This window comes from Anabrus simplex, chromosome X (genome assembly GCF_040414725.1).
Source record: "Anabrus simplex isolate iqAnaSimp1 chromosome X, ASM4041472v1, whole genome shotgun sequence".
Lineage (NCBI taxonomy): Eukaryota > Metazoa > Arthropoda > Insecta > Orthoptera > Tettigoniidae > Anabrus > Anabrus simplex.
Genome location: NC_090279.1, coordinates 108,535,751 through 108,601,015, shown reverse-complemented (window position 1 = coordinate 108,601,015; position 65,265 = coordinate 108,535,751). Strand labels below are relative to the sequence as shown.

Here is a 65,265-nt window from a genome sequence, read left to right as displayed (position 1 = left end):
AAGATTCTGTAGACCTTTCCCGGACACTGCATGGCTCGGAGGATGTCACAGCACACTATGCAAGGCTGCCAACTTAGGAACTAGCTTCAAGACCAGGCTAGTGAAAAGCATGGCCTGTCTTGGTTAGGTCCACCTTGTATGACAAGACAATTGGGCAGGGGGCAACAAAGCAGTCAACAGCCACTCCACAAGGTGTTCGATGCAATTGATCACCCTGTGACTAATTTAAAGTACCCAGCGCATGCGTGACGATTTTAAACTGCACGAGTTTCTCATTTTCAACGAAGGTGGCAGCCCTGGCCGTCCAATAGCAACAGACAAAAGGGTGGCAAATCTGAATTTTACAACCTCATTTGTAATTCTTGTAAATACGAATACCTCTAGGGGTCAGGTAGTGGGTCAAGGAGAGAAGCGCTGGTGGCAGGAGGCTCGTAGTGTGGTTGCGCATGAATAGCTGCACTACAACCTGCAAGATCCTTGCTCAAGACTAGCAGCTCACAATCGCTCGTACAGTACATTCTTGTGTAACCATGCTAGATTATTGAGCTGTCCCTTTAAATTTAAAAAAAAAAACATTTGCATGTATTTTTATTTCATGCGATTGATCAATGAGGGAAAATTGTGGGAGGACAAACCTTTTTTGACGATCGATGTGATAAACGATGCGGGGAATTTAACATTGGTTTATATGGAACTCTTTTAAGACCGAATAAATTGAATGATAAATACAGCAAAACGACAGTTCCGGGAACGATGCAGGAAGGTTCTACTATATTGTGCTGTGTCCCACATTGCGTTAACATATTGTAAATACTTTAAACAGAGTGTTTGTGACACTGTTGATGGAAAATATGACAATATATTGAGTGTCGAATTATGTTGATTGTCCCCACATTATATTGATACTATATTTCTGTCTGTTGCTGTCTTAAGACTTGAATAGATGATTATTCAGATATCTCTTGAGGTAGAATGCACTAGTTCGCATGGGAACGACTCACACCACTGTTATTGTGATGAACAATCTATATTCTAAGCATATCTCTGTAGCATTCAGAGCACTGGAAGTCAAAGGGATTCAAAAAATACAAGCAAAATACATTATAACATTTATGGTGGTTTTATTTTATTATTTTATATTGATTCCAATAAGCCAGAACAGAGAGAGAGAACAATTTACTGAACTCAAACTAAATAATGAGCACGTGGTATTGTACGTAGACACAAACATATTGTATTGTAAGGAACATGAACAATACCAAATGCTCTTTCTTTTCTTCAACTACTGTATATAAAAACAATTACAACTATATTGTCAGTGAGAAAACAAAAACAAACCGTGTTACAAAACTCGTATAAAGAAAGACAGGAGCAAATGATGGGTGAATGTGGGAAGGGGAAACAAAACTAATGGCAAACAAGAAAATACAATCTCCATGTCTTCACACTGTCATCTGGAGTTCTACATCCCCCTGGTGATGTCATTTCATCAGGAGAATCATAGTTCCCAGGAGGACCTGCATATCTGACAGGAGCTTGTTAACATCCAAGACAGAATTATTTTGACTGGACTCAGCTGGTACTAGAAAGGCAAACTCTAATTGCAGATAAACAAGCACAGTTTTGTCAAAACTGGTCCACAGCACACCAATTAACCAACTCGACTCATTTGACACGACGTTCAGGCAAGCATTGGCCAGGCCTTAACCTCAAATTATGAGTCGTATGTACTAGCTTATATTTTGAACACCCCTGCAAGGGTTTCCCTTCTGCGAACTTATATGAATGGAACAGGAATGTGTCCTGTTTACAACTCTCCTTCTAGGGACTTGCACCATTATTTATTTCCTAATAACTGTAGCCTCTGAAAGCACAAACATTTCATCAGGTGTCATTCCCCCAGCCACGGCTCTGAGCGCAGTGTTCCAGTTATGGTGGTGCACAGTAGTTCTGACCGGGTGCCTTGAGGACAATTTAAGTCTGATTTCTAAGCGAGCGCACAGGACCATTAAAAATGAACTGATTGGTTTAACAAGCTTACCTTCAGCATCTTCATAGATTTCAATTGGAGCCTATCATTCCATACGGAGGACTAAGCTCACTGGGAAACTCTTACTCCTGAACAATCGAAGGAATCTGTTTTCCTGGTTTCAAGATTCCCAGGCCAAAAGTGAAATTAAGTTAAATACAACAGCAAATTTTCCAACTGCAAACATACAAAAGTAGGGCAGCCTCAGGAAGCAGTAACAATGTATACATCAACAACCTTTCTCAAGCTATGAAGAACACCAACATGAAAATGGGAAAGTAGAGTACAGATGATACACCAATTTAGACCTGGAGCAAAAGACAACACCAAGCGGCACAAGATCTTGGAACAAAAATGGACAATGCACAGGACACAGAAAAAATAGTGGTCATTATACTCCGCATGGCCTTACTTCTAAATTGAAGTTTCGCAAAATAAATGAGCATCGCCTTCCCTCTGTTGCCAGCGCGCTACGCCTGCGAGAACAGCTGATGCAATATGACTGCGGTAAACAGCCCTTTTAAGTTGTAATACAGTACTCAGAAAAACGAATGAATATGGATTGAATACAAATTTACAAGAACTACACTTTCTAACAACATCTGGCACTAAAAGAGATTATATTATTAACAATAAAAGAGAATGAGGAAATAACACATCACTCACCGTCAATGGCTGGCACAGAAATGAGGTTATGACCTACATAAGAAACACTCCACTGATCTCAGAGTCACTGGAACCCTTCAACAACATGAAAAACACACTAAATATTGAAGGAAAATGCAAAACATAGCGAACCGTAGCGAATACCAAACACGCTGAGCGAGAGTTTAACCACGCGGTGAATGTAAATATTAGAGTTGGCAACTAGGTTTCGAGATTGTGCTCTGCCGATATAAATCGATATGAATGTCAGCTTGGAATTGGTTGGATGTCTATGCTTCAGCGCATAACCACCAGACAGAGCCAAAATCTGCTAAAACGTCAATTTAGAAGTAGAGCCATACGGAATATAGAAAAAAGCATGAAAATCAATGTCTCAAAAATATTTCTCCAGTTTTCTCACAAAAATGACAGCTTTGTTTTGACACAAAATAAAAATACTTGGATGTACACACTGATAGCAAGTAAAAATCCTGAGCTTTGCTAGGGTTACACCTGATGCCTTGAACCCCAAAATATACAAAAAAATAAGTATGGCAGTAAAGTACTTGTTACTTCTAACAACTCTACTCTGAATGCTATAGAAAAGCACAAAACATTGCCAAAGATTAATAAGTTGAGGGCTTTGCAAATGTATACAGGACACTTACCAATCATCCTTTGGATAAAGCAATCTCTTTGAAAGAAATTAAAACTCTTCCACAAAGTATTTTGGCAAATTAGACACGAGGTTAGCAGACTTCACGAAAGTGAGGCATACACTTCTCTGAACTGACAGAAGATTCCCAACTAAAGAAAATATTAGTCCAATAATCCTCTCCTTACTATCTAAAATAAAAATACACAAAGATTTACACTGATGGATCACTTCTGGATTCAGGTAGAAAACATGAGCAAGAATCCATTCAAAACAATTCTCTCATTAAATTTCAATTGAAAAAATAAAAAAAAGTTCTGATTTGGAAATCAAATGATACTTGAACAAGCTGTCTTCATAATATTAAATATAACCATGTTTTTTAATGAAGGTCTTGTCCGTGACTGAATTATTTCATTACGAACTCTTCTTCAGATAGTCGGCTTTCAAGAAGGTTGCCTTTCCACAGCACCATTAATGTGTAAGTCAAGTTACTGCATCAAACTCAGAGAAAGAAGAGAGAAATAATAAGTTATATTATTAGTTAACAAATAGGGCAATTATGATTATTCTCAGGTAGGAGTGTCTGGAAATGAAACAGCTGACAAGCCACTCCTCAGACCACAACAACAAACTTCAGCACATCAACTAGGACACAACTGCCACATACAACACTAAAATACAGGATCAAATACAAAAACATCAAGGAAGGAATGAAGCCATCTTACTGCCCGAGGCACTTCTTCATTATATCGACAGTTCCTGCAAGGTACACAAAGAGTCGAGTTCAACAACGGACGAGGATAACCACACCTGTCAACAGTAGCACATGCCAAAACTGTCCTAGGACACCAGAAGACTACTGTGCTCAATACCAAAGCTGCCGTTGGAAAATAAACAACTTTCTGGGAAACTGTACCAGTTCAAAGTACAAATACACCATTCAAAAATTGCTGGAAGACTTGGATGCAAAAGGAGTGTCGAATTGCATCTTTTATTTGCACACATACAAGGAAATGTTTAGAACCGCCTGATGACACCTGTCACGAACCTTCTGGGCTGAAGAAAGAGACTAAAGTGATTGGTATGATGACCCACATATTGCAATCACGCGCAGCCCCTAAACCAAGGCTGTAATGAGCCAAACATACCATAGCTGCTATCATGTGATAAAATGCATACGTTGTGCGTAACAAGTGGCTGCATGGTTTGCGTCACGTAGCTATCAGTGGGCCTGTCGGCAGTCCTAGAATAACATAGAGGGGCGAAAGTGCTAATTGAATGAACATCCGCCATGATTTTAGTGGTCACATAAGCAAGTGAGCGTGGCTCTCTAATGACAAAAAAGTGTTTATATACACATTATAGAACCACTAGTGCAAAGTTGAAGACTGTTAGCCGAAAGCCTAAGAGCACTAATAATCATAGAGTGCAAATGGTGGCGCGAGGACATCACGATCAGCTGATTGTACGGAGCATCGTCATACAGTGACATAAGAACAGGAACAAGAATGTTAACCTGCTTGGCTGCTGTGGCTAAGCATAAATTAAAATTAAAACCATGGACATGAGTATTTATGAAAGAAATCGTCAACACGAAAAGGACCTATGACCTCATTCTGATCATATTTTTAAACATATTGCATCCCAATGTGTATCACTATAACTGTTTATTGTAATGATTCATTTATTTATTTATTTATTTTTGCTACATGTTTCACACTGCACTAATACACTGAAGATTCTTAACCATGGAAAGATGGGAAAGGGCTAGGTAGCAGGTGTGGCCAGAGAATTTGCCTGGTGTGAAAATGGGAAACCACTGAAGATCATCTTCAGGTCTGCTGACAGTGGGGTTCAAACTCACTATCTCCTGAAAGCAACCTTACAGCTGCGCACCCCTAACCAAATGGCCAACTCGCTCAGTTGAAAATTAATCTGAATATCAAAATGTCAATGGATCATATACCACCAACACCAAATGGCAAAAAAAAAAAAAAAAAAAGAACTCTCAGAGACAAAAGATAAACAGGCACCAAGAAATCATCACTTATAAAAGGCAGATTAAGAGAACATTATCAATCATCCTACATGCGCAACACCTTACTCCGATTAGATGACCGGGCGAGTTGGCCGTGCCGTTGAAGGGGCACGGCTGTGAGCTTGCATCCAGGAGATAGTGGGTTCGAATCCCACTGTCGGCAGCCCTGAAGATGGTTTTCAGTGGTTTCCCATTTTCACACCAGGCAAATGCTGGGGCTGTACCTTAATTAAGGCCACGGCTGCTTCCTTCCTTCCAACTCCTAGGCCTTTCACATCGTCGCCATAAGACCTATCTGTGTCGGTGCGATGTAAAGCCACTAGAATGTTCAATCGCCATGCACAATCTCCTCGTCACCTCAACATGTTTTCGGGCCGACTCGCTTTGTTTCACAAACTTGGCATACCACCCCTCTATGTTATTTGAGCTCATTGAGTCTCCTATTTTCAGATCAGGCAAATGCTGGGGCTGTACACAGTTGCTTCCATCCCACTCCTGGCCCTTTCCCAAGACCTATCTGTGTTGATGAGACAAAGAAAATTGTAAGAAAGGAAACTATATATATATATATATATATGTGTGTGTTTTGTGAAATGAATTGTAATCCTCATACTAACCTGAACAACGGGACCAAATTCCAGCACTTTGCAATCATGCGCAACCCCTAATACAAGGCTGCAATGTCTGCAGTTTCAATGGGCCAAATACCTTCAACAGAGGTAGACAGATAAATTCCATAACCTTCTGAGGCAACATGTCCATGTAAGTGGGAAGGACAAATACTGTCTTGTGATAGTGACTGGACCACATGCGGCAACCATTCCGTTCTTATGAAACATCATCCCCCACTGTAAAAATGTTCTGAGGAAAGCAATGCATAGTATTTATAAGAGTGGCAAGACTGCTACAGCAACTGAGGCAAATGTTAGAACACTCAAACTCACCAGCATATGTACATCAAAATGAGTGTGATATAGAACCAGCAACTCACTACTGGTATTGAAGAAAGTACTCAGGAAGCAGCTATCTCTTACTGGACATTACCAAGACAGGCAGTGGGGTTGATTATGTAGATGATAGGCCCTTTTAAACAACAAACATCCATAGACAGCAGTATTTCCGGCACCAACTGAAATGTTGCTATAAAGTAACATTACGCAATATCCCAATGTTCATTACTACTGTACGTGTGAAGACCCAAAGCATAGGAGTACATGAACATGAACATAGGAGCAAACGAAACTGCTGCATCAAAGCCAACATGGTTTCATTCTAGGGAAATCTTGTACAACACATTTTTTACAGAACACTCAGGAACAGATTAACATATCCCAAGTAGACTGCATGGTTCTGGACTTCACTAAGGCTTTTCACTAAGTTCGTCATCAAGGACAGTAGCAAATACAGGATCAAAGGCAAGAGTCAATCCTATTGTGTTGTGTTGGGCATGGCCAAGTCGCTGAACAAAGCGGAGTGTCACAGGGGCTTTACCCTCAACCTTCCACTACGGTGCAGTATGCAGACAAGAGCCAAAGGAAATGATAAACAAAATACTACAGTGGCAGTATGCTGTGAATGTGAACAGTATAACCAAACGGCCATCTGCATAGCCTTTCACTGTGCAGCAAAATGCTGGGAATACGGACTTCCAGAATCTTAAAGAGGAAGCTAAGCCGTGAAACAAGCTTGATATCACACTTGTGAGGAAAACAATCCAACATCGAGCAGAGCAACTGCAACTGCCGGGCTGAGTGGCTCGGCTTTCTGACCCCAACATCCCTCCGTTTTCTCCGAAAACCGTGAAAGGAGTTAGTGAGGCGTAAAGCCAACAACATAACATCTATGAATGCCTCCCACTATCAGCCCGTGTCTCTCTACAACAGGGTGTGCCCGGAAATTGTTGGACTGTGCCGCGAAAAAATTGCTTGTGTATTCAATATTTTAGTAACACTATTTACTAAAAACACAGAATGGTGTACGCCTACATGCAGTAAGAACAAAAGAATAAGATGCTCTGTCAAATAATATTACACTATTGTTCCAGTTTAGAGGGAAATGTGGGCTTGTTTACTTTTGCACAACTGTTTGATGCGGAGAGGAATCGCAGACACAAACATCTGTAATTCTTGATCTACAGAAAGAAGTCGCTCACATTTCTTATTTTCAATGCAGGTCACTGAAACAGTGTTTCTATCCTAAATTTTAGCCTCAAAGTTCGATCGGCCTGAAGTTCAGCAAATTCTTCTGCCTCTTCTAATGGTAGATGTTTTGTGTCCGCAGCAGTAACAGCAAAGGGATTGCGAACCCAGTCGCATTTGTTCACGTTGAGGGAAGGAAAATATTCTTCCAGTTGAAAGATGTTCTAAAATCCGACTGGAACAGCTGTGAGAGGAAGCATTTCAACATCAATTTTTCAAATGTTAACTTCCACGGTTGAATCCATTCAGTTTTTCAGTTTATGTAAGAATATTTCCTTCCTTTTCCTGCATTCTGGGATTGAGATTATTCATATGTCCAAAAATATCAGCTACTTTGGAACACCAAGTTTTGTCACTAACGAGGTCAGCAAACTCAGGTTTTCTGTAGCAAATATTTGTAATAACTCATTTCTAAGTTCATAAAATCTGGAAAGTACACTTCCTTTGGACAACCAGCAAATTTAGGTGTGAAGGACCAGAGTTTCATGAATAGCTCCTGCTTTCTGACACATTACTTTGAGAAGTCTAGTTTTTAGAGCTCTACTTTTGATGTAATTAAATATTTCAACAACCAAGCTCATTACGTTCCTTAGATCTGAAGGAATGATTTTTGCCACCAAATCTTTCTGATGTAAAAAACAATATGTGGATCCAAAGTGCGGAAAATATTGCTTCAACCTTGAAGTAAAACCTCACATTCGACCAGGCTGAAGCTCGACTGAGGCTCCATCAGTGCACACTAAAATACAATTCTTCCAACTCGGTCTATTTTCTTCCAATGTCGCTGTCATAGAATTATGTATGTCTGGCCCTGTTGACATCAGAGGCAATTCTTTCCAGAATACGAATTGTCCAGTAAGCGATTCTTTGTTTAAAAATTTTATGTAGCTCATTAATTGACATTTTTTGCTATCATGCAATTTTTCAACTACTGTTTTTAATATCAGCTGACATGTTCTACATGTGACTAGCAATTGTATCATATCTCCCTCTCGGCAGCCTCTCCTAACAGGGAGCAACTATTTCTTTACAGGCAGGTAAAATCAAAGGTTCTGCCGCTGTATGTGACTGCATATTCCAGGCAATTATTTCTGCTACTTTATAGCTAGCTTCTAGCACATTTTCTGAATTTGTAATTGTTTTATTCATTGCCTTGCCTTCTTTAATTTGAGAAGAAGGTAAATGATTTAAATAAGCTTTATATTTATTTTCCAAGTGACTTATTTGTTTTCAAGTGTCTCTTTAGATTGCTTTGGACCATACATTCATTGTTTAATTTTTTGCCACATACAACACACTCAAGAGGTTCACGATTTCCAGATTCAGTAAACTTAAATTATAATCATAAATAAGAATCCCGATAGCTGCGCACAGCAGCAGCCGATGTGGAAGTAGCTTCTCACCGACACTTGATCCGGGTGATTCACTTGTTCTATTTTCACTCTGATGTTCTTCACTGCTATTTAATCATTGGCGTTTAATTAAAATCTTCTCCATATTACAACACAACATCTGTATACTTCAATTTTATAATATCACCAAATATTGTGCCTTATTCAACAATCAACTGACTACATTCAAACGGCTTTCTGAATCCAACTGAAGTACTGCACTGACTGCAGGTGACCACTGATTGGTTTATATATGCTCCACTAGGGTTTGGGAGTGATCGACGTGTTTCTCTAACGTTCCAGTGGTTCGTGTACCCTCCGCTAGGGTTATCAATCTTTCAGGACTGCTCTGTGAAAATGAAAACCTACAACCTGTTTTGCAGTCAGTGACCAGGTCAGGGATAGAATGAATGAAGCCCCCATCTTGCAGCAAGGATAGGAACTGTGCCAGCTGGCAAAGCCTGTCGCACTCCTCTGGGGCAATGATTAATGACTGACAGGTGAAATGAAATGATAGAGGAGAGTTTTTGCTGGAATGAAATATGACAGGGAAAACTGGAGTATCCGGAGAAAAACCTGTCCTGCCTCTGCTTTGTCCAGCACAAATCTCACATGGAGTGACCGGGCCGACGCGTTGCAACCTGAGCCACAGAGGTTTGCTTGGGACTGCTCTGTAGCGTTCGAAATTCCTCTAAAGCAGGCATAGTTACGTGCACGTTGGGGAGTGCCGCTATACTCAGCACAGCGAAACAGTGTGCCGCAAACGAAAAAAGTTTGAGAACCTCTGCTCTAGAGCAACAGCATACCAATCGCTCTCCTCAACTCTGGAGTAACATTCCTTGTGTGATAAAAGACTTTCCTCTACAAATTTTACTGCAACGTGAAGGCTCTAAAACAGCCTTCAAACTCACTGTGAGTGAGCAGTAGCGCGGCACATTTGAGTGGGGATGGAGGTAAACACTTTGGCTCAGATTAGTTCCTACCTCAAAAGAATGCAGTTTACACGGAATGACTTTATACTACTTTTTTCTTATGCTAACAGAGAAGAGACCTATCGTATTTTAGACGGAATGATAGTGATAATTTTGTATTTGCAACAGTTGTTTCAAGATACAATGAGAATTAGTGGAATTGTTGCATCAGAAATCTGAGCAGAACTGAAACAACAGTTCAACAACAGAGATGGGGAAACTGTACATTGGGCTTGCTATATCTCGATCTGCCATTCAACTGTTTGGATGCGATTACAGAACTAGAGTATGAAATTCATGTCATAAAACAAAAAGCTTTTTTACATCCGAGCAAAATAAACATGAAGGGCAGCATAGTCATTTTCAAGTTGCATTTATTTGTATACAACGAGTTATGTTTCGCTACGCATAGAGAACGTCTGGATATGTATTGCAGGACAAGCCATGTGTTGACACAGGCACCACTCCCGACTGTGGTGTGGGTTGCCTTTTCACACTGCCACAATGTAGGTCAGTATTTAATACCTGAAAATTTAAAATGTACGTAATCTCAGCTTTTATATGTCACATATTTTAAAGGTGCTTTGCTTGTTCATCCAAGAATGTTTTGTGAGGAGTGTCACCTGTAGATCCTAACCATTTCGCTCACAATGTTGGTGTTCCTAAAGGAACATAATGAACAATTTCACCATGATATACCAAAATGATACCATGGGGGCTGTGCAATTAATAGGAATATTGCTTCCCCTTGGGAAAATTATGGTAAAACGCCTACAGAAAAAAAACAACCTTCTTTTCAGTAGAAACTTGGGGAACAAAATGTGTGATTTTTTAGTTTCCTCCAAATTATTGATGGCAAGCAAATTGTAATTGTATCAATGAAAAAGGCTGGTGTCATATTCCTTTTAACGTCTCAAAATTATTAGATTTCAACTGCAGACCTGTGTTATAAACAAGAAGGTCAAAAGCAAAACTGTGCAAAATGAAGAATATCATGGCGACACAAACACTTACTGCCACAGAGCAAGTTGTCTCTCTGATAAACCCAGACTGTAAGTCATAAATGAAAGAAAAGTTCCACCTAATCAATACTATTTTATTATCACACCGGTTTCGACCTCTCAGAAGGTCATCCTCAGCTACACTAGAATTGCATTTACATACTATGCCTCATTATTGAGAGCTAATGACATACTCTAGAGTTCAACAATTTTATAGTGATTATACCCATGCTAAGAATTCAATGTTTTACATAGTTACAATTACAAAAATTAATTGCTCTTATTACACTCAATAGACATATGTAAGAACTAATATGAGTTTGTCTTTAACGCGATGAGTATGTCAGAGTATTTTTAACATAGGCATTTGCCTAGTCAGTTTAATTGATCTCCAATCTTATGAATATTTAGTCCTGTATGAAATGAACTTAGTTGAACAATTGTAAAATAGTCAGCATTATAGTCGTTTTAACAATAATTTACACTAAATAGAGAGATACGTGTTGATAGTTCAATAAAACAAATGACTAGCCAAAATAAAACATTAGTAAACGTGGTTTAACGTGCTTGACTGCACTGTTGATTGTCTAATGCGGCAGGAAACAGTGGTTTTTGCGTTGTACAGTTCGTGTTATATTAGAATAATAAGAAGTTAGCCCATAAACAGAACACTTAAACACATTAAAACAATAAAAAATTAGTAAACATGGTTTAACGTGCTTGTTTGCACTGTTGACTGTCTAAAGCGGCAGGTAACAGTAGTTCTTGCGTTGTTACAGTGCGTATTATGTTAGAATGATGTGAAATAGCCCATAAGCAAAACTCTTAAACACATTAAAACATTAAAATTACTATAATGTGCGTTGGACGTAAACTACAATTGACAGTCCAAAGTAATAAGTGACAGACACCTTCTTATGTTGTTTGCAAGTTATAAGCTTAAATTATTGTAATCATTGCCAATACGCAATGAATATTACTCAACCACTTTCCAATTAAGTATTTGTAACTTGTGGATAGTCCTATTTATTTGATGTTGACTAATGTTCTAGAAATTGTTCACTTTTTGAATCCAAGGTCGTTAATGGTGGCTCTTTCCTTTCTTATGATGGTGAATATCTGCAAGTCGAAATGATTGAATTAGAAATTCTCATTGAAATAAAGGTTGAATACTAGTGTGTGAGTTCTGTGAAAATTTACTTACTGCTGTGGGGTGGTTGAGATGTTTGCTGCTTGGCTGTCTGTCGCGTATTGTACCTTGTACTTCTGATAATGTTGTTGGCTGTTGTGAAGGAGTTGGAGGGGTGTGTAGGGGAAGCCTTGTTGTGTGTATGGGTGGGGCCGGGCGTGTCCGCTGTCTGTGCTATGGCTTGCGTATGACGCTGTTTGTTGATTAATCTAATGTAATCATTCTTTACAATTGGGATAATTTTATTAAATAAAATGTTAAGTTTTCTCAGTTGGTTCGTTAATATTGTAATTGGGATTTGTATACTGATCAAATGTTATGTATAATTCCTCGTATATATTAAGCAAAGGGCCTTTCGGATTTGTATTTAATATTTTCAGATCATTATCTATATCCGTAAAAATATGCTTGTAATAGTGCATGTGCTGTACTATTGCAGAGAAATTATGCTTAATAGCATTGACATGTTCATTATAACTTATTGCAAAATTTCTTCCAGTACGCCCTATGTAACTTGTTAGATATCAATTAAACTGACTAGGCAAATGCCTATGATAAAAATACTCCGACATACTCATCACGTAAAAGAAAAGACGAACTCATATTAGTTCTTACATATGTAAATTGAGTGTCATAAGAGCAATTAATTTTTGTAATTGTAACTATGTAAAACATTGAATTCTTAGCATGGGTATAACCACTATAAAATTGTTGAACTCTAGAGTATGTCATTAGCTCTCAATAATGAGGCATAGTATGTAAATGCAATTCTAGTGTAGCTGAGGATGACCTTCTGAGAGGTCGAAACCGGTCCTACTTGTGATAATAAAATAGTATTGATTAGGTGGAACTTTTCTTTCATTTATGTCTTATGGTGACTATCAATACGGAACAAAACAAAACAAAACAAAACCCAGACTGAGCGCACCCTGCGCTAAGGCAGCTGCCTCAGCCCTGCTTTAAGCCTGTATACAATCGTATATGAAATGTTACATTATAAAAGATGCTGGAATTGTCATTCTTCATAATGATGGACTTCATGAATGCCATTAGGATTTTCTGCACACTAACAGCAAGAGTTATGACTGTTCACACGACCATTAAGATGAACCCAGACCTCATCTGAAAAGAACACAAGCTGTGGGTTGATCATTCAATTATGCAAGATAACACTCACAATATCTCCCTCTTGTGGCTGGATCAGCAGGTTTTAAACAATGGGTTCGTGTAAACCTGCACGGTTTGACGTGTAACAGCTTTGTAGCTCTGTGTGCAGAAGAAACCAAAACCCCTACTTATTGTGAGTGATTTATTTGGTGAATATTCAAGATTTGCACAAATGTCATCCAGCTATTCGTACACGAGCACTGAGCCGGTAGTTTCAAATTTATTTACAATTTTGTGAATCTGTGCTTGTGAAGGTCGCACTTCACCAGGAAATTGCTGAACAAATGCATCGCATACCCATCAAGCGGACTCATATTTAAAATACCTTTTACATACGAAAATATGCTTTGCAATGAAAACTGTCCCTCCATATTAACAGCAGAAATTCAGACTGGCTACCAAACATGTATACGGTCCTTGCAAGGTCAAGAATTATGTGCACACCTCCCTTATTGCTGCATTAGTCTCTGAGAGCAAAAATGCTGCTGGGTTCATAAAAGGGACCCTGAATATTGCAATGAATTTGCAACTTTGGGGAACTTTCACTGTGTCCATTTACCTATACTTACTGCAACTGTAAAAATATAATCCCCAATCAGTTGACACAGCTCAAAACTTCATGGAAAAAATTCGTATGACAAATTCAAAGAATCATCTACAGTACAATATTCAGAACTAGTGTTCCCATCCAGTGAGACTCTTAAACCAGGGAGCTGTCTCTTCATTTTCTTGATAGCAACAATGTCCTCTCCACAAGAGTTGATGTCAAGACATCTCAGATATTTCATGTTATGTGGAATTAGATCCCATTGGAATTCAGACAGGTCTTGCCTCCGCAGCTTCAGATCCCGTAATGTACTCAAATTTACAATACTATTCATACCTAGTTTAGTTACCCTCTCACAACACTCAATTCTAAGGTAGTTCAAACCCTTCACATCCTGTAAGTGAAATATACCAGCGTCTGTTATTTTATTGTTTGTAGATAAAGTTAAGGAACTGAGTTGTTTAAAATTGGTAACCATCTTCAAACTAGCATCAGTCATCATTTCACAGAGATCCAAAGTAAGACTCTGTAAGAGTGGGCAGTTCGTAACGATTACATCAGTAACTTCATCATTAAAACTATATGCACGATAGAGGCTCAGCTTCCTTAACTGTGCCATATTTTCATTCTCAAAGATTTTTTTTATGAGATCTGGTTTTGTGAACTGCAAATCTTCAATTGTAAGTGCTCTTACAGTCTTGAGTCTTCGGAAATATTTGATTTTCTCGGCATGTCTGCAACAGACTGAGAAGGAGAAGAGAGATAAGGTTTCCAGCATACACGTGGACACGACTGGAAGAACACATTCACCAGACTCGCTGCAGCAACGTAATCCGAGAGTGTGTAATGTGCCCTTTCTCATGCATAAAAAATGGCGAAGATCATTCATTTCAAACTTCATATGTTGAAACTCTAAATGTTCCAGTTCCTTGCAATGGTCTGCAAGCGGTTTTAAGTAGACCGAACCCCTTTTCTCTCGGAATCTCGTCAAAATTAACACCTTCAAGTTGACGAACTTTGCAACAACCTCACACTTATCTAAGTCTGTCAACACTGTGTCTGGAATACTCAAATGTTCCACTTTTGGGCATTTTTCCTGCAAGTTTTTTAGAAAGTTTAGATCTAGATCTGGCAGTTCACTTATTTGTAACTTTTTCAACTCCGCACAATTTTCTGTTATTGCATGCAGAACTGCATCACCGTGTTCAATCTTGAGAATCAGGTTCTGCAACTTGGGAGAAATCTTGAGCATCTTCACAATTTGTTCAGAGCTTGTGTTCTCACTAGGACAATACGTTACACGCTTCCACAGCCTCGTACTCTGCGCCACTTCTCTCCACCGAGAACACACGTTCTGAATCGACTGAACAAGATCTTTCTGAGTGCAATATGAGAAGATTCTCTCGAGTACCTCACTGGGCAGAGCTTCAGCTGCGGACTTTACTGCACCCTCCATTTCTGAAAAAAATAATAAAAGAAAACAGTGTAATTTCTACACTTGGAACTGAAAACACCACCACTATTGATAAATTTGACCATAACAGGTACTGAATATTCCTGTACTGATTTGTATAAACACATTACAGAACTACACATATGTTCATACAAAAGTTCATATTCACAGGACATGTTTGTTAGTGTGTTCTGCAAACGTGATTAGAGTCACCTAGGTTGAGTCTACATCCTGTTGTCTAGTAGGCACTGGGGCCTCCATGGCCACTGAGAACTTGTTCCATGCGTGATGGCATCGACGCGTGTAAGCTACCAGTAGCGTGCTGGGGTATAACCATCAATGCTGCATTCACCTGGTTCCACAGTTCATCTTTGGCATTGGGTCACAGCGCTGTACCCATAATTTCACCATATCCCACACATTTTCGATTGGCGACAAGTCCAATGAACAGGCGGGCGAGGGCAACAGTCTGACATCCTGTGACAACAAGAAGGCATGTGTTGATGCTGCAACATGTTGTTGCGCATTGTCCTGCTGAAATATGGTGTCTGGAGTGTCGTGCAAAAAGGGTATAGCTACGGGTCGCAGGATGTCATTCATGTAGGCCAAACTGGTCACAGTGCCCTCGACACGTACCAACTGTGATTTGTGGTTGTACCCAATACAATAAGGCCTAGAGTTGGTGCTGTATGTCCTGTGCAAATGCAGTTAATGTGATGCTTCTCCCCCTGTCTGCGACGAAGCAAAATGTGGCCACCGCGTTCAAACAAACAGAACCTGAATTCGTCCGAAAACACTATCTGCTGCCATTTCTGTCCCCAGTGACATCATTCTGTACACCATTGCAGTCTAGCATGTTTATGCACATCAGTCAAAGGTAGGTGGAGAAGCGGGCGACGCGCTGGTAACTCAGACCAAAATAAAGAGCGATGGACTGTCACTCCTGATAGTGTAGCATGAAGCAAATCTGTCCTGCAATGCTATTGAGATGAGGGGTCCCTCTTCTCGGGGGATGGTCTGGGTGGTGCGAACCATTCTGAACACACCTGTTGCACTGCCGACACACTTCGTCCCACACGAGCAGCATCACGTTCTCTCATGCCAATCATGCTCCCTCTCACTCTTTTGATGGTGTGGTTCTTGCATACATCTGAGAGGCATCCTGCACATCTGCTCAAGTCACACTGATCCAGTACCTTCAGTTCATAATGACAACGAGAGCTGCAGTCGGTGGTGGTGCGCCGAGATATTGATGTGAACCTTGAACCTGAGGGCCAACATGGTTCAAATGCTAATCATTTCTTCAGAACATACCAATGCACATGATCTGTGAATATGAACTTCCTATCTCTAGTTTTTTAAGGTGTTCTGGTTTTTATGTACACGAGTGTATTTAAAATAGAATTGTGATTAAATCTGCCTTGTCAATACACTTTCTGTTAATGAACCTTATTTATTCATTGTACATGTTTCGAGAACAACAGATATTATACACAGTACTGCCATAAGTTCTGTCCATACTTTCAATGCAAATAATTACTAAATAAAACTATGCAAACTCATTAATATACAAATATTCTGAATAAACAAAAAAAAAATGCTACAGAATGAACACACTCTTATTCAAAATGATCACCACATGCAGCAACACAGTAGCGAGGCCACTCAGCAACAGCTGCACGAATAGTGAACAGTGGATTCTTTTAACATCTCAATATTCACATAATAACAAACCTATTCAATACTAAAAATAAGTGATAGATTCTACATATCTGTTAAATCATCACAATTTGTTTATTCAAACTTATGATACTGGTTTCGACAATAATGTCTGTCATCATCAGCCCAGAAAAACTTTACACATTCAAAAATACATTGAAATAACTCTTATAATTAAACTGTATCAGTAATTTAAAAATATTCTTGTCAAGGCTAAAATAGTTTTTACAAATGTTAACTGATAGTCATTATTACCCAGTGAGATGTACACCGGAGCAATTTTTATTCAAAAGGAATAACAAGTTAAATTTTTTAATACTATATAGACCCTACTTGTGGTAAAATATTGATAATCATCACTTTTTATCAGTCGTAAATAAGTATAATATTTTTATTCAATAAACAGCTTGAGTCATTTTTAAAAATAGACAGGCACTATAGTCACTTCTGATATGTTAAAAGAAGCAACCAGATACTTAATCAAAGATCGTTCCTCAAAAGTATATGCAATAGAATTGTGTGAAACAATCAACTTGGACTAACAGATATAGTCAAAATTATCAATATAATTATATCCAATATAAACAGAATAGACTGAGTAAGTCTTGGTGTTAACAGAGTACTTATTAATACGTTCTCTGACAAGTTCTTTACAACATCTTTTTTCACTGAGTGTCGTAACAAGATATAATGCGAGATTGTTGCTATAAAATAACCGAGAGCAAATGCCTGAAAACCCTTACATCTGAACTGTTTTGACATTTTTGACATGGTCTATTGGTGAAAAACATCTAATTCCCTCCATGTGTAACTTTTTGTGAATAGTAAATAAAATAAAATCATGAATATCATAAATAAAAATATATAAATAACATTACTCAAAAACTTCATAAAATACTTGAAATAAATTAAATTAATAAACATAATTAATCGAAATGTCCGCAGTATGGGCGCCAGAGTTCACTAGAATGGATCCCTCGAATTTAGATAGAGGATAATAATTCTTTATATCCCAGGACGTGTACATAATGCTGCGTACTGGTACATCTGCTGCACGCCTTACCTAACCTCCTGAAAACAACTAAATAGGTAGGAACTGCACCCAGGTTCATCATTAACTCCACTGATTCTGAAATATCTAACTATATTCTCAATGAAATTCGTGCATGAGCACCTCATCAACACACCAAAATACACTTATAATACACAAACAAAAGATTGCTGGAAGACTCCATATTTACAACAACAACAACAAAGAACACAGTGAGAAAACGAAATCGAGAACTAAGCTACCATTTGTAGATAGTCCAATGAACAATGTAATAAGAGGCATGATCTTTTTGCATTAACGATAAACGCGACAAAAAATAATTTGAAGCGATTTTGCAATATGTTTACGAATCATATGTTCCTGGTTAAGAAAATATGGATATTATGTTCGCAAATTAAAGCGATAAGGCCATTTTAAAGTGAAATTCAATTATATCGCGATATTACAGCAAAATCTGTAGTGAATAACGAACTTGACATTTTGTTCCAAGATTATGTATGAAAAGAAAAGGAAGAGCGAACAAAGATTAATCAACAGGAAAGAAATATGTTATCATTAATGTTCTGGAAAATCTCTGTAAGACATGGCATCAAAGAAAAGGGTTGGCTCCAGGCCTCTTGCCAAATGAAATGTTTGGAATGTTGTTCTTTTGGTGGCTGATAATCCCTCCCCAGCCGTCTCCTCACGGCATTGTGCAATCCTGGAATACCTAATGACGTCAACAAGCAGCACAATTGACTGGTGTATTTTGGCCTCGAGGTCAGGTGAAATTAAGAAAGTGACTGATCACAGACAGTAAAGAAGATGGGTCGCTCGACAAGTGTCACGGTGCACAGCAGAGCTAAACAGTTTGCGATTGAAGGTTTATACGTTTACGAAAGCAATATTTTAATGTGTAAATTTTGTAATGTTCGTATTGAGTGGGAGGAAAAAGACACTGTCTCAAAACATTTTTTAAAAATAAGGAACATTCAGAATGTAAATTTAGCACGCCAACAGTGAAACGGCAGTCCACAACAGAACTCTCATTGGATATGCAGAAGAAAGCTAGAGTGAAAAAATAGAATTTATTCACGAAACAACAGCGATGCTACTCAAAACCAACATCCCGCTGGAGAAGGTAGACGACCCTGCAGTCCGGAAATGGCTTCAGAAGTATGTACCAGGTATGTCCAGTCTATCAATTAAACCTCCACAATCAACGATCAGTGATAGTAATGAAACTTTTAATGACTAATTTTAGAATTTCATTAAAGTGATATGCAATATCTATTTCGCAAAATAACGCAAAAATTAGTATCCTTTTCGCGAAATCCTTAAAAACTTAACGCGAAAAAATCATGCCTCTAAATGTACATATCCCTTCACTGTCTCTGTATCAGTACGACTTGCCGATTCTCATAATTGGTACTTATAACATCACACAGATAATGTACCTCGTAATACTGTGTTCATAGACTTTAACACTTGTTGTAAAGATATGGACATATGAGTAACACACGCTTGTCGATCCTGAACATAAATTATGGAAAATCTGAGATAGCTTTCGCCAACATATAATGCCAGACCGCCACAAGTGCTACAATACTTAATGCGTAAGCACTCCACAATTTGTCGATCAGTCACTTTCCATGAACTTAACAAGACTACTTTCCACGAACGTTTTAAGTCCAGTCCAGTATAGTGCAGCAGTCTCACTCCGGTACCGTGTGTGGTCTCCTTCCTTCTCATACAGTGTGTCTGGTTGTGGTTCATTTCTCGTACCTTGTGTGCACCACTTCATTCCTCTACAATGTGTGGTCTCCTTCCTTCTCCTACAGTGTCAACACTCCTTGTCCGTACCGAGTTTCTCTGGTTGTAGTTTCCTTCCGTAGTGATGTCGAAGTTTATATAAACATCCGCTTCTCCCTTCCTCTCAGATGATACGCCGAGATAGATCCTCGCCAGCCAATCATGGTAGATCCTCTGGTCAAGACAATGCCCTGAACTTCTTCTTGGTCCCAAGACATAAACAAACTCTCGGGTGTTTCACATGAGTCATAGAACTTTCCTAGTACAACAACAAGCTCATCTTATAAGACTGGGATGTATACGTGACTCATGCAAAGTTTCCAAGTTCCAATATAGCAATGTTTTCCCACTCGTTGTTCAAAACAAATTACTCATACCTACATATGTGGAGACCTCCCAGCTTACAAATATTAATGACAAAATATACAAATGAAATACTGACGATAATAATCATAATAATAAATATAATAATAAATCAAATACTGACACAAATATCTCTCACTTCTACATATAGTGCGAGGGTGTGATATATGTACTATCACACATGTGAATTTAGAATTTTCCATTCAGAATTGCCAGGTGGGCAATAATTCCATTGTGGAGATTTATCTCCCGTATGCAGTTATCAGACTGAGCCTCTTATAAGGGCTTCTGATAAGCTCACCTGCATACACCCCAGCGTCAGTGGGTAGGGTCTGACACATCCCACTCTGATGAGTCTAGTGTCAGACCTAAGACGAAACACTGGTTAATAGAGCAAACGCCTGAAAAGCCTTACATCTGATCTGTTTTGAAATTTTTGACATGCTTTATTGGTGAAAAATATCTAATTCCCTCCATGGGAATTTAGAATTTTCCATTCGAATTGCTAGGCGGGCAATAATTCCATTGTGGAGATTTATTTCCCGTATGCAGTTATCAGACTGAGCCTCTTATAAGAGCTTCTGAGAAGTTCACCTGCAGGAAGAACGCTCGTCTTTCATCAACATCTCTATGTAAGAGGACGTAACTTCCACGATATCCCCTATTTTTGATCGGCCGGGGTGATGCTACAACTATAACTCTGCACCTCGCCGAGCCAATTCAGCATAACGGCTGGCACCAAGTTGGAAGCCGGCCCCCCAAACGACAGTGTATACCTGCCTTATTCCTGATGTGGATCCCGCCCTTTCTGAAGAAGATATTCTCACCGATCTTCGCACAGCCGGTGTCCCAGCACATGATGTTTTCAGGCTCTTGGACGGCTCCACTTCCTTACCGTCAACGCAGATTTTGGTCTATCTACGCAGCGAGGATGAAATGCTAAGCCTCCAAGCCGTCGGCGCGACTCTTCACCACAGATTCTACGAAGTGGTGCATACTTCTTCGTACATCCTCGATCAGCTCTTCGCACACCCATCTTCTCTTCCAACCGTCAACGAATCTCAGCCGCCATCGCCTTCCCTCTCCACTTACCCCACAACTACTATGAACCACCACCACATCCGCCTCTACCTCATCACATATTCACGTCACTACTACCACAACTTGCCACCCTTCGTCCATCATGTCATCATCGTCCCTCATAATTTCCTCGACTTCCGCACAACTTAGTCCCCAGCAACTCCCTGCCACCACCTTGGATTCGACCGCCGCAACACCTTCATCGCCCCAGCAGCCTCCACCGTCATTCCAAGCCATGTCTAGTTGTGTTATCCGTGGCATCAAACCTACCATGTCCGAACGGGACATCATACACGAACTTCATGCAGCAGGCGTCCCTGCCCATTGCACGTTTCAAATTCACAACGCCCAAGGACCTACATATATGGTGCGGCTACACCTTCCTACTGAAGATGATGTCCAACACCTGATTAGCAGCGGCGCCCGTATCTACAGTCATCACTACAGAGTGGAGCCTTCTCGTTCTCCACCCCCAAATGTTCGCTCTCAACGCAACACTTCCTACCGTCACCCCCGGCCAACCCCTCCACCTGTTCCACCCCCTCAACCCGTTTGTCCACCCCCTCTCCAAACTAGCTTCTTCCTCCCGCCTCTTCTGACATTAGACCTCCTTTGCTTTCTCGCCACTTCCCTATCTAATACCACAGCTACCCTTCATCTCCTCACATTGCATCTCCACCCTGGAGCTTTCTTCTAACCTACACACCTCGCACACATCATCCCTTCAATTCCATCTACGTAGCCACGAAGCCCCATCCGTTATCATTCCACACTCCTTCTTTTACCCATCTTTCTTCTTCATCACCTCTCTCTCTCTCTCTCTACACATCTCCCGCCCCGAGAGAGAGGGTAACTCTCTAGGGGGCCGCCCCGCCCTATGGACGGGGTATGAAAACTTTCTCAGACAGACGGACAGTTCACCAGCATACACCCCAGCGTCAGTGGCCAGGGTCTGACACACCCCACTCTGATGAGTCTAGTGTCAGACCTAAGATGAAACGCTGGTTAATATAGCAAACGCCTGAAAAGCCTTACATCTGATCTGTTTTGACATTTTTGACATGCTCTATTGGTGAAAAATATCTAATTCCCTCCATGGGAATTTAGAATTTTCCATTCGGAATTGCTAGGCGGGCAATAATTCCATTGTGGAGATTTATCTCCCATATGCAGTTATCAGACTGTGCCTCTTATAAGGGCATCTGATAAGTTTACCTGAATACACCCCAGCGTCAGTGGGTAGAGTCTGACACTTCCCACTCTGATGAGTCTAGTGTCAGACCTAAGATGAAACACTGGTTAATAGAGCAAACGCATGAAAAGCCTTATATCTGATCTGTTTCGACATGCTGTATTGGTGAAAAATATCTAATTCCCTCCGTGGCAATTTAGAATTTTCCATTCGTAAAGAAGTGCATCGAAGAATGGATCTTATGTAGCAGATTTGCGAATACAGACGCTGGTCTGGAAAAGTCTTGAACCAAGACGGAATGTACAAGAAGAACAGTAAGGCGCGAATTAGCGATACACAAAGAGACAGGAGAAAATAGTGTTTAAATGAATAGAAAATTCACCTGGGGTGCCAAGTTGATAGTAGTTAAGTTAGAGAGTTGGAGAGGAACTGACAGACAACGGATCAAAAGAGAGAGCGGGGAGGGGCGGGGTATACTAAGTACGAAGAGGGGAAGGCGCAGTGGAGGAGGGACTGTTGTCAGGAGGGCGCAGGCAGCGGTAGGGGTAATATGCGAGCCTATTATGTATTATTTGAAAAATTGATCGATTTTTTGGGTAATTTAAGATTATTCAATATTGTAATCAGTGTATCAAACAAAATTCTAGGTTTTTCAGATAAGTTGTTAAGATTATGATTTAGTACTGGTCTAGTAAAATGTAGCATTGTTCAGTTAAATCAAGTAAAGGGCCCTTATCTATTATTTCAATGTGTTTTCACATGTTGATCCATCGCAGAAAATTTTCTGTATTTGATTGCATTTACGTGTTCCATGTGTTTGAGTCATCAGTCCACATACTGGTTTGATGCAGCTCTCCATGCCACCCGATCATGTGTTAATATTTTCATTTCTACATATCTATTGTATCCTACATCTGCTCTAATCTGCTTGTCATATTCATACCTTGGTCTACCCCCACTGTTCTTACCACCTACACTTCCTTCAAAAACCCACTAAAGAAGTCCTGGGTATCTTAAGATGTGTCCTATCATTCTATCTCTTCTTCTCATCAAATTTAGCCAAATCGATATCCTCTCATCAAATCGATTCAGTATCTCTTCATTCATGATCCAATCTATCCATCTCACCTTCGGCATTCTTCTGTAACACCACATTTCAAAAGCTTCTATGCTCTTTCTTTCTGAGCTAGTTATCGTCCATGTTTCACTTCCATACAATGCCACGCTCCACACGAAATTCTTCAAAAACATCTTTCTAATTTCTATATCAGTGTTTGAAGTGAGCAGATTTCTTTTCTTAAGAAAGCTCTTCCTTGCTTGTGCTAATCTGCATTTTATGTCCTCCTTACTTCTGCCATCGTTAGTTATTTTATAACCGAAGTAACAATATTCATCTACTTCCTTTAAGACTTCATTTCCTAATTTAATATTTCCTGCATTACCTGCCTTCGTTCGACTGCACTCCATTACTTTTGTTTTGGACTTATTTATTTAGGTCTAGAAAAGGCATTTAATAATGTTGATTGGACCAAGCTATTTAAGATTCTGTAGGTGATTGGGATCAGATACCGAGAACGAAGAATTATCTACAATCCCCTGTCTCATACATCTTACACACTAAATGGAATAGCATTGCCATGGTGGTTTCTGCTAAGGCAGTCAGTAATTCAGAGGGAATGTCATCAATTTCAGGTGCCTTCTTCCTATTTAGGTCACTCATAGCTCTGTCAACATTCTAAATTTTTTTCTGCCATTTATTTGCTTTTTTAAATTTGGGCAATTAAGAATGCACCTAGTAATTTAATTTAAAGTAAAATTTTAAACAGGATATGACAGTGTAGGATGTGTAAGATTATATCAATCTATGAAGGTCTAGTTTGGAGGATGCTGACCTGTCATACCTGCAGTGCTTCAAATGGTAATGTGTCCTGCTGTATCCTCACTAACATGTATTTTAAAATTTATTCTTTCTGGTGAATTTTCTTTATTTCAATTTGGTGGCCAGCTATTTCCTGGATTTTATAGTTTAATTAGGAATTTCAGTTGTCATGAGAATGGTCATTTGGGGTAAGATTAAGATCTTCATTCATGTGCGTAACTAGAGATTCTCTGTAGAATCTTTTGGTACTAGGGTAAATTCCGGCAGATTATTATTTTTTTGTCTCTCAACTCTTCCTTTGAAATTTTGAAACAGAGCTTGCTTGCGGGGGCTGGGGAATCCCTGTGTCGTGGGATGGGACATCCCTAAGCAGATTTAGTTATTAGTTAATAACACCCTTGAACTCAGCTACATTCAAGTTCTTCTGTAATTCTGGCCGAAGTTCGATGTTTCTGCTGTGTGTGCTTATGTTCCAGCGACCCCAATACCACGGTACATGGTGATTGTTTGGAGCCACTAATATCCGATGATGGAATGGGAAGGTGTTCCTTATGGTGGCAGTCGGCAGTGCTGCGCCAGCATCCTCCGCCTGCTATAAACCAGTTCCCTATCCTCGTGGACTGTGCAAGATCGCAAAGGTAGGACTGCAATATGAACGTTCCTGGCAAAACGAAGATAAACATTTATGTGGTGTTGCTAGAGTCTTCAAACCTCCATTAAACCTCACTTAATTTCCTTTATTAAGAAGATTGTAATTCTCGAGCGTAGCTCGAATTTGGAAGGTGGAGAATGTCACCTATGGTGGGATAGCAAACTGTAAATAAGCATTGTGTATTTACCTTCTATTTTCAGAAACCTCAAGAATAGAATTTCGGACTCAAACTTTCGAAAATCATCGATTATAGAATTTCTTAATATCTTGTTTTACCATTTTATTTTTCTGGACAGATCAAGATATTATTTGGAACTGCAAATGAAAATTGCAAGAATTCATTTTGAAGTGATCTTTGTATTTAAATTTTATGTAGTTGTATTTTAGTGAATTTTGAAAAAGTTGTGTATCATTTAAATTAATTTCAACAAGCCTCAAGAGAAAAACATTTAAAGACTGAAGATGTATGTGTGTTAGAAAATGTTAATTGGAAGAATATATTGATGTTTCTTTAAATTATGGTTAAGAATATGAACTGATGGACTTCGAAGAAGAAATATTTCTTAATGTAATTGGAAGAGAATTGTAATATTGCTTTGTTGAAGCGCGTGCCGTGCATAGCTTTTGGAACAGTATGTACTGCCACATGGAGGAACCAAATCTACTTGCATCAGCAGTTTAGGAACTGGCCATATTTGGTCATGCATCTGGATTGGTCAGAATAACGACCTTTCCAAATGGCGAAAACGGGAATCTAGAGAATTTCGGTGTCCTATTGGTTACTCGTGATATGACCATTTCAAGTCTTCTGCCCACTTTGCGTGTGATGTGTGTTGTCCGCGTCTTTACCATTCGACTGTCCTCGTGAGCGCTCGCATTAGGGCTTACTCCTCCAGGGGTCCCGAGCCTATCTCGGTAAATGCCATTTCTATGCTTTTTCTAATAAATTTGATTTAATTAAATTCCTTCTAGTTTTTTGGTTTTTTCATTTAATGTAACTTAAAATATTTAAATTCAACATGTCGGAGTTTACTCTAGATTCCCATATTCACCAATTTTGTTTTTCTGAATGACTGTGTTCTTGACAGACAGTCACCTGCATCTTGTTATTGGCAACTTACTGTAATTCTGAAACTAACAATATTAAACCTTGTGCTTTACAAATTTACTTAAATATCTTGAATATGTCTTTGCTTTGGTATATTTGATTTTGTATCTTTTGTTAATTTTAATATATTTGAGCTAAAGGGTGATTATTGTGAACCCTTTCTTCCCCATAACGTCATACCTGCCCGTGGACCTCAATAGGGTTCCCAACACGTTCCACCGTCCTTTGCGTACTTGTCGTTTGTTAGGCCTGTAAGTTACGATTAGCATGTGTACGGTTTGATTTTGCATGTTTGAAGTTAACTATCATATTTCCCAAGCTTAGATGTGAAACCGCAGCTACATTGATATTTTCATATTTCTTTTATTATTTATTATCCTAATTATTATTATTATTATATTTTTTGATGTAGACGTCAACAGGTACTACATTCAGTAAATTCTATATATTAACCCAGCACCTGGCTTTGAACATCTGTCAGTAGTTACTGAATATTCACACAATACTTGGCTTTGTACATATCTCAGTAGTTTCTGAATATTTTTTATTTATTTTTTGCTATTTAGCTTTACGTCGTACTGACATAGATAAGTCTTAGAGCAACAATGAGACAGGAAAGGCCTAGGATTGGAAAGGAAGTGGTCGTGGCCTTCATTAAGGTACAGCCCCAGCATTAGCCTGGTGTGAAAATGGGAAACCACAGAAAACCAGGTTCAGGGCTGCCGATAGTGGGGTTTGAACCTACTAACTCCCGGATGTGAGCTCACAGCTGCGCGCTCCAAACCACAAGGCCAACTAGCCCAGAGGTTTTGAATATTAACCTGATATTTGGCTTTGTACACTTGTCAGGACTTTCTGAATATTAACCTGATACTCGGATTTGAACACTTGTAAGGAGTTTCTGAATATTAGCTTGATACCTGGCTTCGTACATCTCTCAGTAGTTTATGAATATGTGGAGGAGGTAGAACAGCATCTACTTTACACACCTGGGGCTTGTCAGTTTCTCCATACTGTGATTGTGGGGAGGTTCGACAAACAATGAAACATGTAGTGCAGGAATGTCCACTCCGTGCTTTCACTGGCACCATGGAAGACCTTAACTCAGCAACACCCGAAGCAGTGAAGTGGGAGGCAGGTTTGGACATTCACATTTAGTGACATGTACATCACTCGCACTCAGTGTGTAAATATGAACTGTCAGAGTTGATAGGTGGATAGCGATGTAAATATATTGTGTTTTCTTCTTGTACTTTCACACTTTTTAAATTGCTTTCTTTGACTGTATAGATATGATAATTTGTATTTACTTTGTACTCATATTTCACTGGTTGCGTAAATAGTTTATACGTTGTCATTATTCATCATACGCCAAATAAATAACCTGATGCTTGGAATTGTAGATCTCTCAGTACTTTCTGAATATTAACTTGATACTTGGCTTTGTACACTTGTCAGTAATTTCTGAATATTAACCTGATACGTGGCTTTAAACACTTGTCAGTAATTTCTGAACATTAACCTGATATTTGGCTTTGTACACTTGTCAGTAATTTCTGAACATTAACCTGATATGTGGCTTTGTACACTTGTCAGTAATTTCTGAACATTAACCTGCTATGTGGCTTTGTACACTTGTTAGTAATTTCTGAATATTAACCTGATATGTGGCTTTGAACACTTGTCAGTAATTTCTGAACATTAACCTGATATTTGGCTTTGTACACTTGTCAGTAATTTCTGAACATTAACCTGATATGTGGCTTTGTACACTTGTCAGTAATTTCTGAACATTAACCTGTTATGTGGCTTTGTACACTTGTTACTAATTTCTGAATATTAACCTGATATGTGGCTTTGAACACTTGTCAGTAATTTCTGAACATTAACCTGATATGTGGCTTTGTACACTTGTCAGTAATTTCTGAATATTAACCTGATATTTGGCTTTGTACACTTGTCAGTATTTTTCTGAATATTAACCTGATAAGTGGCTTTGTACACTTGTCAGTAATTTCTGAATATTAACCTGATATGTGGCTTTGTACACTTTTCTGTAGTTTCTGAACATTAACCTGCTATTTGGCTTTGTAAATTTGTCAGTAATTTCTGAACATTAACCTGATATGTGGCTTTGTACACTTCATTATTTCTGAATATTAACCTGATATTTGGCTTTGTACACTTGTCAGTAGTTTCTGAATATTAACCTGATATTTGGCTTTGTATACTTTTCTGTAGTTTATGAACATTAACCTGATATTTGGCTTTGTACACTTGTCAGTAATTTCTGAACATTAACCTGATATGTGGCTTTATACACTTGTCAGTAATTTCTGAACATTAACCTCATATGTGGCTTTGTACACTTTTCTGTAGTTTCTGAACATTAACCTGATACGTGGCTTTGTACACTTTTCTGTAGTTTCTGAACATTAACCTGATATTTGGCTTTGTACACTTGTCAGTAATTTCTGAATATTAACCTGATATTTGGCTTTGTGCACTTGTCAGTAATTTCTGAATATTAACCTGATATTTGGCTTTGTACACTTGTCAGTAATTTCTGAAAATTAGCTTGATACTTGGCTTCATACATCTCTCAGTAATTTCTGAACATTAACCTGACATTTGGCTTTGTACACTTGTCAGTAATTTCTGAATATTAACCTGATATGTGGCTTTGTACACTTGTCAGGACTTTCTGAATATTAACCTGATACTCGGAATTGAACACTTGTCAGGAGTTTCTGAATATTAGCTTGATACTTGGCTTCGCACATCTCTCAGTAATTTCTGAACATTAAGCTGATATTTGGCTTTGTACACTTGTCAGTAATTTCTGAATATTAACCTGATATGTGGCTTTGTACACTTGTCAGGACTTTCTGAATATTAACCTGATACTCGGACTTGAACACTTGTCAGGAGTTTCTGAATATTAGCTTGATACTTGGCTTCGCACATCTCTCAGTAATTTCTGAACATTAACCTGATATGTGGCTTTGTACACTTTTCTGTAGTTTCTGAACATTAACCTGATACGTGGCTTTGTACACTTTTCTATAGTTTCTGAACATTAACCTGATATTTGGCTTTGTACACTTGTCAGTAATTTCTGAATATTAACCCCATATTTGGCTTTGTGCACTTGTCAGTAATTTCTGAATATTAACCTGATATTTGGCTTTGTACACTTGTCAGTAATTTCTGAATATTAGCTTGATACTTGGCTTCATACATCTCTCAGTAATTTCTGAACATTAACCTGATATTTGGCTTTGTACACTTGTCAGGACTTTCTGAATATTAACCTGATACTCGGACTTGAACACTTGTCAGGAGTTTCTGAATATTAGCTTGATACTTGGCTTCGCACATCTCTCAGTAATTTCTGAACATTAAGCAGATATTTGGCTTTGTACACTTGTCAGTAACTTCTGAATATTAACCTGATATTTGGCTTTGAACACTTGTCAGTAATTTCTGAACATTAACCCGATATTTGGCTTTGAACACTTGTCAGTAATTTCTGAACATTAACCTGATATGTGGCTTTGTACACTTGTCAGTAATTTCTGAATATTAACCTGATATTTGGCTTTGTACACTTGTCAGTAATTTCTGAATATTAACCTGATATTTGGCTTTGTACACTTGTCAGTATTTCTGAATATTAGCTTGATATTTGGCTTCATACATCTCTCAGTAATTTCTGAACATTAACCTGACATTAAGCTTTGTAAACTTGTCAGGACTTTCTGAATATTAACCTGATACTCGGACTTGAACACTTGTCAGAAGTTTCTGAATATTAGCTTGATACTTGGCTTCGCACATCTCTCAGTAATTTCTGAACATTAAACTGATATTTGGCTTTGTACACTTGTCAGTAATTTCTGAATATTAACCTGATATTTGGCTTTGAACACTTGTCAGTAATTTCAGAACATTAACCTGATATTTGGCTTTGTACACTTGTCAATAATTTCTGAATATTAACCTGATATTTGGCTTTGTACACTTGTCAGTAATTTCTGAACATTAACCTGATATGTGGCTTTGTACACTTGTCAGTAATTTCTGAACATTAACCTGATATTTGGCTTTGTACACTTGTCAGTAATTTCTGAACATTAACCTGATATGTGGCTTTGTACACTTGTCAGTAATTTCTGAACATTAAGCTGATATTTGGCTTTGTACACTTGTCAGTAATTTCTGAATATTAACCTGATATTTGACTTTGAACACTTGTCAGTAATTTCTGAATATTAATCTGATATTTGGCTTTGTACACTTGTCAGTAATTTCTGAATATTAACCTGATATTTGGCTTTATACACTTTCAATAATTTCTGAATATTAACCTGATATGTGGCTTTGTACACTTTTCTGTAGTTTCTGAACATTAACCTCATATGCGGCTTTGTACACTTGTCAGTAATTTCTGAATATTAACCTGATATTTGGCTTTGTACACTTGTCAGTAGTTTCTGAATATTAACCTGATATTTGGCTTTGTACACTTGTCAGTAATTTCTGAATATTAACCTGATATTTGGCTTTGTACACTTGTCAGTAGTTTCTGAACATTAACCTGATACTAGGCTTTGTACACTTTTCTGTAGTTTCTGAATATTAACCCGATACTTGGCTTTGTACACTTATCAATTTGTGAATATTAACCTCATACTGGGCTTTGTACATCTCTCAGTAATTACTGAATATTAATCTGATACTTGGCTTTGTAGATCTCTCAGTAGTTTCTCAATATTAATCTGATACTTGGCTTTGTAGATCTCTCAGTAATTTCTCAATATTAATCTGATACTTGGCTTTGTAGATCTCTCAGTAGTTTTTGAATATTAACCTGATGCTAGGCTTTGTACACTTGTCAGTAATTTCTGAATATTAATCTGATACTTGGCTTTGTAGATCTCAGTAATTTCTGAATATTAATCTGATACTTGGCTTTGTAGACCCCTCAGTAATATCTGAATATAATCTGATACTTGGCTTTGTACATCTCTCAGTAGTTTCTGAATATTATCCTGACACTTTGCTTCATAGATCTTTTAGTAGGTTCTGAGTATTAACCTGATGCTTGGCTTTATAGATCTCTCAGTAATTTCTGAATTAACTTGATACTTAGCTTTGTAGATCTCTCAGTAGTTTCTGAATATTAACCTGATGCTTGACTTTGTACACTTTTCAGTAATTTCTGAATATTAATCTGATACTTGGCTTTGTAGATCTCTCATTAATGTCTCAATATTAACCTGATACTTAGCTTTGTAGATCTTGCAGTAGTTTCCGAATAATAACCTGATGCCTGACTTTGTACACTTGTCAGTAATTTCTGAATATTAATCTGATACTTGGCTTTGTAGATCTCTCAGTAATTTCTGAATATTAACCTGATAATCTGCTTTGTAGATCTCTCAGTAGTTTCTGAATATTAACCTGATGCTTGGCTTTGTACACTTTTCAGTAATTTCTGAATATTAATCTGATACTTGGCTTTGTAGATCCCTCAGTAATTTCTGAATATTAATCTGATACTTGGCTTTGTACATCTCTCAGTAGTTTCTGAATATTAACCTCACACTTTGCTTTGCAGATCTCTCAGTAATTTCTGAATATTAATCTGATAATCTGCTTTGTACATCTCTCAGTAGTTTCTGAATATTATCCTCATACTTTGCTTTGTACATCTCTCAGTAGTTTCTGAATATTAACCTGACACTTTGCTTTGCAAATCTCTCAGTAATTTCTGAATATTAACCTGATACTTGGCTATGTATATCTCCCAGTAGTTTCTGAATATTAACCTGACACTTTGCTTCATAGATCTTTTAGTAGATTCTGAGTATTGACCTGATGCTTGGCTTTATAGATCTCTCAGTAATTTCTGAATATTAACCTGATATTTAGCTTTGTAGATCTCTCAGTAATTTCTGACTATTAACCTGATAATCTGCTTTGTAGATCTCTGAGTAGTTTCTGAATATTAACCTGATGGTTGGCTTTGTACTCTTTTCAGTAATTTCTGAATATTAATCTGATACTTGGCTTTGTAGATCTCTCAGTAATTTCTGAATATTAATCTGATAATCTGCTTTGTAGATCTCTCAGTAGTTTCTAAATATTAACCTCATACTTGGCTTTGTAGATCTTTTAGTAGTTTCTGAATACTGAACCATGCTTGTCGTATGTTCTATTATTTGATATTTCATATGCAAATGGCTTCCTTCAGCTTTGTCTTTCAATGTTTACATGTGTCAGTGTAATGACGTCCAGTAGGGAGCAGCACATGCTATGTTTTTATCTGTGAGGTCGTTCGTTTTGCTAGAGCGATAATTTTTACTCTGTGAAGTTCTTCTTCTGTTCTATGTGTGGCGTGTACTAACAATGGCTGCCGCTATGTTTGGTGTGGCATTTTTATGCTTTAAATATTCATTTAATGTGTTCAAGCCTGGAGCTTTCACGCTAATTGCTATTCGATTTTACCATTGATAATCACAGGTATATGGTAGTTCTGTTTACATTTAAATGTGATCACAAGTCATTCCCCAATGTTACAGCCGATGACATACATCCTTCTGCTCCGTCGTACGATGTGCTTTGAATGAATGTGTTTGTGGTCTTGTAGTGGTAATTGAAAAAAGGGTCTCTGTGGTTATGATTTGGTGCACTGCATGCTTTAATACTGCGTGATCCTCACGATGTGCCCCTCGTCTCGACCACAGGAGGTACAATCCAGGTTGTACGAGGCGCAACATGCCATTGATGTGAATAAAGTAATGTTCAATTCTGACCTTATGTGCGATTGCACGCCGCACGCAAATATCTGAGTACGTGAGACCCGCTGGTAATGACCGTGGAATCATAACTTATGGTTTGTATTTGACTACGAAATCTGAACAGCCGTTCCTGTTTTATTTTCCTGATACCCTCATTGTGTGCATGTGAGTTGGGATGTGTGGGGGAGAAAAGGATGGTATGTCGATCGACCTGTTGCATTTGTCTTTCTAATCCTGTGTCTTGTTTTGTTCTGAGCGCAGATATATATATTGTATTTCTTATCCGTGGCTGATGCTCAGCTTGAGTAGCCGCCATGTTGGTTTCATATTTGCGCATGGGCGTACCTATTGTATTCTTTGGATCTGTCTTGGCTTTGATTGGTCCATGGAGTCTGTGCTCAGTCTCATCTGTCGTTATTCTTATCTGCCCTTTGTTCTTCGGCACAGCTTATTGTTGTGCTGAGGCTTCTCACTGTTAGTTGCCCGTGTAATATGTGGTGCAGTGTCTTGGATATGTGAATCCTGGCAAAACGGGTGGCCTGGTTGAATTGTTAATGATGGAAATGAAGCTGCTGGTAATGTAACTAGTGATGTGTTGAAGGGCAGTGAGCATTTTAAATTACATATCGATACATTTGATGAGAATTAGCCTTGAGCTTACGCCATGTTACAACTATGTGAACATGAATAAGGTATGTCCATGTTTATTACGATTAATTTCCCTGATTGTTTTGTGTGATTTTCCTTCTCATGACTTGAATGTTTTTCTCATATTTATTTAATAAATCCCCTGGTTTAAACCACTTCTTCTTTTATTGCAAATAGATGTAGTCTTGCCCTTGGTACCTAATTACAAGGGGGGTTTTCAGCTCACGGTTATCTATGTGCCTTGACCAGTCGAGACGATCCTACCTCAAATATTGTTCCTCATGAATGTTTCACAATGGTGTTGCTTGGATCACTGATTTATGTAGTGATAGATGGGGTGGGTGTGACTCAATATTAACCTGACGCTTGGCTTTTTAGATCTCTCAGTAATTTCTGAATATTAACCTGATACTCTGCTTTGTAGATCTCTCAGTAGTTTCTGAATATTAACCTCATACTTGGCTTTGTAGATCTCTCAGTAATTTCTGAATATTAACATGATACTTGGCTTCGTAGATCTCTCAGTAGGGTCTGAATATTAACCTCATACTTGGCATCATAGATCTTTTAGTAGTTTCTGAATATTAACCTCATACTTGGCTTTGTAGATCTTTTAGTAGTTTCTGAATATTAACCTCATACTTGGCTTTGTAGATCTCTCAGTAATTTCTGAATATTAACCTGAACTTGGCTTTGTAGATCTCTCAGTAGTTTCTGAATATTAACCTCATACTTGGCTTTGTAGATCTTTTAGTAGTTTCTGAATATTATCCTCATATTTGGCTTTGTACATCTCTCAGTCATTTCTTAATATTACCTGATGCTTGGCTTCTTACACTTGTACTTAGTTTCTGAATATTAAGCTGATACTAGGCTTCGTACACTTTTCTGTAGTTTCTGAATATTAACCTGATGATTGGCTTCATACACCTCTCAGTAGTTTCTGAATATTAACCTGATGGTTCTCTTTGTACATCTCTCTGCAGTTTCTGAACATCAACCTGATGCATGGCTTTGTACAAATGTCAGTAGTTTTTTAAAATTAACCTGATGCTTGGCTTTGTACAACTCTCAGTAGTTTTTTAATATTAATCTGATGCTTGGCTTTGTACAATTGTCAGTAGTTTCTGAATATTTACCTGATGCTTGGCTTTGTACAATTGTCAGTATTTTCTGAATATTAACCTGATACTTGGCTTTGTAGGTCTCTCAGTAGTTTCTGAATATTAACCTGATGCTTGGCTTTGTACAATTGTCAGTAGTTCCTGAATATTAACCCGATGCTTGGCTTTGTACATCTATCAGTAATTTCTGAATATTAACCTGATGCTTGGCTTTGTACATCTCTCAGTAGTTTCTGAATATTAACCTGATGCCTGGCTTTGTAGATCTCTCAGTAGTTTCTGAATATTAACCTGATGCTTGGCTTTGTAAATCTCTCAGTAGTTTCTGAATATTAACCTGATGCTTGGCTTTGTACATCTCTCAGTAGTTTCTGAATATTAAACTGAAGGTTGGCTTTGTACATCTCTCAGTAGTTTCTGAATATTAACCTGAACCTTGGCTTTGTACATCTCTCAGCAGTTTCAGAATATTAACCTGATACTTGGCTTTGTACATCTCTCAGTAGTTTCTGAATATTAACCTGATGCCTGGCTTTGTAGATCTCTCAGCAGTTTCTGAATATTAACCTGATGCCTAGCTTTGTAGATCTCTCAGTAGTTTCTGAATAATAACCTGATACTCAGCTTTGTTGATCTCTCAGTAGTTTCTGAATATTAAACTCATACTTGGCTTTGTAGATCCCTCAGTAATTTCTGAATATTAATCTGACACTTGCCTTTGTAGATCTCTCAGTAGTTTCTGAATATTAACCTGATGCCTAGCTTTGTAGATCTCTCAGTAGTTTCTGAATATTAAGCTGATGCTTGGCTTTGTAAATCTCTCAGTAGTTTCTGAATATTAACCTGATACTCAGCTTTGTTGATCTCTCAGTACTTTCTGAATATTAACCTCATACTTGGCTTTGTAGATCACTCAGTAATTTCTCAATATTAATCTGATACTTGGCTTTGTAGATCTCTCAGTAATTTCTGAATATTAATCTGATACTTGACTTTGTACATCTCTCAGCAGTTTCTGAATATTAACCTGATACTTGGCTTTGTACATCTCTCAGTAGTTTCTGAATATTAACCTGATGCCTGGCTTTGTAGATCTCTCAGCAGTTTCTGAATATTAACCTGATGCCTAGCTTTGTAGATCTCTCAGTAGATTCTGAATATTAACCTGATGCTTGGCTTTGTAAATCTCTCAGTAGTTTCTGAATATTAACCTGATACTCAGCTTTGTTGATCTCTCAGTAGTTTCTGAATATTAACCTCATACTTGGCTTTGTAGATCTCTCAGTAATTTCTCAATATTAATTTGATACTTATCTTTGTAGATCTCTCAGTAATTTCTGAATATTAATCTGATACTTGACTTTGTACATCTCTCAGCAGTTTCAGAATATTAACCTGATACTTGGCTTTGTACATCTCTCCGTAGTTTCTGAATATTAACCTGATGCCTGGCTTTGTAGATCTCTCAGCAGTTTCTGAATATTAACCTGATGCCTAGCTTTGTAGATCTCTCAGTAGTTTCTGAATATTAACCTGATGCTTGGCTTTGTAAATCTCTCAGTAGTTTCTGAATATTAACCTGATACTCAGCTTTGTTGATCTCTCAGTAGTTTCTGAATATTAATCTGACACTTGCCTTTGTAGATCTCTCAGTAGTTTCTGAATATTAACCTGATGCTTGGCTTCGTAAATCTCTCAGTAGCTTCTGAATATTAACCTGACACTCTGCTTTGTTGATCTCTCAGTAGTTTCTGAATATTAACCTCATACTTGGCTTTGTAGATCCCTCAGTAATTTCTGAGTATTAATCTGACACTTGGCTTTGTAGATCTCTCAGTAGTTTCTGAATATTAACCTGATCCTTGGCTTTGTACAATTATCAGTAGTTTCTGAATATTAACCCAATGCTTGGCTTCGTACATATCTCAGCAATTTCTGAATATTAACCTGATGCTTGGCTTCATACATCTCTCAGTAGTTTCTGAATATTAACATGATCCTTGGTTTTGTACATCTCTCAGCAGTTTCTGAATATTAACTTGATACTTGGCTTTGTACATCGCTCAGTAGTTTCTGAATATTAACCTGATGCCTGGCTTTGTAGATCTCTCAGAAGTTTCTGAATATTAACCCGATACTTGGCTTCGTACATATCTCAGCAATTTCTGAATATTAACCTGATACTTGGCTTCATACATCTCTCAGTAGTTTCTGAATATTAACATGATCCTTGGCTTTGTACATCGCTCAGTAGTTTCTGAATATTAACCTGATGCCTGGCTTTGTAGATCTCTTAGAAGTTTCTGAATATTAACCCGATACTTGGCTTTGTAGATCTCTCAGTAGTTTCTAAATATTAACCCGATGCTTGGCTTTGTAGATCTCTCAGTCATTTCTGAATATTCACCTGATGCTTGGCTTTGTACATCGCTCAGTAATTTCTGAGTATTAATCTGACACTTGGCTTTGTAGATCTCTCAGTAGTTTCTGAATATTAACCTGATGCTTGGCTTTGTACATCGCTCAGTAGTTTCTGAATATTAACCTGATGCTTGGCTTTGTAGATCTCTCAGTAGTTTCTCAATATTAACCCGATACTTGGCTTTGTAGATCTCTCAGTAGTTTCTGAATATTAACCCGATGCTTGGCTTTGTAGATCTCTCAGTATTTTCTGAATATTAACCTGATACTTGGCTTTGTAGATCTCTCAGTAATTTCTGAATATTAATCTGATACTTGGCTTTGTACATCTCTCAGCAGTTTCAGAATTTTAACCTGATACTTGGCTTTGTACATCTCTCAGCAGTTTCAGAATATTAACCTGATACTTGGCTTTGTACATCTCTCAGTAGTATCTGAATATTAACCTGATGCCTGGCTTTGTAGATCTCTCAGTAGTTTCTGAATATGAACCTGATGCTAGGCTTTGTACACTTGTCAGTAATTTCTGAATATTAATCTGATACTTGGCTTTGTAGATCTCAGTAATTTCTGAATATTAATCTGATACTTGGCTTTGTAGATCCCTCAGTAATATCTGAATATAATCTGATACTTGGCTTTGTACATCTCTCAGTAGTTTCTGAATATTATCCTGACACATTGCTTCATAGATCTTTTAGTACGTTCTGAGTATTAACCTGATGCTTGGCTTTATAGATCTCTCAGCAATTTCTGAATATTAACCTAATACTTATCTTTGTAGATCTCTCAGTAGTTTCCGAATAATAACCTGATGCTTGACTTTGTACACTTGTCAGTAATGTCTGAATATTAACCTGATACTTGGCTTTGTAGATCTCTCAGTAGTTTATGAATATTAACCTGATGCTTGGCTTTGTACACTTTTCAGTAATTTCTGAATATTAATCTGATACTTGGCTTTGTAGATCCCTCAGTAATTTCTGAATATAATTCTGATACTTGGTTTTGTACATCTATCAGTAGTTTCTGAATATTAACCTGACACTTTGCTTTGTAGATCTGTCAGTAATTTCTGAATATTAATCTGATTTGTACATCTCTCAGTAGTTTCTGAATATTATCCTCATACTTTGCTTTCTACATCTCTCAGCAGTTTCTGAATATTAACCTGACACTTTGCTTTGTAGATCTCTCAGTAATTTCTGAATATTAACCTGATACTTGGCTTTGTACATCTCTCAGTAGTTTCTGAATATTAACCTGACACTTTGCTTTGTAGATCTCTCAGTAATTTCTGAATATTAACCTTATACTTGGCTTTGTATATCTCTCAGTAGTTTCTGAATATTAACCTGACACTTTGCTTCATAGATCTTTTAGTAGATTCTGAGTATTAACCTGATGCTTGGCTTTGTAAACTTTTCAGTAATTTCTGAATATTAATCTGATACTTGGCTTTGTAGATCTCTCAGTAATTTCTGAATATTAACCTGATAATCTGCTTTGTAGATCACTCAGTAGTTTCTGAATATTAACCTCATACTTGGCTTTGTAGATCTTTTAGTAGTTTCTGAATACTGAACCATGCTTGTTGCATGTTCCATTATTTGATATTTCATATGCAAATGGCTTCCTTCAGCTTTGTCTTTCAATGTTTACATGTGTCAGTGTAATGACGTCCAGTAGGGAGCAGCACACGCTATGTTTTTATTTGTGAGGTCGTTCGTTTTGCTAGAGCGATAATTTTTACTCTGTGAAGTTCTTCTTCTGTTCTATGTGTGGCGTGTACTAACAATGGCTGCCGCTATGTTTGGTGTTGCATTTTTATGCTTTAAATATTCATTTAATGTGTTCAAGCCTGGAGCTTTCACGCTAATTGCTATTCAATTTTACCATTGATAATCACAGGTATGTGGTAGTTCTGTTTATATTTAAATGTGATTACGAGTCATTCCCCAATGTTACAGCCGATGACATACATCTTTCTGATCCGTCGTACGATGTGCTTTGAATGAATGTGTTTGTGGTCTTGTAGTGGTAATTGAAAAAAGGGTCTCTGTGGTTATGATTTGGTGCACTGCATGCTTTAATACTGCGTGATCCTCACGACGTGCCCCTCGTCTCGACCACAGGAGGTAAAATCCAGGTTGTACGAGGTGCAACCTGCCATTGATGTGAATAAAGTAATGTTCAATTCTGACCTTATGTGTGATTGCACGCGGCACGCAAATATCTGAGTACGTGAGACCCACTGGTAGTGACCATGGAATCATAACTTATGGTTTGTATTTGACTACGAAATCTGAACAGCCGTTCATCTTTTATTTTCCTGATACCCTCATTGTGTGCATGTGAGTTGGGATGTGTGGGGGAGAAAAGGATGGTATGTCGATCGACCTGTTGCATTTGTCTTTCTAACTCTGTGTCTTGTTTTGTTCTCAGCGCAGATATATATTTTGTATTTCTTATCCGTGTCTGATGCTCAGCTTGAGTAGCCGCCATGTTGGTTTCATATTTGCGCATGGGCGTACCTATTGTATTCTTTGGATCTGTCTTGGCTTTGATTGGTCCATGGAGTCTGTGCTCAGTCTCATCTGTCGTTATTCTTATCTGCCCTTTGTTCTTCGGCACAGCTTATTGTTGTGCTGAGGCTTCTCACTGTTAGTTGCCCGTGTAATATGTGGTGCAGTGTCTTGGATATGTGAATCCTGGCAAAACGGGTGGCCAGGTTGAATTGTTAATGATGGAAATGAAGCTGCTGGTAATGTAATAGTGATGTGTTGAGGGGCAGTGAGCATTTTAAATTACGTATCGATACATTTGATGAGAATTAGCCTGGAGCTCACGCCATGTTACAACTATGTGAACATGAATAAGGTATGTCCATGTTTATTACGATTAATTTCCCTGATTGTTTTGTGTAATTTTCCTTCTCTTGATTTGAATGTTTTTCTCATATTTATTTAATAAATCCCCTGGTTTAAACCACTTCTTCTTTTATTGCTAATAGATGTAGTCTTGCCCTTGTTACCTAATTACAAGGGGGGTTTTCAGCTCAGGGTTATGTATGTGCCTTGGCCAGTCGACACGATCCGGGCCTCAAATATTGTTCGTCATGAATGTTTCACAATGGTGTTGCTTGGATCACTGATTTATGTAGTGATAGATGGGGTGGGTGTGACTCAATATTAATCTGATGCTTGGCTTTTTAGATCTCTCAGTAATATCTGAATATTAACCTGATACTTTGCTTTGTAGATCTCTCAGTAGTTTCTGAATATTAATCTGACACTTGCCTTTGTAGATCTCTCAGTAGTTTCTCAATATTAACCTGATGCCTAGCTTTGTAGATCTCTCAGTAGTTTCCGAATATTAACCTGATGCTTGGCTTTGTAAATCTCTCAGTAGTTTCTGAATATTAACCTCATACTTGGCTTTGTAGATCTTTTAGTAGTTTCTGAATATTAACCTCATACTTGGCTTTGTAGATCTCTCAGTAATTTCTGAATATTAACCTGATACTTGGCTTTGTAGATCTCTCAGTAGTTTCTGAATATTAACCTCATACTTGGCTTTGTAGATCTTTTAGTAGTTTCTGAATATTAACCTCATATTTGGCTTTGTAGATCTCTCAGTAATTTCCAAATATTAACCTGATACTTGGCTTTGTAGATCTCTCAGTAATTTCTGAATATTAACCTCATACTTGGTTTTGGAAGGTAGAGATCAAATTGAAATCAGCAATAATAAATACAGTACAAGATTGGAACGGGCCAGAGGGAGCAATGTCGTAAGAAGCCACTGACAGGGATTTATGGTGCGGATTTTAATTATCACCACGGACTCTGGAAGTACTACAAAAATGATGATAATGGTACAATGCTCGTGAGATGGGAAAAGGATAATTATTTCCATTAATTTTTTATGCCAAAGATGAGGGCAAATTTAAATTGGCTGCATGGAACAAAGATACAAAATCAGACCTTTGTTTTGTAAACTGTAATGAAAGCGGTTTTCCTGAAAACATCACGAGAAAAGTGATTGGTGAATTTCCACATAGCCAACATAAGCCCACCCTAATTGAAATTGGTATCACAATACGTGTAATTATTTCAATGCCACATCTCATTGAAACTTTCGTAAAGCTGACTGAACCAATTTCACAGCAGAACTTGATAAGTGTATCCAATGGCCTCCTAAACTAACAACTATTTGTGTTTTGCTGGTGGAGTTATAGGAACACCTAAGAAGTTTATTCCAAGAGGTTACTGCAAAAAAATATCCATGGATGGAATGAAGAAAGTGAAGCACTATATCAAGACTTTCAACAATGTGGAGATACTAACTCAGCATCCGAACTTCTGTCCAGTCTGGACTCATCTCGAAGGCATAAGTGGATAGAAACAGTTGAGAGGATAGATCTTACTCACTCTAGCACAGAAGCTTGGAGCCTTCCCAGAAAATTAGGAGGAAGCCCACCAGTATGTAGAGAACAAGCTGAAGTTACATCAGGTCAAACTGTCTCTCACATCACTGCAACGTCACGAGTTCCAGGTGATGAGAAACACACCAAATTTATGAGACGATAACTTCAAACCATGAGGACATCATCATCTCAGTCTTCAGAATATGCAAATCCCTTCACAGTATCCAATTTGATATAGAACTGAAAGAGCTAAAACCATTTAAAGCTCCTGGCTTTGATGGAATTCATCCCAATCAATCTGATCAATCTGGGACAAAATGCAAAGAAATGGCTGGCAGAATTTTTCACAGATATCTTACTAACTGAACACATGCCATTGGAGCTCAGAAAGGCTAAGATAATTGCAATTTTAAAACCTGTCAAACCCAGAAAATTATTGTCGCATATCTCTCCTTAGCTGTTGCTACAAACTTTTCGAAAGACTCATATTTAACTGATTAAGCAGTGCCATTTTACAGCACATTCGCATGGATCAGGCAGGCTTCAGACCAGGTCGCAACTGTTGTGATCAAGTTTTGGCACTTACAACGTTCATAGAAATGGGGTTCGAAAGAAAACTGAAAACAACTGTTGCTTTTGTTGATCTCACTGCTGCATTTGATACCGTGTGGAGGAAGTGATGGTCTATAAACTTCTCCGGGTTATACCATGCAGAAAGATAGCAAGAATTATTAAGAATATGCTGAGTGATAGGAGGCTTCAGGTTATGCTTCGGAACAATGTGAGCAAGGAGAGAAATCTTAAAATTGGTTTGCCTCAAGGTCTAGTCCTATCACCACTACTGTTCAGCTTTGATCTTCGTGAAGTTACATCACGGAAATTCTTCTACACTGATGAAGTGCAGAAAACTGAAGGGATGTTAACAAACGAATTGTCCATTTTGGAAACTAACTTCAGGAACTGGAAAATTAAGCCCAGCATCAATGAAATGGAGGTGTCTTGTTTCCATTTAAACAATCACTTAGCAAATAATAAAATGAACATGAGCTTCTGTGGCAGGATACTTCACCATAACTGGAATCCAAAATATCCTGGAATAACCTTGGATCAAACACCATCCGACAAGCAACATCTGCTGAAATCTGCAGAGAAACTGAAAAGATGTAACAACATCATTCATAAGCTTTGGCAAACATTTCACGCTCTTCAGCTTTAGGCTTGGTGTATTCAAGTGCTAAGTACTGTACTCCAGTATGGATGAACAGTCATCACACAAGACTTACTGATCATCATCATCATCATCATTAGTGGTCTGCCTATTGGCTGGTCTTCGCATGAACTCTCTACGCTGTTCTGTCTTCCAGTAGCTTCTATTTACCTTTACACTATCTAATAATTGATACCTCTTCCTTCCTCTCTTCAGTTTCCCTTGTATCTTCCCTTCCAATGCTTCGGTTATTAAACAATTTCATTGTAAACAGTGGCCTAACCAATTTTTCTTCTATCTTTGAATGCATTCCAAGACTTATTGACACTGAATTGAATTCCACTATGCGCATAATAACTGGCACAATTCGATCTACGCCAACTTATTGGCTCGCACTTTTATCTGGAATAATGCCATCTGATTTATGCAGATCCACCGCTATCATCAAGGAATGCAAAAAAATCTTACGGAACTCCTATCTACCTGTACATACAGATCTACGACTATCAACCAAAACAGACTACGTTCATGCCATTCAACATTATGTAACGCCTTAGACGTGGTTGCTAGTGGCTCCGACCCAACTACAGAGTGGAAAAGATGGTGGGAAGCAGCAACGGAGAAGCACCAGCACAGTATGTTCTCGAATGCCAAACTTCCAAGTGGATTCCAGCTACCTTGTAAAACATGGACTGCTCTGAACAGAATAAGAACAGGCCATGGCAGATGCCGAGACATGGTGTTTAAATGGAACAAGTTGCACACACCCGCGTGACTGCAGGGCTGCATGACAAACCTTACACCATACTTTTAAGGACACTTTCTCTGAAAGCATTGATACTTTGTCAATATATGAATTTTTCATCTAAACAGTATTATGTGACTGAAGATGTTAATAATAAACGAAACACGTACCACTTTTAACCAAGAAGTTGCCATAAGCAACAAATGTATCGACAAGGTAAAAAATACATAGTTGTGAATCTGTTCAAGTGTGATACAGACCATGAAATTGATTTTATGTAACACAGATGTAATGTTGAAGAGTATTCCTTCTTCCAATTCAGACTTAAGACATGATGGTAAACACCAACGGACATCAGAATACTCTACGAGGGAAACATTCTTCCATTACAAGAAACCGTGATCCAATTGGACCTGCGTAGTCTGGAGGGTCCAAATCATCACACAGGGAAGAGTTAGGGATTCCCAGAATTTCACACATACGATCTAAGCAAAATCACCTGCTAGGCATACTGAATATCAATACTAATGTTACTGTCTTTACGTCCCACTAACTACTTTTGTGGGTTTTCTGAGGAATAATAATTCTCTCATAAAACCTCGTAAAATGAAACAGCTGACAGATGTGCTGAACAGACATAATATCCTCATCCTTGCTCTACAAGAAAATAGATACATCGATGAGAATGTGTTCGATTCTGAGGATTACAGTATTTTTGAAGAAAAACCTGGCATCAAAAGGAAACAAAACGGTACAATACTTTGAAGATCATTTATGATTAAACAAAATCTAACAGAATCAATAAGACATTTTCTGTGACCATTAGAACTAACTTGAATTTAGAACAAGAACCAAAGTTCAATGCACACCCACCATGAAAAATCCAGAAAAGTTTGAAGAGTTCTGGAAAATGCTAGAATATGAATAATCCAAGATACCTGATCATGTTAAATTACTAGTATGCACTAATGCACAAATTCGAAGAAAACAGAAAGAGACGTGGGCGACTTCCCAGCTCACAACTGTACAAATAAAGACAGAGAGATCCATAGGTTTTTGCATATTTGTCGTAAGTAAATGTCAACCTTATTTAAAAAATTACCAAGAAGAAGGAAAACTTGGTTGTCTCCAAATACACATTTAGTTTTGTATGAATTAGATCATGTGGCAATTATGAAACACAGCTTTAGAGAAATCATGAATGTCAGGGTAAGAAGAGGGATGAACATTGACTCTGACCATTTTTTAACAGAGATCAAAATAAAATTAGAAATAAATCTAAACGAAAACTTTCATATATCATTTAAATAGATACAAAAGTTTTATCAGACAATAAGACTGAATTCACCAATAATAATAATAATTTCGTGTGACTATTTCTAGCCGAGTGCAGCCCTTGTAAGGCAGACCCTCCGGTGAGGGTGGGCGGCATCTGCCATGTGTAGCTAACTGCGTGTTATTGTGGTGGAGGATAAATGTCGTGTGGTGTGCGAGTTGCAGGGATGTTGGGGACAGTACAAACACCCAGCCCCCGGGCCATTGGAATTAACCAATTAAGGTTAAAATCCCCGACCCGGCCAGGAATCGAACCCGGGACCCTCTGAACCGAAAGCCAATACGCTGACCATACAGCCAACGAGTCGGACAATTCACCAATAAACTCCATATGAAAAGTATGAGCAAATGAGAAGACATCACTGATGCAATGACTGAATCAGCAAAAGAATTGGGACAGCCATCAAGAAAAAAGGAAACACCAGTGTTTGAGTACAACATGTGATGCAGTAAATTTAACGCTCTCCAGTTTTACAAAATATCCACAAATAAACTTCAAAGCATACCCCAAGAGCATTTTAAATTTGACAATAAAGAATCCACCTCAGGCAAAAAGATTGTAACAAGTCAACCAGGTTTTTTCAAACATGCTTCGAGCAGAAGCATGAAAAAGACTTATCTTTTTAACTGGAAGTTCAACATATGATTTAATAGTATTTTGGTTATTGACAAGTTCTTAATTACACATTCGCTTCCTCTCCACCACCATCGTCCTATCTGCATTAGACAAGGTAACAAGTTTCTCATGAGAACAAGGCTATAATGAGAATAATACATTTTTGTACCTAAGTATAAGTGAATGTAGCTTTGCAGACTGAACATCTACTACGAATGATTTTATAAAATTGCCAAAGACAAATAAAGGTATCAATTACATAGGGTTAAAAAAATTATTTGGTTCTTAGATCTTCAGTGTGTCAAATGCTAGAGAGCACCATAACATACGCATAAAAAAACACCATTAAACAAAGAAAGACCTATTTAATTCTTGAAGGAACATCATCAGATTCTATCAAATCATACTATTTTATTATCAATTAATGAAAATTATTTAGAAATGTATAAACATAAGGATAGACAGTTTTATGGTTGTATTTTCTTCAACATGTTTCTTTCATTTATATAAATATCAATGATTCCATAATTGGTGTTCCAACAATACTCATCACCACACCAATCCAGGCATCCCACAAGATGGAATTCTGTCAGAAATATATTTCTTGCATGAGTCTGCTCAGGAAGCTGCCCCATTTTAACACTCACCTTAATGATCTCTGCTCGTATCTGCTATCTCGCTAGTCAGAACCAAAATGTAGTTTTCACAGACATTTGGAAGGGGTTCCTCAGATCGTATTCTGGTTATACCTGCGAAACATCAAGAAAGAAAATTAGCATGGTTTCTCCTGGGTTACAGAGTTGTGCTCTGTTAAGATGCATTCACATTCTATCACAATTAAAACCTCCCCATTCTCTACAGTGTGGTGAACTCATCCCTTCCCACTTGGTGCAAGTGTAATGGTCTAGTATAACTAGGAAACAATTGTCTAACCCGTGGGTAAATAATGGAAATATCATTATTATGATTATTATGACTTGTGAGGTGTAGCTATGATGTCGTTTACATTTATTAGTATTATTGTTATTTACATAGTTATGTCCAGACTTTATTTGGTATAATCATGATCGTATTATTTGTGAGGTTATGTCATGACACATCTGCTGTATATATATTAATGAGTTTATTTAATGTAAGAACAAGTAGTTATTAGTACATAATTTATTATCACCTGTATAAATGATCCAATGTTGTGCAACACAAGTCCAGAACAATGCAATTGTGTAGAAAACTCCTTACATTGTAAGTAGGCTACTGGAGACTCAAAATTACGAGAAAACATGTTGTGTCATATTCTTCTAGAAGCCTGGCCAGGCAATGTATATAAAGAGGCAGTCTTGATGGTTGAGTTGAGTTGTTTTAATGAGACTTGTGTGAAAGTTGTGAACTCGTCTTGTGATTCTCGTGACGTGCTGTTGTAGCAGTTTGTCAAGATGGCGGTTCATTAGTGCGTGTGTAGAATATGTATATATCATTTGTAAATAAAATAGTGTACACAACTGACAAAATTTCATGTGTGCGTCTTTGTGGCTACATCACTGGCGACCATGACAGGATTGAAACATAATTTTCAAGTGAAAATGAGTGTAAGGGGGAATCAGAACAAAATGCAAGTGATACTGGAAGATATGTCTGTACAAGAACTTAAAGACAAACTCACAAAGAGAAATCTTCCAAGGAACAGCAAGAAGAAATTACTGAAGACGTGGTTACCAGAAGATCTCGTCAAAAAAGGTGAAGCTCCCGAAAAGCTTTTTATCGAGGTAGACAACCATATGGATTTTTCATTGGAGGAAGAGGGAAATATAAACAAAATATGTTCCAACTTAATGAGCATGATGCAGGCACTCAATGACAAAATCTCAGACATTGTTTCACGAGTTAATTCCACCTTAACGAAAGAGAATGACAAACTTTCAGACAAAATTTCAGACGTCAATTCCGCCTTAACAGAAAATATTTCACAACAAATTTCGAAAGTGAATGACAAAATTTCAGAAGTTAATTCAGCCCTAACAGAATAGACTTCACAACAAATTTCGAAGGTAGATGACAAGATGTCTGAAGCTAATACAGTTTTAACTAGACAAATATCACAAGTGTATACACAGGTTTAGAAAGTGCCTAGAATCAAAAATTTCAACCGTACATAATAAAATTTTGTCCCGAATCAGCGATGCCACCAACCAATTAACACAGCAGATATCGGATATCAGGTCAAACTGGGACAGGTTGAGCAGATCGATAGTAGGGTAAGCCAGCTGGAAGGGAGGAGGTGGAAATCCAGGTTTCTGGCATAAAACAACAGATTGAGGGGAGAATTTCTACCGTCCAGGGAAATTTTGAAAGCCGTATCTCTGCCGTTGAGGGAAATTTTGGGAGCAGTATTTCTGCTGTTGAAGGAAGATTAGAAAACTGGATTTCGATCATCAAGGAAGATGTGCAGAATATAAGAGAAAGCATCCTTCACGTAATAGAAGATAGATTAACTCGAACAGGACCTATTGCCATGCCTCCAACCCCCTCACATCTAATTGGCAATACAGGATACCTAGATCCGAAGGTGCAGAGATTCAGCTGCCAAAACACCTTAACAATCTCCAAAGAGTCTGTCAATTTCCTTATCTTGGTTCAATAATCGAGGATAAAAGTAGCTGTGAAAAAGAAATCAAACGTCGCATCATTCTAGGATGTACAGCTATGGCAAAATTAATTCTTTTTTTGCTAATTGCTTTACGTCGCACCGACACAGATAGGTCTTATGGCGACGATGGGACAGGGAAGGCCAAGGAATGGGAAGGAAGCGGCCATGGCCTTAATTAAGGTACATTTGCCTGGTGTAAAAATGGGAAACCACGGAAAACCATCTTCTGGGCTGCCGACAGTGGGGTTCGAACAAACTATCTCCTGGATGCGAACTCACAGCTGCGTGCTCCTAACCGCACGGCCAACTCGCCCGGTAGGCAAAATTAAAGATGATCTGGCAAGATAGAGCAATATCTATGAATACGAAGAAAAGATTAGTCCATTCGCTTGTGTTCTCGATCTTCCTGTATGAATGCGAAACTTGGACCATAAAAGGTAAAGACAGGAACCGAATCAACGTCTTTGAAATGTGGTTTGGAGAAGGATGTTGCGAATACCGTGGACAGCCAGGTGAACAAATGATTCTGTCATCCGGGGAATTGGAATACAAGAAAGTTTATGCCAAGTTGTGTACCAGAGAATCCTGCAATTCTTTGGTCACATTATGAGAAGAGAGGATGACAACCTGGAAAAATTAATTGTCCAAGGAAAAGTTTCTGGCACAAGGACGGGTCGCAAAAAGATGGGTTGATCAAGTAAGAGAGATCATGGACTTACCATGGAGAGTTACTGTCCGGAAAACGCAAGAACGTACAGAATGGTATCAGCTTATAAAAGAAACAACAAAGTCCTTGGGTCACAATACTCAGTCATGAGTGGAATGACTGGAGAGAGAGACCCAAAGGTGATTATACAGAGCCTTCCGGAATTTCACAGGCGACTGGAAGAAAACCCGACTAGCTTCATTGAGGGATCGGTCAATCTAGTAGGAAGGACTCATCTACTGGAGGACATCTTTGTTCAACTCATCACACCGCGGTTAAAGGGGCAAGCCGCTACTTGGTGGAATAACTTGAAGGGCTTAAATTTAAACTGGACGGACTTCAAGAGGGAATTACTTGCTAGGATTAATTCTCAAGGGGTGAAGAGCTCTATGAAAAGGAAGCTACTGACTGAGGCACAAGTCTCCGGCACGAGAGCTAGCACGTTCGTACTCCAGAAGTACCCGCTTTTCAAGCAGCTGCACTCAGAAGGAAGTGAGAACAAAATCTCACCAGACATCATAGAACTACTCCATGATAAGATTCGACCCCTAGTGAAAGTATCACAACCGAGATCCTTTGATGATCTACATAGAATCATCGCCCAGTTGGAAGAAGAACACAAGAGCAAAGCAACAGAAAAGACCAGCTTGGTTAGGAAATGCTACCAGTGTGGAAGAACGGGACAGCTGAAGAACAAACGCCCAACCTTGGCGTCGGAAAACTAGGTCCGGTCCATTCTGGATTGAGTGGGGGGATGTGGGACTGGGAATAGAAATGTGCCTCAAGACCTGACAGACAAGCAACCCTGGTCAAGTAGGAGAATGATTAGTCAGGTTGTAAGCAGAACTGGTCAGCCTCACCTAGCTATCAACTTGAGGAGAGGCAATGAAAATTTTTCAGCCATACTTGACAGCCAAGCAAGCCATTCATTTGTAAATGAGACTGTTGCCAGATTACTACCGCCTATGAAATCTCAACATCTCGGAAGGGTAATGGGAGCAGCGGACAGGATAACCTATGCCATCCAAGGACAGACTAACTGCTAAATGCATGGACCTGCCTATTTAATCAACGTTGCAGTGATTCAGAACCTAAGACCCGACATTATATTAGGTCATGACTTTCTGGTAGAATACAAGGTGATCCTAGACTATGCAACTCATGAAGTCTTTTTGGGAAAAGATAGACGTCTGAGGGTCACCTGGCACGATGGAAATCTCCAGACTTGCAAGGATGCAGAAGTCAATGTAGATCTGGGAGATATCCAGTTAACGCAACTTCAAAGAAGTAGAGAAGAGGAGCTGAGACGCGCCTTAAGACTTTCCAGAATTCAACACCTATAAAATAGGACGGACTACCACTGTAACCCACACCACTGAATGTAGCACTTCCTCACCCATCAAGCAACATCCATGTCTAATCAACCCAGATAAGCGCAACTTCGTCATTTAGAAGATTCAAGAGATGGAAGGGCAAGGTCTCATCGAACCCTCTACATCCTGTTGGACTTCACCAATCGCCCAACCAAAAAAGAAGAATGGGGAATATCGACTGTGTGTGGACTTCCGCAAGTTCAATGAGAAGACCATTAGTGGCACCTACCCCATGCCTGACCTGAAAGACTCACTGAAACAAGTAAGTGGGTCTAGGATTTTCAGCATGCTGGATCTCAACTCCGGATACTGGCAAGTGGAGGTAAAGGAAAGCTCTAGACCACTGACCGCCTTCATGACACCGAGAGGATTGTACCAGCTTACAGTAATACCTTTTGGACTGAAGAATGCTCCTGTAACTTCATGCGACTGATGGATATGGCATTGTCAGGATATGTTGCAAATTTCTTCCAAGTGTACCTCAACGACATTTTAATCCACAGCAGTAATTTTCAGGAACACCTTGTACACCTGAAGAAAGTGCTGGAACATTCGAAAATTCATGGACTGACCTGCCAACTGAAGAAGTGCCACTCTACTCAGTCCCGCAAAGAATATCTTGGCCACATCCTAACATCTGAAGGCTTAGAAAGGCAACCGGAGAAGAATAGAGCTACCGAGAAAGCTGAACGCCTGGGGAACAAGCGACAAGTATGTCAGTTCCTTGGCCTGTGAGGCAGGTATAGCAGCTTTGTGCCACACTTTGAAGAGAAGGCAATATCACTCACCTATCTACTCCGTAACAATTGCCCATTCGGATGGACCAGCAAGGAAAAGGCAGTATTCCAAGGTGTTAAGTTTGAAATATGCAACGCTCCCGGTTTAGCCATCCCGACCCTCAATGGAAGATGTGCCTGCAGACAGACACCAGCGATTCCGGCCTAGGAGCAGTGTTATTCCAGCAGAGGAATGACAGTGGAAGGGACATAATCGAGTATGCCAGCAGAAAGCTATCTCCCACTGAACAACGCTACTGCACTGCACAGAAGGATGCCTTAGCCGTGGTGTGGGCCAAGGGCAAATTCAGAGGCTGCTTGGAGAAAAGGAAGTTCCAACTATATACCAATAATGCAGCTCTCAAATGGCTGAACTCGTACTCTGACCCAAAATCTCAACTGATGCGATGGGCTCTGTTAATCATAGAATTTGACTTTGATGTGTGTCATGTCCCAAGATCGACGAACATAGGAGCAGACAGTTTATCTAGGCACCCGGCGATGGAACCTGAAGTTAGGAGCACCATTGTCGAGACGGAGTTTTCACAAAATCACCAGAGCGAGCCCAGTGAACATGTTCTTATATCAGGAAAGAACTTGATCTGAGAATAATCAAACAATGGCAAGAACAAGACAAGCCTGTATGACCATAACTCAGTGGATTAGGAGACAGAATACCGATAGTGGACTTGTTCCAAGGGAATTCAAGATATGCTACAAGGACTTCCGGGTTGACGGAGGACTCTTAATGTACAGATCGCACCTTTTGGACACGCCTGCAGTAGTAGTGATCCCTAGACAGCACACGATAGACATCCTCGAGAAGTTCCACGACAGCAATGAAACCGGATATCCAGGAGGTGAAGAGACATATCAGTCTATCCGACAAAGATTCTTCTGGGTCAATGTGCGGAAAGACATTCTTGATTGTGTGAAAGCGTGCTACATATGCGCCTGCACCAAGGCGAGCAACCGGAAGGCAGATTCCAGTCAGCGAGGAAGATGGCTGCAATGCCCTTGGGAGGCCATAGCCCTGGACTTCAAGGATCCTTACCCTAGAACAACGAGTAAAACAGGACTGCTAGTAATCACCGACCTCTGCACAAGATGGACTGAGGCCTTTACGATACCAGAAGCCACGACGGGACGCATCAGATGAGGTATTCAACCACTATGGCTATCCACGGTGCATTCTGTCAGAAAACGGGAGTCAGTTCACATCAAGGAAGTGGCAGAAAATGGGGTGTGGAGTACCGGACCACCCCCTTCTACAACCCAAGGGCCAATCCAACGAAACCAGGAGCTAAAAGGATGCTACAGGTCCACCTAATAGACAAGGAACTTCAACTGTGGGACCGTCGGATATTGCAGTCACACTCTGCCCTGCGATGACGCATTAATCGTTTCACTGGCTATTCCACAGCGGAGCTGTTCCTTGGTCGACAGCTATAGAGCACCGGGGATTGGGAGATTCGTCCACCACCTACTTCTGTTTGAGGTATGCGGCTGTTTCCCTAGCAAAGTGGCAGCATAAGCAGCAGCAGAACATCAAGGAAAAGCAAGCTTTGGCCGAGAAGAAAACCCTTACCCAGGCCAAGGCTCAAGATATTGAAGAGACCCAGATCTTCCTACCAGGCCAACAAGTACTGCAACGTAATCACCCAGTCAGCAATAAGATTGGAAGGATTCACGCAGGTTTCGCATCTAAGTGGGTTGGTCCTGTCGAGGTGGATAAGCAGCTGGGCCATGGGGTCTACTTACTAAAGACCAACCCTCCCGTCAAGGTCCACACATCCGAGTTGCGGCAAGTCACCCAACCCCTGCGTATACAGAGTAAGCCTGGTATTGCCACGGGTCCACCTGAAGGAGAGGTTACAAATGAGAGCACAATCTGGTCATGAGGAGGAGAACGCATCAACTACCACCGAGGAAGAGGTTGGCAGGGAGGCGACACAAACCCCCGACGAGGCACAATCTGGTGAAAAAGAGGAGAGCATATCCAACGATGTTGAGGAAGATAAAAATAAATAAAATATAATCTATGACCAAGGCAAAGTCGACGAGTGTGACAGACTGTTGAAATTGTTTTAAGTTATGGGGGGATACTGATGCAAGTGCAGTATAACTTGGAAACAATTCTCTAACCCACTGGTAAATAATGGAACTATCGATTTTTATTATGATTATTATTATGACTTGTGTGGTTATGAAGTCGTTTACATCTATTAGTATTAGTATTATTATTTATGTAGTTATGTCTGGACATTATTTGGTATAATCATGATCGTATTATTTGTGAGGTTACATCATGAAGCATCTGTTGTACATATATATATCAATGTAAGAACATGTAATTAATAGTATATAATTAATTATCACATGTATATATGGTGTGTAATCCAATGTAACGTTGTGCAACACACTGTAATAAATCCAGAACGCAATGTGCGACTGGAATTGTGTAGAAAATTCCTTACATTGTAAATAGGCTACTGAAGACTCTTGAAATTACGAGAAAACATGTTGTGTCATATTCTTCTAGAAGCCTGGCCAGGCAATGTATATAAAGAGGCAGTCTTGAGGGTTGAGTTGAGTTGTTTTAATGAGATTTGTGTGAAAGGCGTGAACTTGTATTGTGATTCTGTTGACATGCTACTGTAGCAGTCAAATGTTTGTCAAGATGGCAGTTCATTAGTGTGTGTGTGTGTATACAATAAAATAGTGTACACAACTGACAGCATTTTGTGTGTGCGTCTTTGTGGAAGACTACGATATTTCTTGCATGAGACAGATTGCTTAGGAAGCTGCCCCATTTTAGCACTCACCTTAATGATCTTTGCTCCCTTGTTAGTCAGAACCAAAATGCAGTTTTCAAAGACATTTGGAAGGGGTTCCTCATATCGTATTCTGGTTACACCTGTGCAACATCAAGAAAGAAAATTAGCATGGTTTCCCCTGGGTTACAGAATTGTGCTCTGTTAAGATGCATTCATATTCTATCACAATTAAAACCTCCATTCTCTACAGTGTGGTGAACTCATCCCTCCCCGCTTACCCCTCCATTCTCCCCACAGTACACACTTTCACACCCAAAAATAAAAAGGATACCATGTAAGAAAATTATCCAAATCAAATGAAAAATGAAATGTAAATGAAGTAGAAGCAGTCTGTGATATAAGTGTCATGAAAAACATCACAAAATGAGATCAAACCAAACACTGGACAAGTGTGGATGGCAGTACAACACAACCAATTGAGCTAGATCATACTGAAGCCAAAGCAAAAATACCTCTAACCTTCTGTGCAGATAATTTTGATGACATTAGTGTCTGCTGTACAAAATTATAGAAGAAGCAGGGTAGTTGCTATTCTCAAAAGAGAAAACCAAAAACAAGTGAAGAATTCGATAAGCCTAGAGGAGAAAATCAGGATCTCCAATAATACATCAAGAAAAACAGCTTAAAAATTCATATGTCGTCTCAGCTTAATGTGAGAATCCAGTCTGCCATGAAGGCATTTGTTGTTGAAGTGGGCAACAGCGATAATGGTCTACCCTCACTGTACACAAGAACTCCCTCCTACAATTTTGGAGCCATCTGAAAAAAGTGAAGCGTTCGCAGCAAGGAAGACAAAGCCAATATTCAGTTAAGGGATGTAGGTATTCCAGCATTTAACAGAGCTATATACATTAACAAACAATTTCTGGAGTACAAATGTCTGGGGGCCTGTTTACATTCAATTTTCTGACATATCGTTCCAGCATTTCTTTGATCGTCTGCAGAATATATTGCCATATAGCTTCCATTTATAAGTTTGCCACACTTTGTTTATATTTGTTTTAATTTAGTTGCTAGCAGCGGAAGGTATATGGGTCCTGTTTCACCTCTCCCCCCACTTTCCCACACTCAACCTTGACCATCATCAGTATTTCACCTGCTGCATTCCAGGGAGGTTAAAATCTTATTTCACTCTCGCATCTGCCGTGGCAAGTTACCTTCATGCATCCTCTTGCGTAGAGCAATTTCTAGGATAGTTTCATTAAGTAAAGTTCATGGTTTGTAGTGAAGTGGTGCTGAAGTTTTATCTACCCTAATGAATTTTGATGAGGAACATTCTTAGATGGTTGTTGAACCTTTCCCTGAGCAGGTTTCATGTGCATGTATACTTCTGTTGTCATTTTGTGTAATATTTTCTTTTCAATTTTGTATTCCACTTTAAGAATACATTTTGTACTTCAACTGTGACCAAATGTAATTTCTTTGTATGTGACCTCTAGCACAGTTCAAAATCTCATGTATTTTTACCAGATCTTCGAATATGGTACTTAGGCAATTTTTTTACTTTGAGAAAATATTTTTACATAGTTACTATATCCATACAGTTGAGAGGCACTTAAACAGGCTTCTTTTTTACATTTTTCTCAGAGCATTCACAGCAAAAGAAAAACAGCAGGTCCTGAAAACTGTAAGTGTGAGCAATTTGCCTTTGTGCAACCTCTCGCATTCTAAAATGTGCGCGACCTCTGGCATGTTAATTAAATTTCTTGTCTATTACTTAATTTTTTGGTCTCTCATATGCATACAGTCCAACAGAGGAGGTTTACAGTTCTTGCAGAGCCAGGTTAGCTTGCAATTCTTCCTGTTGATTATATCATATTCCACTTTAGTCATGCCGTTACACTCCTGGTGTCGCCATCTTTTGCTACTTCTACATTCAATTCTGCAGTCAATGTTTTTTCATTATTTTCATATGTTGTGGACAGACTGTGTGAACCAGTGAAAAATCAGGGGCACTCAGTGTATAAGGAAATATGGTTTTCAAACCCCATAAGAATTGTTCACAGAAACTTTCCCCTTCAAAATTCTGTGAACATTTAGTGGATGATTTTGTGAGTAGTGTTGGCGCTGAAATCACTGAAGGATTATGAGTTTCAACTGCAGAACAGCACATAGGTAGAGATCATTTTCCACACAGAATACCTGCAGCAGGCATGAAGGAACAGCATGCACAGCGTACTTGCAAGTTCTGCAAAGACAAGTCAAAACAGACACAGACGAGGCTTTAAAATAAATGATAACTGTATATTGCCATAAATGTGAAGCAGGAATTCTGTTGTTCAGTGAGTGGAAACTATCCAGCTTCATAAGTGAGTTAGAAATTCAAGTGCATAAACAAGGATATCAAAAAGTACCAAAATTGCAGCCTGAGTTTCTTTTTTGCATTGATTTTACATGAAAGTCCACTTTAAAAATGTTTAATTATATTGCAAAAAATGACAGAAATGTGATTTTTTCCTGAGAATCTAAATCAGGCCAGAAGAGAGTAGGGACACCATCTTGACTCATCCAGGCTTATTGTGTTAAACAGGAAAGAAAGATCACAATATGGGGTATGCCAGAAGGTCACAGTAGACTGCAAGCTGCAGAGAAAACTGCCTGGTGATATATTGGCAAGCTACAAGCAGAAATAATGACTGAAGACTTGAAAGGATACCTAGAGGACAACGGAATTTCATGAGGAATTAGCTGTACGATGATCAGTGATACAGGAATGACAAGGGCCTTCAAAATAGGACTCCCACTAAAAGGTCCAGAGAAGGTCATTTTAACAAATTATTCGGACCCACTGTGGAGGTTCAGAAACTATAGAAAGTATCATGATACAAACTTTGACTTGAAATACAGAAGGTCTCAGAGGAGTAATAAACAACTCCCCTAGTGACATTTTTTAAGGACTTCAATATATATCTTTTACCTGAGACTGTTGTACCTATAGACAATAGGATTAATATGCAAGGCTTTTAAAATGTTCATTTGCTAACATTTGATGGCATTTGCTTCCCTCATTAAACCAAAACTTGCCCCTTTTCAAGTGCTAAAAATAATTCAGGACTTCGTTGTTGTAAGATATATGTTATTATATGTGCATATTTCAAACCAGACTGCAATCCAGAGAACATTACTGACAGTTAACAAGAAGCCTTAGATAGGCCTTTTGTATATAACAGCGACAGAATGATATGGTGAGAAACCCTCACATAACTGTGTAACGAGATGCATTAATCTTTCTCCCTGTTATATGTATGGCAACTGGCTGCAATAAAGATGATTATTATTATTATGAATGAACATATAAATATTTCCACAAGATGGCCAAGGATATTGGGAACAACAGACAGAAACAAATTTAGACAAGGAACTGCATAATTTATGTAAGAAAGACTGAAAACCATTCATCTGTAAGAATTACGACAATTGAGGACATAAAAGAGTGATCAATACTGCGGTATGTGCCATGTCACGGAACATTAGTATCATGTGTCACCACTTGTATTGTAAATATCCACGTGTGGAATGACTGCCGTTTGTTTCCTTCTACCGGACGAGAAGATAGGGCAGTGCACAAGGCTGCCAACCTGTGTACCACTAAATGACCTTTTTCCTTGCCGTGCAGACAGTATGCACCATTGTAATAGAAAACAGCCTCTCGAAGGGAGTGTGGCAACTGTTCTCGTGACAGAGATTGTCCTGGATGTGCAAAGAGAGATTACAGCTAATATTTTACTTTTTCCTTGCTGTGCAGACACTATGCGCTGTAGTCATAGGAAAATCCTGTGCTTTTATTCTGTGGGGGTTGGCAACAGAGTTTAATTCTCATAATTTCTGGCAATTACATCACAACGCATTTTACGTTAGCCAATAGCAATGGAGGACACCATGAGCTACTTTTCACTAGGTTATAAAAGTAAACATTGGCAGGCTGGTGTGTTCCTGGACATCACAATGAACACATCTTTCCTCTGAAAGGAAGTCTGTGTAATATTTGCATAATTTTCTACTTCCTTAGAATCTTATAAAGCTTAAGTGACACAGCACCAATTATTACCACAGAGTAAAGAGACAAATGTAACTCTACAGCCATAACGTCATGACAAATTTTAATCGAAACGTCAAAGGCTTTCAAAAAATCCTCCATTTTCCTGTAACATAGTTATAAACGTAAATATGATTGGATAAAGTATTTCATAATATAAAAATCCCAGTTCATATCGAGCTGTATGGGGACATCATTTACTGGTCCATCAAAATCTTGCAGTGACATTAAATGTTTGTTTATGATCAGAAGCTTATGAAAAAACTTTCGAAAATAGAAATTCCGATGCAGATTACAGGTTAGGTGGATATCTTGGTTTTCTGAGTAAAGAGTGCGGAGATGGGCTACTGTAATATACTAACGTATAGAAGAATATTTTATATATATAGAGAGAGAGAGAGAGAAGGGAGAGATGATGGTGGGCGTTTACATGCTGCACACTTCGAGAGTAAATATCCAAACTAATTGCGAATATCTTGCTGTGATTGAAATATATGTGGTTAAGTTCAATAATAATATAAAGTACTTGCCTCCGGGAAGGAAATAATCCCAGCAAGAATAATACTGTATCAGTTCTAAAAACATTGCAGAATTTTCTAAGAAAAAATTATGTGTATTTGTTTGACGACGCAAATAGTGATATCCTAAAAGATGGTCAGTTTAAAAGTAAATACATGAAACCTTCTATCATCTTACGATTTCAAGCAATAGTATAATAAATACCTAACACGGTAAGCCCTCTGTTACCAAGCATCAAATGTCAGATTTTATATCACCAATCACAACATTAATATTATAAATCATTTTGTCAAATTCTTCAAAGCAAATACAAATAAAAAAAATACTAAAAACAACTGATCATCATAACACAAAAATTACAGAGGACACAAGTGGTAGGATTGGCATCATGCACATACACCAATAAGATAAGAAATAAGAAGCAATTACCCGTTAGTACATAGCAACAGCACACACGAAGTAGCACAGCAGACCGAAAAACGCTAGTGACAGCTGCTTCACCACATGAGGGTGCTCTCAAATGGGAAGTGAGCAAAATGCTTGCACGGCCGAATAGATCAACCCTGCGCTAGAACTTAGCGTGATCAAGTCGGCCGTCACTCCATCATTCGCCACCAGAGCGCTCTCGAACAATAATTTATCAGAGAGTATTTGGCGGATTTTGAATTATTAGTTTACGGATGCTGGTTGGCGTTGTTTGCTTTCATTAGCCCCAATGCGTGTTGACGCGACGTACTTTTCTTTCCTATTCGGTGCACCTGTACCTTCTTTCGCTTATCAGTTTCTGAGAATGTGGGGGACCCTTCTCCAAATCTGCTAAATAGGATTCGGGCAGATGCATTGTCTCTGAAATTAACTTTCGATCAGCATAAGATTCCTTCTTAACCAAAACTAATTCTTTGTCTTCTAAAGTTGGCGTTTTAATGACCGGTCCAAGGGCGTATTTCCATTTCCATTTCCAACTCAATCAAAAAATTATACTTCAATCAAAATATTTCACCTCAACCACGGGTTAATTGGTTGTTCTAATCATTAGATTGCGTAAGAATGAGTTTGAGTGGAGCTTTTAAAATTAGGAAACAGTAGCGGCAATTATGACTTACAAGTGGGGAGGGGGAAAATGTATGTACAGACAACAAATGGTTTGTGGGATTTAGCCGCAGGGGTAGGGCTGGTGGTGGGGGCGTATTTAAACAAAAATCAACACTGCTACAAAATGGTAAGTTTTGGGATGCTCTCTGAGTGAATTTCAACAGAGAGGTAAATTAACAGTTTACCAATTTAAGTGTGGTAATAATATCTTTTCTTTTTGAGATTGTATTCAATACTATAAACAAAACTTTCACCAAAGGAACAATATTACACAAGTATTACAATTAAATAGAAGCATGACGTGATTATGCAATTAAAAATAATTTATTATTACTTTAACGAGGCTGTCAGACTGACGAATGCGAGCGGCAAGCGGGTGAATCATACCTCAGTGTCCATGACATTGGAAAAACAAAACAATGCCCCTGTTACCCTTTCCCACAGCAGATGCAAAGTCTCCTCTATTTGTTGTCGCGCTATACAAATCGGTTGGCCGCGATTCAAGATATTTTGCGCGGATTTCCTTCAATATTTTTGTTAATAATCTAAGAAAACAAAGGAAAGAGCGAATAAGACGCCAGGGCTTGCCCAAATTGCTTTTTATTTTAATAATTCTTAGTTTCAGCCGGCTAAAAGTGGTGGGGCAACTCAACCACCTCCCCTCCCTCCCTAATCGCCACTAGTGGTAGGAAAGACCATAATACGAAGATAAAGTTGGAATTCAAGAGAACAGATTGGGGCAAATATTCATTTACAGGACGAGGAGTAACGGATTGGATTAAATTATCAAGGGAAATGTTTGATTAATTTCCAAGTTCGTTGAAAATATTTAAGGAAAAGGTAGATAAACAATTATAAATAAATGTAAATATGAGGTGATTGATTGATTGATTGATTGATTGATTGATTGATTGATTGATTGATTGATTGATTGATTGATTGATTGACAGTCTCAACCTGCTATCTCTGCCCCTATAAATTCTGTATTGACCCAAGGTATTGGTAATTTAAATCACCTTTGATTTGTTACTAAAAGGTACATAGAAATTACCTCAATTCTCTGTTCTGGTAGAGTTCCCTGATTATGTGCTGGTATTTGGATTTAGTCCAATGCAAATATTCTGGGTTATTTACCGTTATGCAATGGGTGTTCTAGTGGAGTTCATTAAGTGTTAGTTGGGTGAATTAACTGTCCTTGGAAAGTTACTGTTTGTCATGTTGTTTTACTACATCCCGGGTAACTTATAAACACATTTCAACTTATAAGTTACAACTTACACAAAGCTTCCCAGGGAGTCCTCATTTCACTTGTTACAATACACATAAAACAAACTACACACCATAATACCAGTCTTTCATAACAAAAAATACAAGGAACAAACAGAAAAAGACACTTATGAGAAATTGCTACTTGCTAACATTAAGGCTATCTCAGGTAACAGTTCACTTGAGGAGTTCCATGCTCACTTGTTGGCCCATTCTATTCCAACCCACAAAAGACCCAAAGCTTAATAATTGGACACAAAAGATTACTGTGTAGTCTACATGACAATCAAAATCCTTCTCCAATTACCATTGATGATACTGAAGTGACATACTGAAAGATAGTGACAAACCTTGGGATCTGAAACAAACACATAACTACTGTGTGCAGAAAGGACCTTAAATTAAAACAAATCTGGACGAACTACTGAATGAGATACACGTGGTGTATTATACAGGGAACAATATGAACCGGGTATATGAGAGTTGGTCAGTATCTTGTGCCGTATTCGTTTTACACTGACTGACAGAGCAAATGCAACACCAAGAAGAAGTGGTCAGAACTTTATGCCAATTGCAGGGTAGACTGACGTCACTGAGGTATGCTCATGATGTGAAATGCGCCGCTGTGCTGCGCACGTAGCGAACGATAAATGGGACACGGCGTTGGCGAATGGCCCACTTCGTACCGTGATTTCTCAGCCGACAGTCATTGTAGAACGTGTTGTCGTGTGCCACAGGACACGTGTATAGCTAAGAATGCCAGGCCGCCGTCAACGGAGGCATTTCCAGCAGACAGACGACTTTACGAGGGGTATGGTGATCGGGCTGAGAAGGGCAGGTTGGTCGCTTCGTCAAATCGCAGCCGATACCCATAGGGATGTGTCCACGGTGCAGCGCCTGTGGCGAAGATGGTTGGCGCAGGGACATGTGGCACGTGCGAGGGGTCCAGGCGCAGCCCGAGTGACGTCAGCACGCGAGGATCGGCGCATCCGCCGCCAAGCGGTGGCAGCCCCGCACGCCACGTCAACCGCCATTCTTCAGCATGTGCAAGACACCCTGGCTGTTCCAATATCGACCAGAACAATTTCCCGTCGATTGGTTGAAGGAGGCCTGCACTCCCGGCGTCCGCTCAGAAGACTACCATTGACTCCACAGCATAGACGTGCACGCCTGGCATGGTGCCGGGCTAGAGCGACTTGGATGAGGGAATGGCGGAACGTCGTGTTCTCCGATGAGTCACGCTTCTGTTCTGTCAGTGATAGTCACCGCAGACGAGTGTGGCGTCGGCGTGGAGAAAGGTCAAATCCGGCAGTAACTGTGGAGCGCCCTACCGCTAGACAACGCGGCATCATGGTTTGGGGCGCTATTGCGTATGATTCCACGTCACCTCTAGTGCGTATTCAAGGCACGTTAAATGCCCACCGCTACGTGCAGCATGTGCTGCGGCCGGTGGCACTCCCGTACCTTCAGGGGCTGCCCAATGCTCTGTTTCAGCAGGATAATGCCCGCCCACACACTGCTCGCATCTCCCAACAGGCTCTACGAGGTGTACAGATGCTTCCGTGGCCAGCGTACTCTCCGGATCTCTCACCAATCGCCACGTGTGGGATCTCATTGGACGCCGTTTGCAAACTCTGCCCCAGCCTCGTACGGACGACCAACTGTGGCAAATGGTTGACAGAGAATGGAGAACCATCCCTCAGGACACCATCCGCACTCTTATTGACTCTGTACCTCGACGTGTTTCTGCGTGCATCGCCGCTCGCGGTGGTCCTACATCCTACTGAGTCGATGCCGTGCGCATTGTGTAACCTGCATATCGGTTTGAAATAAACATCAATTATTCGTCCGTGCCGTCTCTGTTTTTTCCCCAACTTTCATCCCTTTCGAACCACTCCTTCTTGGTGTTGCATTTGCTCTGTCAGTCAGTGTATTAGCTGCTGAATGTAGCCAATCATATCCTTCTGAGGGCGAATTCAAATTCAAATTGTCCTTGAGGGCGGTGATGTTAAATTTGCACGTGGTTTGTGTTGCAATGAGAGTCCAAGTATGGTGTGAGGATAAACGGGGTTAAGTCAGGTTGTGAGTTTCACAAATTGGAAAAGTCCTCTCAGTTTTAATTAGTGCGTTAATGGGGTGAAAGTTCCTTACGAGGAACATTGTAAGTATTTAGCTGTTAATGTAAGGAAAGATCTTCGTTGGGGTAATCACATAAATGGGATTGTAAATAAAGGGTACAGATCTCCGCACATGGTTATGAGGGTGTTTAGGGGTTGTAGTAAGGATGTAAAGGAGAGGGCATATAAGTCTCTGGTAAGACCCCAACTAGAGTATGGTTCCAGTGTATGGGACCCTCACCAGGATTACTTGATTCAAGAACTGGAAAAAATCCAAAGAAAAGCAGCTCGATTTGTTCTGGGTGATTTCCGACAAAAGAGCAGCGTCACAAAAATGTTGCAAAGTTTGGGCTGGGAAGACTTCGGAGAAAGAAGATGAGCTGCTTGACTAAGTGGTATGTTCCGAGCTGTCAGTGGAGGGGGGTGGGAGGATATCAGTAGACGAATAAGTTTGAGTGGTGCCTTCAAAAGTAGGAAAGAACACAATATGAAGGTAAAGTTGGAATTTGAGAGAACAAATATTGGGGCAAATACGCGTTAATAGGAAGGGGAGTTAGAGATTTGAACAACTTACCAAGGGAGATGTTCAATAAATATCCAATTTCTCTGGAATCGTTTAAAAAAAGGCTAGGAAGACAACAGATAGGGAATCTGCCCTAAATGCAGACCAGTAGTGAAGTACACTGTCCGATTGGCTGGCACAAACAAAAACACACCGAGGTACCGTACGTGTTCAAATTCCTCCCTTGGCTGGTCTCAAGACACGTGCAGATTAGGCAACACCGCCTCACAAAACCCATCTGGACTGGCCCGCGAAGGGATCTGATTGGTTAAATTCAGCAGCTGAAAACTTGACAACTTATCGAATTACATTTTTCTAGATTTTTGCCAACATGACCTCCATGTTGTTTCCGGCCAAGCTCAATAGGGTCTAAAAATAAACACTAAAAGTACACATTAATTGTAGTCAGCAAATATTGCGCACCATGACATTTCGTGCCTTAATAATGGTTTCGGTTGTAAATAGTTTGTTGGAGCCATTTTCTACAAAAGCTAGCATATCATACGTAATTGTGAAAATATGTGAGGTGATATAATTCTTCCGCTCTGAAGTAATTAAGGGAAACAGGCCACAAATCTACCGCGAAAGAAGAGAATGATATAATACAGTGTCGGACAGAAGGAGGCAATGGGAGAGAATGGAAGTTGATGGCTGTAGACTAGTTAACCCCTCAGTGGCGGGGAACATTTGCATGCCACTAATGGAGGTGTTTCAGATGTGAGCACTAAGGTAATGCAGCGATCTACAACAATTTAGCTCAGATTATTTTCAAATGTTTACAGCAGAAACTCAAGAGAATGTATTATACAGTCATTAAATTTATTTATGTTATTTTTTAGTAGTGGAGGAGAAACCTTCCATATTTTGCACGGAATGAAAGTGACGTTCTTGTATTTGCCTGGGTTGATTCACAACGCAGGCGTCAAGTCTCAGAACTTAATGACTGTATTATAGATATTCTCCCTAGTGGTTTAACTTCGCACTAACACATCGAAGATTTTCGGCAACGTAAGGATGGGATAAGGCTAAGATTTGGAAGGTAACAGCCGTGGCCTTAATTAAGCTACAGCCCCAGCATGCCGTAAGCGACAAACGAGGATGACTGCCAACCTACGTTGAACGGAGAAGGCATCAGAAGAAGAAGTATCGTAGCACACCTTTGGGGAATGGGAATTCTAATACTATCTTTCATTCTGTCTTTGGAAATACACTTTGAGTAGCCCAGTTGTTCTGAACTCAAAGTTTTTAACCACGAAAATTACATTTTGCAGGAATGTTCACTCCAATAAACTGGACAGCTGAAGCACTGCCGATTGAGATACCACAGAGAATGTTCTCCTATTCCCCTCATGAATATGGAGTTCAGTCTCGATGGGCTGAGTGGCTCAGACGGTTGAGGCGCTGGCCTTCTGGTCCCAACTTGTCAGGTTCGATCCTGGCTCATTCCGGTGGTATTTGTTGGTGCTCAAATACGTCAGCCTCGTGTCGGTAGATTTACTGGCACGTTAAAGAACTCCTGCGGAACTAAATTCTGGCACTTCAGCGTCTCCGAAAACCGTTAAAAGTAGTTATTGGGACGTAAAACAAATAACATACACTTACTAAAGCAGTCACACAACATGAGTTCCTTTGTATTACATTCTCAATAGAACTGATGACAAATTACATTTTATGGTCCTTAATTTGCCAAAAAATAAAAATAAAATAGAATTCAATGATCACAACCAATATCAAGTCTAATCACTACCACAAGGACGTTAATAGTATGATGCGAATCCCTATGAAAGAGGAAAGCATAACAAAGTCACAATAATACAACAAATCTCAAAAACAAACGGATACATTACACAAATTGTTGATAAAAACAAACGTAAACAAAGAAAG

The 65,265-nt window shown here is 39.0% G+C and overlaps 1 protein-coding gene across 2 annotated transcripts; it reads right to left on the bottom strand.

Moving 5' to 3' along the window:
• Positions 1-13,505: 13,505 nt before the first annotated feature.
• On the bottom strand, positions 13,506-58,900 carry LOC136886075 (F-box/LRR-repeat protein 2). Of its 2 annotated transcripts, XM_068230988.1 has the most exons (4): positions 58,774-58,900; positions 53,778-53,869; positions 46,101-46,202; positions 13,506-15,292 (listed from the first exon to the last, which is right to left on the bottom strand). In XM_068230988.1, the coding sequence occupies exon 4, from the start codon at positions 15,288-15,290 to the stop codon at positions 13,905-13,907; it is 1,386 nt and encodes a 461-aa protein (XP_068087089.1). In that variant the 5' UTR covers positions 15,291-15,292; positions 46,101-46,202; positions 53,778-53,869; positions 58,774-58,900; the 3' UTR covers positions 13,506-13,904. The 2 variants fall into 2 exon arrangements, with proteins under 2 accessions (XP_068087089.1, XP_067014906.2); XM_067158805.2 differs by lacking the exon at positions 53,778-53,869 and having other exon boundaries at positions 58,774-58,897.
• Positions 58,901-65,265: the final 6,365 nt, after the last annotated feature.

Coding starts and splice junctions, on each gene's coding strand:
- LOC136886075 (XM_068230988.1), bottom strand. CDS start 15,290: ATGGAGGGTGCAGTAAAGTCCGCAGCTGAAGCTCTGCCCAGTGAGGTA.